Genomic DNA, 60948 nt, shown 5'->3' on the forward strand with positions numbered 1-60948 from the left:
CTAAAACCCACCCTACACAGCTGAATCTGCCTCACCCGTCCCCCTCATCATAATTCAGGCAGATTGTCCTCGACTCCGCCCCTAAAACCCCTGAAATAAACAGCCGCTACCTTAACGATGGAAACTCCAGAGCCGATGTTCACCAGCAGGTACGGAAAGATGTCGGGGTTGGTGGTCTGAAAGCGGAACTCGGAGTCTGCGTGTCTGGCGTACACGAAGGCCTCGTGTGGGATGTTCTTCAGCACAAAGTTGCAGCCCTTGATGAGGCAGGTCATCTCGTCCTCTTTGTCCACCCTGCCACGCAGCGGACAGCAGACGATCAGCTGATTGTGTAAAACTGACGGTCCTGTTAGGCCATACATCATCATGTATGTATCCTGACCTCTGACCTCTCCGTGCAGATTCAGTCCAAATACTCACTTTAGCCCCAGCTTCTTCTCTATGAGCTCTTTGAACTTGTGCGCCCCCCCACCCGTGGCTTTGATGACTTTGGTTTCCGTGTTGACCAGATGGTCTTTGATGAAGTCCAGGCACGTCTCAATGTACGCGTTCTCGAACTTGATGAAGTGGAGGCGCGCCGTGACCTCCTCCTGCATGGAGATCTCGTACAGCTTGTCGCTGGGGGCCTCCTGCAGAAAAGCGAACGGGCGTGAGAGGAGGAGGGGCTCATCGGCGCCGTCCCTCCTTCTCCTCTTTGGGGGAAGAAGCTCTCCGGTCGTCCTACCTTGGCGGTGTGGTCGAAGGAGCGCACCTTCGCCACTTTGTGCTGGACGGTGGAGTAGTAGGCCAGTTTAGTCAGGGAGCCGCCTGAAAAACACCCAGGCTGTTTACAATATCTGACCAACAGGAGTAATCAGATTACAGCAGTAATCAGATCTGGTGATGAGCTTCAGTCAGGTTTCTCCTGAGGAACCCTACATTTCTGCTTCAAACATCTCTGATCGTCAATTTTTAATGTTTTGTTTGATTTTGAAGGACAGAAACAGACAAAATCAGTCATAAGCTGCTGCTGTCCATGCAGGTGAATCCAGGTGTGCCAATCCCAGGTACACTGCTTCATTTCTGAATGAATAATTACAAAACTAGAGGAACTGGTCACTCGGGATGTAATGACGATCCACGACATGAAGGGACACGTAGTCTGGATGATAATCGTCTCCAAATTGTGATGTCTGGTCACGTGATGCTAACAGCTAATCTCCAGACGGACTCGTCCAAACTCCTGCTTTGATCTCCAGTTTGTGACTCGCGACTCGAGTCTGTAAACTTTCGCGAAAGTTTAGCGCTGCACGCGCCGCAGCAGCGAACGCCGCCCCGCGCGCTGAAACACTTTCACTGTATTTAGCGCCTTACCGCTAGCCACGCTATTCCGAAATGACGTCACGAGGCCGGAAGCGCCCTGAGCGAGGACTCACCGATGTCGATGGCGAAGCGTTTTGCGTTTTCCAGGTTCCGGAAGATCTGGTCTGGAGGGAGGGTGATACTTTTGTCCATCGTGTGGCTGCTGCCTCCGACGCATTCCGCCATAGTCGGCTGGGTGATGACGTCACGGGGCACGCTCGTGCCTGCGACTGCCCAGCCAGCGTGCACGTGCGCTTTGAGGCGTCAGCGTAGCGTCTGTTAGTTTGAAAATTGGAAAAGAGGAGAAGTGTTTTTCTCCGCCTTTGGTTTCTCTTTTAATATTAAACACTGGGATATTTATGTATTTTTTTGTTGCGGAAATAAACGTGTGTATTCTTGACACTGTATTTTTTTTAATGTAGTGGGTCTGTGTGTACTCCTTTTTACTGATTGGACCATGAGTCTGGAATAAACTCCATCTAAACCTAATAATTAAAAAGTAAATATTGAAGGTCGATGACGAATCTGTTCCCCTTAAAGTCTTATCTTCACACCATAAATCCAGTCCTCGTGCTCAGTCTATAGATTTAATTTAAACATTGAAAATCTGTCAAATGAAATGTCAACAACACATCTGCTCTACATAAATCTGAACTTCACTTGATTATTTTATAGCATGTAGAACAACATGTGTAGAAATACCTGGAGGACACAGAGCTGAAGATGGTCTGCTGCAGGCAGGAGGACACGAAAGCAAAAAAAAGAATAAAGAACATTTTTGCTTCAATGTTGTGATCTTCCTGTTAGGAGAACCTGCAGGAACAGACTGTTGGGTCCAGATCCTCCAGCGTCTCTTTGGGGATTATCACCCAAACTCTGGATCAATTTGATTCCAATTTAAACGAAGGGGATTCAATTATATTACATCAAAAATCAATTTGGTTTGTTTACAAAACGCTTATTAATTTAAACAGAGCATAGGGGGAACTTTTATTTACAAAAGTGTTAAATTTTATATATTAAAAATTTATTTTTAATCCAAAACATACAATAATTAACTTTATTTAAAAAAATGTATCTTTGGATTCATTGTGTCAAATGTTTTTTTCAAATTGAAGATTTGTTTAATTTGGCAAACTATGACGGTCATAATAATCCCTGAAGAGATTTCAGGATGACTCGGCAGAATTTAAGGATGACTCGGCAGAATTTCAGGATGACTCGGCAGAATTTAAGGATGACTCGGCAGACGTTCCTGTTAGTGAAGCATCAGGAAATCACATTTCAGATCTTCACATCCTCACTGAAGAACTCTACTAAAACAAGTCCATACGATTATTTTTAATCTGATTTTAAATATTTTAAACCAGTTTAATCCACGAATTGTGCCTTTTTTATTTTGAGGGAGTTTTACTTTAACAAGTTTAAGATAAAAGGGAATATTTGTTGATTGTGTTTTAAAAATCTAGTTAGTGAACAATTTTTAATTATTAAATCGAAGCAAATCATAACCAACATTTAGCTTTGAGTTTAACCTAAACATCAATTTAAAAAAAATTCTGTTCAACGTTTGAAAGTTTCTGTGGTTCCGTATTAATTTATTTAAAAAAGTATATCTGTTCATTTCTCTACTTTGGTTAAAATAAGCAAAAACAAATAGTAAAAAACACAATTTGACCTCATTTAAACTAAACTGAAAAATTATAGTAAAATATTTATTTTAACCAGAATTGTCCAGCAGTGGAAAACGTAGCGCTGTGGGGCCCCCAGGACCAGTGTGGGGCCCCCCAGGACCAGTGTGGGGCCCCCCAGGACCAGTGTGGGCCCCCCCAGGACCAGTGTGGGCCCCCCCAGGACCAGTGTGGGCCCCCCAGGACCAGTGTGGGGCCCCCAGGAGCACAGTAACACGGGGCCATCTGCAGCCATTGTATTCATCTTTTTTTTTAACCACCACCTGCCAATCAAATGACTTCTTCACTGGTCCAATTGTAGTTTATGTATATTTTTTTTCTTGGATAAAAACATTGAATTTATTGAATGTGTTGATTTGTTCCTCAAGCACTTTGTGAAAAGAACAAATGAGGATCTTCAGTCTGAAGCTAAAGCTAACGGCTTCGTTAGAAACACTTTCACACTCTGGACTAATATTGTGGGGAAAAAAACTTGAAGCTTCAATAAAGACCAAGAAATGACAAAACACGTCCAGATTCCTCCTCATTTTTATGGCGGATCACAGAGGACGTCCCTGGTGGACTTCAGGTCTTCAAACATCACCAAGTTTTTTCCTCAAAGCTTCTACAAAAATATCAGCGATGGCAGAAACATCACAGATCAACACAAAAATACAATCAGAGGAAGAGTTCGTACATTTTCATAAAAAGATTTGGATCCGTGGCAGGAAAAGAAGAACCGCAGCTGCAGGGGGGCTTCAGGGTCGCAGCCTCTCAAAGTCCAGAGAAGGTTCAGGACCGGACTGAAGGCTCTGCTGTCGCCCGCTGAGCCCGGAGACCTTTGTTCCCTCAGCACTGCATTTCCCAGCATCCAGCTGGACCCTCATCCAGAGGAGACCCTGAACTCGTCTTCATCCAGTCAAAGTCATTATTATGAATCCAGCCGTTGGGACTTTTCCAGCATCAGCAGCTTCTTCTGCTTCAAACAATAAATAATAAAAGCGACAGAAGGTCTTAAATGGAAAACAAATGACTTTTTTTTCTTCCTCGCTGTGGAGAGAAGATCAGCACAGAGCAGCTCCATCCATTCAGGAGGGCAGCAGGGGTGACCTTTGACCCTTTAAGGTCCTCTCCAGTCAAGTCCGGATGATGAAAAAGGCTGACCCAGTCAGTAAAACAAACAGACTTCATGAGGGAATGTTTGAAACTGGATCTAAACATTTCAGCAGCTCAGATCAGGATCTAAACTAGAACCCGCTACTTGACCCGATCCAGTCCACTGAACATGAATCCGGTTCCTCAAAGAGGAAGTCTGACCGTCTGCAGAACGGATGGAGATGAATACGAGAACGGAAAAGGGATCCATTCTTTTAAAACGTGTTGCAAAATGGATCCATATAAACCTTTAACAAATGTTTTTCTGGGCTATAAAGGGGAACTTTCTGTACCGTATAAAAGGAAAATGTTTGAACTCACAGCCCTAAAAACAGAAGCGATGCAGACGGAGCTACTCAGACCGCCAGCTCATTTATTCATCCTAAAACAAAGTTCAAGTTAAAAGCAAACGCAGATATCTCTAAAGTCAACGTGAAATGCTGCCCTCTGGTGGCAGTAAAGGTCGCAGAGGCCAAAAGCAGCGTCAAATCCAGATCCTGTAATTCCAGGACTGACCACAAGAGGCAGATTGAATGAAAACATCTCTGTTGTGAGCGGCTGCTCACGTGGAGCTCTTCTGGTCCACGGAGGTGTCAGAAAAGTGCCGTTCTCCTCATCCTGTGGACAGAGGCTGAACGTGGCTCTAGAAAACTTAAGAACTCTGTTCCTCACAAATGAACAGAAGCAGAATTCAGAGGGCGAAGGAAAGCACTGAACCGCCTTCAGGTCGCACCGCCGGAGGCTGTTCGACAGCGCTGCTCGACATAGCCAGCTATGCTAGCAGTACTGATCACTTAAACGTTGTCCGTAATCCCGTCTATTCACGGAAAACCCGCCACTTATTTACAGGTGTTAAAGAAAACGCAAAGACGCGCCTATGGGCAGCTCAGAAAACGCGCACGTCGAGTCACACGGAGCACAATTCAGAAAAGGCCTCCGCCGCCACGGTTCAACCATGACAGAGGAGATCACTGCAGAGCCCCGCCCTCCTGAGACGCAGGCGGGAAAGCAGAGCAAACACCCCCCAGCCTGAAGCGCGTCTGGGACTCGACAGCTCCCGGTCTTTCAGAGACGCCTCGTCATGAAACGGAGACCCGAGAGCGAAGAGCAGAGCGCCGCCGAGGCCAAGACGGCGTTTTATAAAAGAGTCCGTGGGTGCAAACGTCCATCGTAGGGTTTCTGTGCTGCCGGTCAAAACTCGACCCCCCGCTTCAGTTGTGATTGGCTGGAGCAGGCAGAAGGGGGGCGGAGCGATCGTTGGTGATGGTCCTTCTGAGCGTCACTCTCCGGATCAGCGTGAGCATGTCCCCTCCTCCCCCCGCCTGCTCCGGAATCTGGTCCTGGCCAAGGGGAGGGGGCTGATGGTTGGTGCCGTGGTCCAGGGCGGTGGGGGCCTCTTCCTGGGGGGTGGGGGCCTGGAGCTGCTCCTGAAACAGCTTCCGTTTTTCTAGAGGGTCCAGGCTCTGTTGTTGCAGCTGTGTCTGCATCAACTGTGGTTGCTGCAACTGTGGTTGCTGCTGCTGCAGGTGTGGCTGTTGTGAATACTGCAGCTGCTGCAAGTATTGCTGCTGCTGCAGCTGTTGCTGCAGGTATTGCTGCTGTGGCGGATGTTGCCCCAGATGTTGCTGCTGCTGCAGGTATTGTTGTTGCTCCAGATGTTGCTGCTGCTGCAGGTATTGCTGCTGCTGCAGATGCTGCTGCTGCTGCGATCTCTCCGCCTGAAGTTGACGTTGCTGTTGTTGAAACTGCTGCTGGCTGTGCAGCTCTGCTTGAGCGCGTTGCTGCTGCTGCTGTCGTTGGAAATGTTGCCGCTGCTGCTGCTGCCTGTGGTTGCCGCCCTCTCCAGGCACGGTGGGCACCGGCACCGGGATGGGCATCTGTCCTGGGATGAACTGATAGTAGGGAGAGGAGGAGGGCAGCGCACTGAGACTCTGAGTGGAGGTGCAGAGTTTGCTGTGGCCGAACCCGCCCAGTCCTCCAGGAAGCGGAGCCACAAAGACATTCTCGTCGCTGCCACCGTTGCCCTCCTGGGCTTTCAGGGGGATCTGGGGCGTGCTGATGGGGATGGGAACGCCGCCGCTGATTGTGCCTCTGCGGAATGCCGCTTTGGAGGTGGGCTTGCGCCTGATGGTGGCGGTGTTGGGCTGCAGGTTGCGGGAGACGCCGCCCATGTCGGCCTCGGCCAATAAGCTGACCGTCGAGGCGGGACGTTTGGACTGGACGAAATCCCTGTACTGGACTCTGAGGTCGGAGTTCCGTGGGATGGTGGAGGACTTGTCAAAGTCGGACTGGTTGATGGCGTGAGACAGCTGATGCAAGGAGATGGAGTCGGCGTCGCCATGGAGAGAGATGGACTCGTAGTCAACTGCAGGAAAACAGCAGGAGGTTAGTGTTTCAGCCGTCAGAGGGAAACCATTTCATGGAGAATCGCCGTTTATGTAGAGGGCAGTGAACGCATCACTAGAAACTCCTCTGACCAGATCCAAACTAACCAGAATAAACCATCAGACTCTCATGGCACCCTAGGAATTCTATGACATTTACTTCACAGGTTAATGTCAGATTTGGTTCAATCAAATATTAATTCATTTGTCAAGTTTCTACTTCAAAACATGTTTTTTTTTCTTGCAGCTGCAGCAAGTGGTTTAAACAAAACAATAAAAGTTGATCTTTCTAATAATTTTTTTTACATGTACGTTTTATGTTACTCATTTTAAAAAGAATAAAGAACAATATCTAAATATCCTAACGCATATTTTTAACCATTAGCAAAAGAAAATTAAACCCATGAGTGGTTATGGCAGCCGTTTCACAAGGTCAAAGGTCATCGAAACGTTGTTGTGGTCGTAAACTCAACCATGTGGCGTGTTTGTGAAAGATCGCTTGAACAAAAGTTTTCTTCTCCCATATTGTGGAAAAATGTCCAAAAAAATTGGCCAATTTTACAATAAGTGGCGGGCAAGCCTGTAGGGCCTGTGGCCATCCCATAATAATAGTGATTTCAAAGCTTCTTTCGGACATCCCCGACATTTGTGTTTTGGTTTCATCAGTGACGTTTGACATACTTTACTTATGGCCCCTTTCATCGATTTGATGGTTTTTCCCGCAGTGATGTCACCATTTCTTTTCTTTTTTGTTTTTTTTTTTTTGGAGGGGGGGGGGGGGGGGGGGCTATGTCATTCATTTTTTACAGAGTTCTGAGTGTGAAAAGCAGGAAAGAAGAATTGTGAATATGAATGGAAAAAGCGTGAGACTTTTATTTACTGTTTTTTTTCTCTGTAACACAAAAGTCTCTGAAAATATAAAATAAATAAGAATTTGATCTAAAAATGCATTTTTAAACCTTCATAGTAGCAGGTTTAAAGGTTTTTCCAGATGACGACCTTTAAACCTCTACTATGATGGAATCTACCTGGATGAATGAGTCTTCATTGACATCATCAGACCTTCACTTTTGGGAGAACTACATTTCACTTGCTCTGCAGCAGAGTTCAGACCAGTTTCCAAACTAGAATCTAACTTTGAAAATGGTGTCCGGTCCAGATTGGATGAGATGCAAACGGGACAGGAAGAGACCTACCATAGTGGGGAGGGTCTCTCCTGAGAGCTGGAAGAGAAGGAAGGAAGAAAAACTATTGACAGAGTTTGTGAGACGGAGAAACTGAAGAAACCGACCCATCGTGGACTACCGGTCATTTCTGACCCAGCATGCGTTGTGCAGACGTGTCTGCGCATGCGTGTCTGCAGGTCTGTACCCTCGAGCATCTGCGAGCGGGCGCTCACCGTGAGAGTGGATGGTGTCCTCCGAGCAGGACGGCGTGGTGGTCTGCGTGCTGTAACCGCTGGAGCAGTGCAGCGAGTCCCGGCTGCTCCGAGGGGCGTCGGAGTTCAGCGCTCCCAGCGTCAAGGCCAGCTGATCCCGGGCCGAGCAGGACTGATGGAGACAGCGCCGGTTCAGATCCGGTCCGGTGCGTTCCGAATGACTTTTCAGAATGTGGGTGTGGCGGCGAGTTACCTTCCCAGACGCCGACATGGCGCGGGCTCTTTCTCCAGGCAGCGCGTAGCTGTTGTGTGCGGGGGGCAGCAGTCCGTTCTCGGGCCCCCCCGGTCCCATCTGATTGGTGGACGCCACGGCTTCCTGCCACAGACAAACGGAGTGGATCAAACAACCATGGGTTCTATCAATGTTCACCTGGAACGTCAACCTGGAACGGCGAGAAGGGAACGTTCTGATCCACCATCAAAAACAAACTGACATTGGCGCCAGCTCTCCACGCAAAGGCATGGAAAACACCGGCAAAGGTCGACAGGATGGGAGGTGAATGTCCCACATTTCTTTGTTCGAATGTTGGGATCATGTCCCTAGATGAGAAACCAGCTCAGTGGCCTTGTGGAAGAGTGACCGCCCTGTGACTGGAAGGGCACAAGTTCAAATCCAGGCCAGGTTATACCAAATACAGATACTGGGACTTTAACTTTTTAACTTTAGCGGACCCTCCTGTCATTTGCCTCCTCCTGACGCCATGTTCGTCACCCTTTCATGTTTCAGATCATCCAGGGATCATCTCTGGAAGACAGCTGCCATCCACACGTAGAGAAAACTACCGACGTTCAGATCAGAGAGCTGCGGAGCGCCTCAGTTCAGGTGAGGGTTCAAAACCTCGCCTGCAAACAGAGATGACCTTTCAGGGAGGTGTGCGTCCCGCTGATCTGCTGCATGAGAGAGAGGGCATTTCAGGAAAACAAACAAACATGGTGGGGGTAGTGTGGGGGTACGAGCTGCCTCTGATTTCTGCCCTGCCTGCGTTTAAAAACAGCCCTTTTTGACATCTTGATGACCTGAAACGCGTCCGTGCGAAAAAAAAAAAGGCAGGAAAACACGTCCACAGCGACGTTTTACCGCCCTGAGTGTCATTTCCTCGCGGTTCCGCTCAGGGGGGTATTCCAGGAAGCATGTTTAAACTAGCCTGACTTTGAGCCTGAACTCTGGCTGAAATCCGCCTGAACTTGCTTACTCTGGGTATGTCGGTTCCAAAAGACCGGATATGAGTTGGCGTAATTACGCTCGACTTGGTAACCCTGGGTTAACGCACGGTACATAAAGACATTCTCAATAGATCGCCGATTTCTGGAGTCACCATGGAAACGCGTGGAGAAAAAAAAAAGAAAAAGCTGTACTTAAGTGAGACGGAGTCTGAGATTTTAATGACAGCGGAAAAAAATTACAAGTCCATCAAAAAAGTAACATGGCTGAAAAATAATTTAAATAATTTAGTTAAATTAATTCAAACTCAATAATTGTTTATATAACTCAAATTGACGTATTTATGGCGTATACTTATATGGTAAATGGCGTATACTTATATAGCGCCTTTCTTCCTACAAGGACAAAGCGCTTTACAGTCACAGACCCATTCACCCAGTCACACACACATTCACTCACACATTCATACACTGGTGGCGGCTCCGCTGCCAAACACAGGCGCCCGCCTACCACCAGAGGCAAGGTGGGGTTCAGTGTCTTGCCCAAGGACACTTCGACTCATGGGTGTGCAAGGCGGGAATCGAACCTGCAATCTTACGATCATGGGTCGACCGCCCTACCGCTGCACCACGGCCGCCCCATTTATCTAACTAAATGACACATTACTCCTTTAATCTTTTTTCCATCTTAATTACTTATATTTCTTGAACTTTCATATGTCTAAGTTTGAGCCGGCAGATATGCTCATTTTTATAACAATAAAAAGAACGGAAAAAAATGCACAGAGTGCAAAAATTCATTAAAGAATATTCCGTCACTATCATAACATGTTCTGGTGGTAGGGGTGCTATATAAACTCATCATCCTCTCCCTTACTCTCACTCATGGTGCAGAGACGTAAGCATAGTAGGACAAAATAGCTCGGCTAAACACGGTGAAACACAGTAAAACAGCTATACAACTAAACATATTTTGTAAAAAACCCACACTTAAACCCAAATCCGTCCAGACAGGCAAACGGAATGATATCCCAGAATCCCTTGCGGTGCCGATCTAACGGCAGCACCAAAGTTACACCTACTTAATTGAATTAATTTGAACGAAAGGAAAATAATTGTCTGAAAACTATGTGTTATTTTTAAGGTGACCTAACAAAAAAAATGATTTATCTTAACTGAAGCAAATAATTACCTTAGATCAAAGTAAAAAAGTTTATCTTTCCAACATCCATATGTGGTCCTATCACCCTCTCATGGTGGAAAAAGTATTATCTGAGCTTCTTCATCCACTAAATCATCTTCAAATGGACACGCCATGCTGCTTCACCTCTCTGTAAACAAACTAAGCTTCAACTAAACCTGCTCCAGACCAGGTTATGTTCAGAGCATGAGTTGCCATGGTAACTTGACCTACCCTGAAACATACCTCCATTTCTGGAACCAAATGCTGAGGTTATCAACTTCCTTAGCCTCAAACTTATCGTGGGAGCTAGCATAACCTGCTTTCTGGAATACCCCCCAGGTTTCAGGATGACAAACATAAACTGTCATCATCGGGAGCTCCTCGCTGAAGAAGCACCAGCAGTCAGGGTCTGCGCACAGACACCAGGCTCCTTTCTTTACGGCGAACAGTTTCTTTGTCTCTCCAGGCTACGCAAACATGCACACGGAAACACGCACACACATGCACACAAACACCGCCTTTCTCCTCCTCCTTTTTAGTCTGAAACAAACCATCTGCAGACAAAAACCAAAAGGAATGAGAGAAAAAAGGAAAAGAGGTTACAAGGAATGCAAAGGTCAGAGGTCCACTTCCCAGCTGGCTGCCCTAGCCCCCCTCTTTGTGGCGTTTGGGGCGTCAGACCCCAGGCCTGGGGGGCCGGCATCCTGCTGAAATCCTGCCTCATCTGCTGCTGGTTACCTGGATCAGGTGTGTTCAGGCAGTGAGGAGCTTCATGGCAGGATGGTTGGAAAACATGCGTGTTTTTTGGACACAGACCACCCCGAGGCCTGGAGTTTGATGCCTGAGCTTTATAGAAACGTGTCGTCTGAATGCTAATGTGAGGGAAGAAGAAAAACGACGGTGCATGAAGACAGTCATAGGGATAAAATGTGGGGGGGAAACACGGCGACAATTTACCAAAACTTGAGGATTGGTGTGATTTTGGATTTTTTTATGGGATGAAACAGACAGTCGGTTAGGGAGCCTGAGGAGTCGGATGAGCCACGTTCAGAGTGATGGGACACCAAACACGGACAGGACTCGGGTTGCGACGGCGGAAGGAGTAATAATCGTTTCTCACAGAGGTCACGTCCCTGCGGCTAACGCGGCGGCTCTGAGACGGACGGTGGCCATGGCCAGCTGCAGAGCGACCACGGCTGCCCGGGCGACCCAGGCGAGACGGGGAGTTCCCTTCGCTGAGGGACCGCCCACTTTCATCACAGCCGTACAGCAGATAGGGGGAAGAAGGGCGCTGCACACAGGAGAAGGTCAGAGCGGCGTGGTGGTTACGTGAGGATTAATGGCCGACGGATGCACACTTTGTCTGCCATCTGCCATGAATACTCCAACAGAGTGGCCAACCTGCTGCTGGAACGGGGCTTCAGGGAGGGGGGGTGGTGGCCCTTTTCATGGAGAACAGGGCACAGTATGTGGGTCTGTGGTTGGGCATTGCTTAAACTATGGTCACTTACAAAAGAAATAAATATTCAACCACCTTTTAGTCATTTATTCTAGCTTTTTTTTTGTTTGGATCAAATTTCACAAAAAAGCAGACTATGGTTGCGTCTGAATTCCTTTCCTGCTCACTCCGTAATGCGCTAAATAGTGCGTTTGCCATTTTGTAGTGCTGTCCAAATCTATAATTCCAAAATCCAGTGTGCATCGATGCTCCACAGATCACCGAATATAGACCACAATGCATTGCTTCGGAACAATTTTTACCAAAAACATTTTTTTAAGTGTATTTTTTTAATAAACAATCATCGTTTTTACCTTCAGAAGACGGTAGACTCATTAATAATCGCTGCAAAACGCTCCTATCAATTAAATTCTAACTTCGTCAAATCGATGATGTTATTTCGGCCGATATAACGGCGAAAGGATTTTTCTAACACCCCTTAGTGTTGCGGCTCCCTGTGCTTTCATTTCTGTTGGAAACTGATCCAATTGCCTCTTTGAGTGGTAAAGGTGGCCGAGACTCATAAAAGCTGCAGACAATGGACTGTATAGGAGAACTGGACTGAGTGGCGTTCTAAACAGGAAGTAACCGGTGGCTCCCGTAGACTTCTGTAGAGAAACAGCCATGAGCCAGTCGTTCTGTTGGTCAGATCCAACGTTTCAAACTAGATTAAAAGCCCAGAAAAAAAATAATGAAGGACTCCAGCAAACCCCCTTCCTCAGGCAGGAGACCGAGGAGCGTCTACATGTCATCCCTGAGCCGTCACGGGTCCAACATCCTCACCAGCTCGCCCATATTTTGTCAGCAAACATCCCAAACACAGCTCAGATTTGAATTCATTAGCTCTATTCTCATTTGATTCAGCTTTTTTTGTTAAATAAACCCCAATTCACCTCAAACATGTGAAAATGAGCTGGAAGTCATTGAAAGAAAAAGCCAGTAAACGGAGTTAACCTGCAGCAGAATGATCGTTATGAAGCAGAAGCTTGAACACGTGTTCATGTTACCTGAAGGTGAAGTCCATCCACAGCGCAGCTGATGGAGTCCAGCGAGGGAACGTGTCTCACTGATCCAGACTGATAGCTGCCAGGAAGGAGGTGCAGAAAACATCATCTACCCGTCTTCCCTCTGTTCCCCAAATGTGTTCAAATGACTTTCAATGTTTTGACTGATGAGAATGACAGCTGCATGCAGAACATCTAGCATCCCTCATTCAACATCCATCTGAGCTACATTTAACATTCAGGTTTAGACTCTCCATCTGGAGCTAAAGTCTTCTGAGGTGAAGAGTGTGGCGTGTCCGTGTGCTTTGGTGTCACCTGCTGATGCTGCTCTTCCTGGACAGAGTATTGCTGGGAGAAGCAGGCGGCGTTTGGTACACATAGTTGAAATCAGAGCCTTTGAGGTCCAGAATCACCTGAAAAAACAACAAAGAAATTCTGAATAAGATGTTTTTAACAATGAGAGGAAAGGTGTTTGACGTGTCGACACTCTGCAGCATGTCCAGTTTGTAAATCTACAAAAGGAGCCAAGAACCAAAACAGATAAAAACACCTTCGTTTTCATTTAACAAACATCCCAGAAACGTCTCTTTTTTGAGCAGAACTATAAGATTGTGGTGAAAACACAAGGAAGAGTCTGTTGCCCCAAAGGAGAGAAGCTGTGAGGAGTCGGGATGGGCATCTGCTGCCAAACCGGTACTTTTAAACGGTTCCGGTGCCTAAACGGTGCTTAAACCGTTAGCGTAATGAAGCAGCACGACGTTGCCATTTGTAATTCCACTGGAGCTCCACCCACTCTCACAGCCACGCCCATTTGTGTATGAGCCCGCCCACAGTCAGTGGAAAGGTAAACTGATTGGCTAGAATCGTACAGCAAAACTTAATAGAATAGAAGTGATTGACACATCCCAAATGAAGCACCAAAGCGACATCTGCATTCGTATACGGTTTGGACAGTGCCATATCTGTCGGTACCGGTACCGGCTCGGCACAGAGTTTCCCATCCATCCCTGGTGAGCAGTACCTGCTCGCTGGCCGGTGGGAGCTTGTTGGGCTCAGCAGTCATGATGCTCAGATCCTCCAGAATGGTCTGAAGGTGGGTGACCTCGCCCAGCATGTTGATCTCGTGGTCCTGCAACAAACATCAGGAATCAACGCCGTCTCTAAAAGCCGCACACGCCGTGGTGATGCAGGAGAACCGTCCTTTGATCCACAGCAGGGGTCCCCAAATCCAGGCCTCCAGGGCCGGCTTCCTGCTGGTTTTCCAGAAACCTGCCTTACCTGCTGCTGATTACCTGGATCAGGTGTGTTTCGCCAATAAGCAGCTTCAATGGCAGGTTGGTTGGAAACATGTAGGACACCGGCCCCCCAGGCCTGGATTTGGGGACCCCTGATCCAAAGGCTTCCTTCAGATGAATGTGGCATGGGGGTGTCGTCCACAGACACAATGACGGTTTACCCTGGGGTTTGACCTCCCGACCAATAGCTGCTGAATCCAGTGACTTAGTCTTTGAATTGGACTAAAAATCTGCCAGTGGGGCGAGGAGACGTCTTTCCCCAAGAATTATTGTTTCAAACCAGCATTTCTTGTCACTGAGGGACCATGTTGGTTTGGAAAGCAAACCCCAAATTCCAGCAGGATGTTTGAGGTATTTTGTTAGTTTCCTTCATTTAAATGTTGGATAAATACTTCAGTCTTAAATCCCCATAAAAAGGCCCTTTTTCTTTAGGTGGGACATAAGGTCAAACACAGATTAACACTTTGTTACCAGATAAAACACATCGTCATTAAAAAAGGGATTGACTTTCGATGCAGAGCTGCTGGAGAACCACAGCTTTCTTTACAGAAAAACGTCTTCATGGAACTAATGTCGGAATGTTTTTTAAAAAATGCATCACTTTGGTTTTCCTCTGGAACTAAAGAAGATCGTCTGGTGCTCAGGGGGGTGTTTGGGTTTGAACATTTCTATTTGCATCAGGACATCACACACACACACACACACACACACACACACACACACACACACAGCACTTACCAGCACTGGCTTCAGCATGCTGACAAAAGTGCAGTAACGAGCTCGTTCTTCAATCAGAGCTCTGCTCACGGCTCTCTTCTCCGTCTCCTCCAGAACGGCGTAGCGCACGTTGACGTCCTGCAGCGCGTTGTCCAGCTGACAGCGAGCCTCGTCCTTCCCTTCAGAACACACACGGAGGAAACGTTAGCCAACACAACCGGGACACAACCCACAGAAACGACAACATGAAAAAGTTGGACCTGCCTTTTTTTTGAGACTTCAGACTGCACTACCCTGATGCCTCCAGCAGGGGGCAGAACAACATCACTGTGGGCTTCACACATAGAGGAGCCAACAACAGTTGTGTGTCTGTGCAGTGCCAGTGTGTGAAACATGGACAAACTAAAAATACAAAAGAAGACCTTGACGGATTCCTAACAGAGTTTAGATCAGACACTTCAGCTTTTAAAAATCTCAAACTTTTTGAAGTTTTCCTGGTCTGAAGGGGATTTATTCAGCAGCATGTGGACCTAACCAGCCACATCTCATGAGTCAGCCCTGACAGAACACACCACGAACTCTGAAACCCTAAAACCTGCAGCCCTCAGGCATAAACCGCTTTGAACAGCCGACCGGAACGTTCAAGTCTGACTGCATTTCAAAACCAGGAACAAATATCACATCATTCTGGCATCATTTATAGCATTCAACCAATGACTAAGACATCCCAGGATGATTTACCAGAGAGACAAGTCGAACATGTGATGCAAAGAAACCCTGTCCTGGTGAAACGACGGGAGCATTTTCCATCAGGGTCATTAAGGATTTGCACAGATTTAAGTCCAACTCTCCACAGACAGGAGGAAGTTCTGTTTTTATGCCACAGATCTTTCATTCATCTGTAGATAAATGTGTCTCTAGAACTAAAAATGGAGGTGGTCAAAGGACGCGCCGTTACACAGACTGCAGGTTAGTCTGCCTCTCAGCACAAAAACCCTTTCAAAAACAATAAGAAAACTGTTCAGGATGTTTCAACTAAAACTACAGGTCAGAGCAGAAATGATGCCCCGTCTCCTAATAAACATACGACTATGGTAAATGCAGAACTACCACCAACCACTCTGACACCATGACCATGACAGCTGGTGTGACGCAGCCAAGGATCGCCAAAGGCATCAGGCATGAGAAAAGCAAGGCAGGAGGAAGATTTCACTGCGAGGAGCTCATGGAGAGCCCGGTCACGGCGGGAACTTCAACAGCCGCCGACAGACGCTATGAAAAGCTGAACATGTTTTCAAACGTGTCTTCTGGTCCCAAGAATGGGATCTTTTAACCTTTAGTTTAGTTTAGATAAAACACAAAGTTGATAAAGATTCCCCCTTCAGGACTGAACAAAAACCAGATCAGCTCCAAACAAAACTGAAACGAGCGATCAGCTAAAACAAACAAACTTTGACCGAAAGGATCGTCTTCAGTTCAGCTCAAGTCTTTGAGGAGAATCTGCCGCTGGAACCTGTAGCAAAGGCCGTGTTTTCCTAACTGTAGATGGACCTAAAACATTGAAATCATAACATTTAAAGTTATTTTAATGAAAGAAATCCAAAGTTTGAATTAGGATTTCATTGAACTAGGCAGAACATCAGGAACTGTGATGAATGTTGGTGCTGCAGGTAAACTTCCTGAAGTACGATTTACCTTCATGACGCACAGAGACCGACAGCTGATTTCAACATGGCGATGGCCGAGCATCGACGCTTTTACAAACGCCAACATCAACAAAGACCACTTCAGGATGAAGAGGAAATTAAAAACCATACAGCGTCCTAGGCAACCATCCCATAATACTCTAGCACAAAGAACCTTTTCATGGTTTAGTCTTTGCAGCAAAAGGTTTCTGAATCGTGATTCCTTGAAACCATTCAGCTCGGCGTGAATCAAGGGGACTTAAAGCAAACGGACTGAATGTTGCAGCGGTTTATCAAGGCAGATCCGCAGGGCCCAGGGGCCGCGGGGCCGAAGTGCTGAGGGGCCAAATCAAAGGTACAGACCTCCGTTCTGCCAACAAATCAGATTTCCAGCATCAGGAGACATGCTGCCTCATTATTTGATAGAAAACCCGGTTCTGTGTGACTACCAGGTCATTTTTCACCACGGTTCCCACAGAAGACCCCTCCTCCTTTCCACCAGAGACGTGGAATCCAGAGGAAATGGCGAGAAGCCGCTTGGACAGAGCCAGCTTTGTGCCATACAGGTGGATCTGTGCGGCGCAGACCAACAGAAGCTCAGTGTTGTCGTTGGTCTGATGTGGGACCTGAACGGAAACTTAACGGCTTCTACGATACTCTGGCTCCACCCACAGACAGGGAGGAGCTGAAGTCACCTGGAGGTGAAGTGAACTTCCTGTTCACATAACAGAGAAGTTTAGCTCATCTCAAACTTAGACTGTCTTGATTCTTTCTGTGTGAGAACGTCTCTGGTTTGACTGTAAACAAGCCAAACTGAAGGCCTGAGGTCAGCACGACTAATCCAATCCCCGTCTAACAACGTTAGACTCAAACACATGGAACCAAGCAAGTTATTAGGAGAAGAATTCCCTCCGAGCTGCAGCTCCATGCTGAAGGTGGAAGTCATCTCTGCTTCCACACAAGCCGCCGTGATGTAGGAAGACGTTACTCAGAGCAACACAGGCTTCTATTCTCCTGGTTTGATGGAAAAACATCAAACCAGGACTCTGTGCTGCTTCATCGCTAAACCGCGGAAAACACGTCTTTCATGTCAATGACTGCCACAGAAGTAGAACAAATTCTGTTTTTAGAGTAAACTCTAATGACAGAAATTAAGTTTTTGTTTTCTAAAAACTTGACGAGAATCTTTTATTTGACAGTTTTCCAAAGATGGTGAATCACAGCAAAACCACAAACCTACAGTGAGTTCAGTCATTGTAACCCTTGTGCTATAGATAACCCCCCCCCCTTCCATTGAGGTGTTCTCCCTACCATGACAAAGGTGGATAAAGGTGGAAAGATTTCATGTAATCCATGGACACCAGTGAAGATCACAAATCATTGAAGAACAAAGGTTCAGAGCACTGTCTAGTGGGTCTAGATGACCCACCTCCTAACGTTAAAGTGTCTAGGATAGAACAAGGGTTACAGCGATAAAAACCATGTGTCACATTATAGGAGGGAGCCCCAAAACACAGTTTTTGACGCTTTGAAGTTTTTTGGGACTTTATGAAAATGGTTAATCAGTAGATGTTTGCATTTTGACAAAAACGTAGAAAAACAAAGTCATGCTGTCACTCAAACCAAAATTCAATTCAATTTTATTTGTATAGCCCAAATTCAAAACAACAGTCGTCTCAGTGGGCTTTGTACTGGTTATTGAAAGGTAAACATACAATCAAAAAGGATCATAAATGCATAGATTTCAAGAGGATAATACTAAACTTTAACTAAACAAACTAACATCCCTGCCCTTAGATACCCCCCTTCGCGGTAAGAAAAAACTCCTAAAAAAAACTGAATCCAGAAAAAACGAAGAAACCTCAGGGGGGTCCACATGAAGGAGGGATCCTCCCCCAGGACGGACAGGCGATGGACCAGAACTCATAGAGAAGAATTAACTTATCTAACTCTACAACTACATGTTTAAAGTCCAGCAAATGATCTTCATCCAGATGGAGTCTGGAGGGGGGGGGGGGGGGGGGGGGGGGGACGAGTCTGAGACAGGAACCACAGCCAGGTGTAGAAGCGGGAGCAGAGACGAGGTACACGGTGTTGTGAGCCCCAGATGGACACTCTTATACACCCTAAATTTCCCCTTGTGGGATTAATAAAGTTTAATTGAATTGATATCCATGTAATCCATAGAGTTTATATTGTCTGTATTGTGTTGTATTGATTTTACTGATGATTGTTTGGATGATGATTGAATTTCCAACGGCAAAGGAAGTTCCTACTGGAAAAACGCATTGATTTGATCATCATCATCAGCCTCCTTTGATCGTCATCGTTCCACCTAAAGTAGTTGAAGTGTGTATTTTCAACATCTTTATTCTTGTGGAGCCGGTGTAGGTACCAAAACTGTTCGGCCTGCAATAAGTGTTCAGGGGGGGCCTGACACTAACCACGACGTCACACTACGGTAGCCCCACTTGGACAAACTACGTAGCGTGGAGATCTGCTCTGCATGTTTTCATTTCACGTTTCCTTTTGTGACCTAAAGTTCTTCTGTGTGTCTGACATTATTATTTGTAATGTTTATTGAGAGATTTTGCCACAACCCACTTTGTAAAAAGATCTGTGGCTGTTAGAATGAACGGGCTCGAAGCTTCCCGTTTGCGGGCAGGGGAGGGGGCTTTGTTACAGCGTGCGATCCGAAGGAGGTTCAGACTGCCGTCCATCCGGCGGTTCTGCGTGAGCGAGCTGCCAGACTCAGGAGAACCGGGTCTCCGAGCAGAGGAGCGGCTCTGGGACGGTGTGTGAGCGAACGGAGGCGACTTTTGAATGAACAGTCCTGAGAAACTCAGGTCCAGACAAAATAAAGGGCGATTCTAGGTCATCCATGTCCATCCATGGTCATCCCGGACCGGATTAGAGTGTAAACAATCGTACCGCCATTTTTTTTTTTGTACCAAAATTTGTCCAGACCAATCACTATCCTACACGTCTTCAGACCAACGTACAACCAATCAAATAGTGTGACGCCATCATTAGTCGCACACTTATTGCAGGCCGAACAGTTTTGTACCCAGAACATGAAAAAATTTCAGGGTGGCTGATGACATGTGTTTAATCTCTGTGGTTTTACTGTTCCTTTTTTAGTCTTTTGGTTCTTAACCTCAGTTTTTACAGGAAAAATGAGGGAAGTGTTGCAGAAAAAACCTCCCACAAAACTGACCTTAAACTTTTTCCAAAATCCAACCCTAACATGAATGAGTGTGAACTCGTGTGGGTGAGCCCCCAGCATGCCTGAGCACGAACTGCTCACACACGAGAGATAACCTGCACTTTTCTCTGCCTTTGTTTCCTCCAGCCTCCTCCCATCATCTGCCCACATCTGTCAGCAGCTGCACAGTTCCTCCTCAAGTGGCTTCAAACCACATAATTACAGAGCACAAAATCTCACCAGATAATCTGCCAAGCAACAAAACGAACTGTTAAAGCACACGTGCTTCAATGGAGACATCCCAGAAGACGTTTCAGGAAGGATTCAGCATCAGAACAAACTAAGGGCTGCAGGAAAACTCCCAAAGAGACCTGAACTCCTGAGGCTTAACAGTAATCCATCAGAACGCGGTCCTGCTCAGAGCTTTTGGAGCCTGGAGGAGTTTTTATCCAAACGTTTTGAAATGAAGAAGCTTCATCGAGCAAAATAACCAGATGTTTGTTAGTAGGAGGTTTCTCTGAACAATGATGCACACAAACAGACAAACACACAGTGCTGTGTGTCAAGGATAATTTTAGTGTGAAGCTGTGATTGGCTAGCGACAGTACTGATGCTCTCTTGCGGGTGTGGGGGTGTGGTCGGCGTGCTTTGTTATTACACAGTGACAACATGAGCAGTCCTTTTTGTCTACAGTCAGTTTATAGTTTTAGGACGAACCTTTACGGCCAAAGCGGGAATAATAACAGCACTGAGAGCCAAACCTTCATTTCAAAGAGAACTCAACTAACAAACCAAGTTTCCCTTCAATGCAGACAGACGGATCCAGCTGGACGACAGGCTGCCCCCCCCCCCCAGAAAATAAGTAAAATCTACAATTAGGGTTTATTAGTAACACTGACGTTCACTGAAGTTACAACCATTGATCCTCTTTCCCTTTCGCCATAGCAAAGTCTTCCACATCCTCTGCTTTCAAGCTGTGTTCACACTGAATGTGATTCACGCGACAGCGGCAGAAAGTTTCAATGTCAAGTCAATGGTACAGAGGCGATCTGAGGTCATGCGGCGCGATTTGAGTGGCGGGCGCGGCGCGAAGGTCTGGCAGCGGCATGCTGGTAAAGGCGTTCCGGGGTTTTCACGGATCTGCAGACTTGCGATGCATTTCTGCATCATTTCTGGAGTTCTTTGAAGAAAGACGACAGAAAACGTATTTGTTTACTGAACTGAGTGTTCTGCAGGAACGGTGTGTGTGTTTAACCGCTCCATCGTTTTCCACCTAAGGCCAACAGCATTCCTTCCTTTGATTATGGCATGTAAAAGCTGGGTGATGCCATGGCAACAGCGGGGTGTGTCCCCTCGGCGGTAGGGGAGGGTGTGGGCCAGGTGTGCGTCTACGAGTGTGTCCCGGTTCCTTAGAGGTTACACACGAGTCTAAAAGCATCAGTTCCAACAGCCTCAATAAGAGTTTAAATTAAAAAAAAAAGTGTCTGGAACACATTTGACAAAAAAAAAAAAAAAAAGTAAAGCAGCTAGAGAACCTTTCATGCACAAACGAAATTCAAAAGTTATTAGAGATGCAGAGGCTTATGTGGCAAAACAAATCTCTAAATTACATAAAAACTAAAAAAAAAAGACTGTTGTGCTGTATTCACACCAAACAGGTCAATTCGCATCCGTTACGGTTTTTTTAAGACTCACTCCTCAACATTTGGGATGAGAACAAAAACAGAGTTTTCTGACTTGACTTATGCTGTTCATTCCTCCTAAAATCAGCTCTTTAGTTATCTTCAGTTTCACTCTTGTTTCAACGAACTATGACGTCTGTCTCATCTTTGTTGAACTGAAGAATTTTTGACTGCATGTGAAATATGATAAAGGCAGAAGCCTCCCATTGACGGGGAAAGGGAGGGAAATGTCCTACATATAGCTGAGTGTCATCTGCATAGCTATGATACATTAGTATTCATGATCTGACACACAGGAAGCATCTGCTGAAGAGCAAAGGTCCAAGAGTCAAACCCCGTACCACACTGTGACTCATCTATTTTATAGTCACCATCACAACATAGCTCCTCCCAATTGTGCCTGCTAATCCCTCCCACTTTTCCAGTATCAAAGGGCGCACTCAGAACAAGATCAACAAGAGACACACAGTCGATATATTCAGGCCAGATCAGTACAAACAAGTCTAAAGTCAAGACCAACAAACAGAAGTCACAGCTAACAAATCATTAATGGTCAGTCAGCTGATCTGGAATGATGATAAACAAGCCTTCCTATCTGCTCTGAACAGGAGCGAGTCTGCTGAAGCATCCGAGCACCGTTTCTAACATGGAGAACATTAAAGAACTCGTTATCAACAACGTTAACACAAAAGAAGTCACAATTATTGACAACGCTCCATCACTCAGGAGCGGTCAGCCAGAGGCCTCACTTTGCAGTGAGCTGGGATTCAAAGACACATTTTCCCAGATAGAGACTGTGAGATCAGCAGATCGCTGCGTTTGACTGTGTGGAAGTTAGAGTGAAGTGACTCCGCCTTTATTTTGAAAGGAACAGCATAAATTGTGTTGATGCTGAGCTAAAGTGATGGTCCTTACCTTTCTTCACCTTCTTTTGCAGCTTGATGGTGTCTGAGGACTTCTTCTTGATGTCCGCTTTGGCCTTCTTGTGCTCTAAATGGCCCAAAGTCAAAAATGAGAAAACTGTGCGCTCGCATTTGTGCGCGTGTGCATACGTACCTTTGGCGTGGTCTTTGTCCAGCTGACTGGCCATCTTTTTCCACTCCTCCATTTTCGATTCCAGTGGAATGATGAGACTTTCTGAGAAAGACCTGAAATAAGAGAATGTTAAAAACAGACCAAGTTAAACCTTGAATTTCTGTCTTTGTTTTATTGAAACAGTAAAATAAAAACTATTATTTGCAGACTATTGAATCTATTGTTGGGAAAATAATATAATCTTTTTTCTGGAAACAGACTTTCAGTGTCTTCCTCTGAGTTGGATCTCTGAGGACGTTCCTTCTGAACTACATCTCTGTCTTGACTATCTGACCTACTGACGGCCCCACAAAGACAACGCTCTTCCAAACACATGGGAATCTGTCTTAACATATATTGTATTAGATATCTCCTCAATTAGTAAAACAGCATTTAGAGTGTTTTAGTTTCTAATGTAAGCTTTTTTTTAGGCTGTATAGTTTAAATGGGACTCCTTCCACATGAATGTTTTTTGAATACATTTGCCACACCTGTATTTTATGCCTTTTTTTGTTTATCAATAAATATAGACGAAATAAAAAAACTCTGCATGTATTTAGAGACATTTGCATTTTTCTGAACAGCATTTATTTGTGTTCTGCTGCATGCAGCAAAGCCTGAGTTTTAATTTAATTGTAGTTCATTCTGTGAAATGATAAAATACAAACCTAGAGGTTTTTACAAAATTCTGTGTAAAAGCACAGAAGAAGAAGAAGAAGAATAGCCTTGAAGAGCCTTCAAAGAGATGCTGCAGTGTTTGGTTTGTTGCTCCAAGTCTGAAGTGGCAAAACTGAACCAGTTCAATGTAGAGGAAGAAACTGTTCATTTCGGGGTAACAGGCAGGTTTTTAGGTCTGCTGACCTTTACTTTCAACAACGGAGCTGCTAGAGAGCAGGATGCTGGGGGGAGGAGGGGGGAGAGAACAAGCTTTTCCCAAAAATAAACCTTCTTACTCTGTAAATTTGAGTTCATCGATAAAACTGGTTTGTCCCTCAGCCTTACTGGAAACAGCAAGAAAAATTAAAGATGGATTTATTTTACGTCATTTGCTTTTGAATAGCTTTTGTAAATAAACATGTGAAGCTAATTGATCCTCATGTGGAGGAAATATGGTTGTAGCTTCCTGCATTTTTAGGATGTTTCTGCAATTTTCAACCAAAAACTTAACCACTTAAACCATTAAAACCTATGAAGTATAAACTCACACTGATAACTTTTTTAAAAAACTATAATGACTTTTTTGGGGGCTTTTAGTGAAATATATTCATATTCAAGCGTTCCTGATCCGCCTGCAGCAGAGCCTGACTGGTATGACCCTCCAAAATAAAAGATAAAACCCTTTTGCGTTTTGGCTTCTGTGTGCCACCAGCTGATGACGTTTTGTCGTCTGGTTCCCACACAGAGGAATAACAGAACCGTTCACACGACCACTTGTCTGCTCGTGCGTGTGCGTGTGTGTGTGTGTGCGTGCACATGCATTTAAACCTTACGTGGTGAACAGTTTCAGTTTGGATTCGATGCTGCGGTGTCTCATACACATCCTGGTCAGCGCTGAGCCGATCTCCTTCGTCGCACCTGCAACAGTCAGAGGGAGAACTTTATGTTGAAAGGCTTTACAATTTACATTTCAAAATAAAGTTCCCTTTATAGCAGAAACGGTAACTATGCAAATGACCGAAACAATGCGAGTCACACTAGAAAACAGAACTCGATGTGTCAGCTCGGCGTTTCCGTGTCCGTGCACTTTGCAGTAGCAGAGATAGAATTTTAGGAAGGGCGTATTTTTATCTGCCTCTCCATGTTATCGTTCTTTAGTCTTCTAAAGTGATTACAGAGACGGAATATCCCAAGTGTTTCATGGCCGCTCTGTGTTTTGAGAGTGAAGACACGGCAGATTTTCTAGATTTAGATTTCTTTCTTAGTTTTGTTGGTAATTTCTAAAGGTTTTTTGGCACTGAAGATTTAAATGAGGAACTGGAGGGAGTCTTTGGGAACAAACATCCTGGGAGCCTGGGTTTTATAACAACAGTCTGGGCTCATTTAAAATGAAACAAAGTCACTAAAACATTTTCAATGCTGTAGATCAGCTAAAGAAGAAGTTAGAAAGTGTGATGTTGCCGGTGCCACAGCCCTAAATTGAGTTTTTAGCTAATAAATTAAGTTCATCTTGTCCGCGGTGCGTCCAAAGGAGGACCGCAGAAGGCGGACATGCTGCTACGTAGTCCTGAGAAGCTGTGTAATATCATCAGGAGAGCACAACCATCACAAAGCCGTCTTCTCTGCCGCTAACACAAAGCTACACTGCTGCTAGCATGTCTGTCTGTTAGCAACCGGACACACGGAGAAGCAGTGATGTCATCGCCCCGCCTCCCCTATGGAAATGCTAAGTCAAATTGAATAATGCGACACTATTCGCATTTTCATTTTAATTATGACAGAATAAGCGGTTTTTAAATAGATATGAAAAAGCATTTTGAAGTATTGATTTTTCATTTTAATTTTGAGTCATTTGATGCAGCTTCATTTTGAAAATGAAAAAACATTTCTGTTAATCCATTTTAATTGTCAAATTAGACATTTCTAAATGAATTTTGCTACACATTTACCAGAGAACTTCTTGAAAATGAAATGTCAAATACCATTTTTATTATCATTTTAATTAAGTGACAGAATAAGCTGTGATGAGGAAGAAAATGAAAAAGCGGTTTGGTGGATTGATTTTTCATTTTAATTTAGATTCAAAAATGCAGGTTCATTTAGAAAATGAACAAACATTTCTGGTTTTGACTTTTATTTTTAATTATGCTACAGAATCGCTTCCGTACGTCATCACTACAGCATTGCTTTCTCATTTATCTTGTAGGTATATTATTGCTGACTGCCTATTGTAATTGAATGCTTTTTTTAAAAATGTTCTTAATTTGCCTAATTTTAAACTTTCTTCTGTCTTCCTTTTATTGTGAAGGACTTTGGTTTCCCTAAAAGGAGACAAATAAAATGCTTTTCTCCACCGATGAAGGCCTGTTGCTGAACACTTTCCAGCATTTCAGAATCAGAATTATTGCCAAAGTATGAATGCGCACACAAGGGATTTGACTCCAGGAGCGTTTGCTGTCATGTACAAAGCTGAAAAAATATAGACAACACTTAAAGAGACATTTAAAAAGCAGCATACATGAGAAATGTATGTTCTAATACAGCAGAAAAGGTTTTATACTTCATGCAGACCTGCTGCACCATTTCTGTTCACAGCTGACTTTGAATCTGAATCTGTTCTGATGAGGTTCATTTGATTCGGTCACATTGGAAGTGAATCTATTCCTGTTCATTTGACACAACATTTAAATATTGACTCAGCTGGGGACAAAAGAAGCCAGAACATCTCCCTCCAACTCAGAGCTGGGAGCTTCCTGGTGTTGGCCAGTCTGTGTGGACGCGACGCCTTCTACAAACACACAAACCGACTCACAGGAACAACTCGTGTGGATGAGACCAGCAAGAACAAGTCCTCGTAAGGATGGGGGGGGTGAAGAGGTGGGCGGAGAAATGCGGACTTAAAGCATTTCTTATGCTGACAGATCCAATTCAGATAGACTGTCCACAATCATAGTGACAATATCAACTAAAAAATTAAAAACGTCTCTTGAAAAGGGTGATTTCAGTAACAATGATGAGGTAAAACTACCAGACGTCTCTATAAGACGTCCAGTTAAAGCGTGCGAGTCCACATTTCAGTTCATCTAGATATCAAACTGTAAAAGCTGCACAGCGTGGAGACAGACCAGCTCTAACACCCACACAGTGAAGCTAATGCAGCGACCGGATAGGCCAGCGCTCGCTCACGCATAGCAGGAAGTCAGAGTGAAACCCCGCCCCCTCCTCCCCTCAACACGTTTTATTTTCTTCTTAAAGCATCTGTATATCTTTGCCTTCCGTCTCAGTCTGGCTCATCCACATCTCCGATGATGCATCCGCCTTTATTTGGTATAGCCTGCAGTTCTGCTCCGGTTCCTCAGAAACGGGTAATCCTCAGTTCCTCACAGAGGAACATGCACATGCAGAGAAACGCTCGCAGGTACCAGGTGTGGCTTAATTGTTAAGGTGTGGTGAGCAACTTCATTTGCCTGTCCGCTCAGAGAACACACCTGAACCAACCGAAATAGAATGGGTTTAAAAAAAGATACATTTTTATAAATATAGACGTATACATATATGTATAAGTGTGTGTATATATACATGGCTGAATGTCTGAGGTAGTTTTAAGATGCAGACAGTGGCGTTAGTATTATGGTGTGGGCTGGTCATAGCCCATTTATGGGAGGGTTGCTTTAAAACCAAACGGTTTGCTACACCATTGAACTGAAAGTGAATAGTTGTATCTGTGCTGCACAGCTGTATGTTAACGTTGATGTTAAACTCATGGGTTAAATCTTGTTTTAATACTTTACACCAGGCTTAGTTTAAGCACAATAAAAGTTTTTATTTTTGTCATTGTTGCTAATTTAAAAAAGTATTTTTCTGAACATTTTGTTGTTCTTTAATTCACAAATCATATCACATAACTACTGAAATCTTAATATTTTTTAACAAAACCCTAATCTCATCCAATCAGGTCATATGCATAATAATTTTAATGTTTATTGTTTTATAACATACGGAAAAATCTAATGGTATAGATCACATGCATTAAGAAATGCAGTATTTGCCTTCATAATCTTCAAAATGCTGCTTTGCCGTCATCTGACTTGAGAAAGATTTGTCCAAAACCGTGTCAACATGAACCCAGACTCCACGTGGTACCGCACCATTTCAGCTGCAGGGGGGTCCAACAGTAGCGTGCCATAAGTCTGTAAATCAATATGTTTTTTACTGAATGTCTCACAATAAACAGGTTCTGCTGAAACGAGAAGCCTGTCCGTCTGGAGCGCAAAAGCAGCATCAACAACCCTTAAACACTCCCCAGCTGTAAAAAAACAAAAAATCCAGAATCGTCCTCAACTTTTAAAAGACGCAGCTCCAGACAGAAACCAGAGAACTGTTCAACGTTCATCTAAACCCAAGATTTTCCTGCTCCGCTCGCCTCTCCCTGCCCATAATGCCGTTCTTTCAGAAAGCCCAGGACGTGTGGATGTGAGGACTCGTTTGTGTGTTTTTCTGCCTGTAGGTTGTTGGCAGTGATTTTCTCTGCTCTCTAACCTGGAGCATCAATCTGAACAGAAATGTCTGAGGACAAACGGCTTTAAAATCGCTGATTTCAACCTTCCGGTAAAACCCAACTCGAGTTTAAGGAAACTGCAGCAGAACCGACAGTCTAAATCATTACCTGCTAACCTTTCCTCGGCTTATATTGACCACGTTATTGATTAACCGACAGTAAAGATGAGGAAATAATCAATTTTTCAATGACAGACTTTAAAAACATCGCCACAGCTAAACTCAGGAAGCCTCTGAAAGGCTGAGTCAGGACGTCTTGTGATGTGTGCACATGTGTGCGCGCTCTTCGAAGGCCTCATGATACCAAAGACGTCAACACTTCTCGGTTTCCAGAGAAACCAGTCATGTGGAATCACCAGAAGAAAAGAAGGGATCTGGCTTTGAGAGTCAGCTGATCGAGATGAGACCACCATTTTTATCGGCGTGTTTTACGACGGCGCTCATAGCAGAGGCTTGTACAGGGAACTGCTGTAGAAGTGAATGCAATCGGACTTTAACGTTTATTTCTGAACATTTTATTCAAACGCAAATATGAAACCAAAACAGTTGTAAGGAATATAACAAATAGAAGCAGTCAAAGCCTTGGAAAAAATCATAAGTTAAGAGTTCTGCTGCAGTCCAACGGTGAAGCATCCGCCGAGGAAAACTCTGATCATGAAACCGTTCCCAGTCGTCTTTTCCTTGTGATTATGACATTTTTAGCCAAAATTTAAAAAACGGTGTCGTTTTCTAGGACAGCGTTTCTGCAAAGTGGCAGGAGCTCATTAGAAATTCACCTCCGAGTTGTGGGCGGGACTGCTGGCGTGGAGCAACCCCGCCCATCCTTCCCGTCACCCGTAACTGAGGGAGCCTTTTTCTTAAACATCATTTTTTCTTCTGCTCCTGATTCACAACTATTTGAATGAAGAAATGAGCAGAAATGCAATTTTGACCTTAAATTTCTCCGTCCCTGTCCTCCATCATTAGAAAAACACCCGAAACACCTTTTTCCATTGAAGTGGGTCTTTAGTATGAATCTAATGAATCAGTTCAAGTCTTTAAAGCCACAAACATGGTCTAAGAATCACTAGTTGCTGTTTTTTACATCCTGTCTTCTAATTGTTTTACTGTGATGTACTATGGCAAAAGAAAGGGCTCAAAAAGGAGCAACTAATATTTTATGTAGTGAGTTTGTCAAAACTCCTTATTCCCCCCCCCCCCCCCCCCCCCCAACTGTTTATTCTGAAGGAATTTATTGATTTTTAAACATGATTTTCCAAAACTGTTCTCCGCTCCTTCTGCTCCAGGTTCAAACTTCAGAATCTAAATTTTAAATGGATTGTATTTTTTTTTTTTAGAAGCAGTGATGAACATCAGGAAATGTCTTACATGCATGGACACTTCAGCTGCTCCTCTAATTTTAACAACCGGTTCAGCGATAACTTAAACATGAGGAAAAATGCAAGGATTACGTTTTGAAAGTAGAACATGATGTAAAAGGATGTTCTACTAATCAGTTTAGGAAGTCGGTTCCTCAGAGCTGTGGAACACCGTCGAGCTTTTGTCATTTTTCAGAGCAGAAGACGAACATTACCGTGGGACACGGAACAGCGACCCACCAGACCGGTTCTGACACAAACACAGATCCCTGCAGGCGCAGGAATGCAAACACGGAGAGAAGCAGCATTCGCTATTTTCATCAGCTCAGAACTGCAACTGTATCAAGACAAAAACGCGTGTCTACAGGCTTCCTTAGAGACGAACAGCTGCTCCGCTTTTCTTTAGGCTTCGTGGCTCACATTCAGCAGCTGACAGGCTGAAGACGCCGACACTCAGAGTGAAGGAGGAGGAGACAACTGACACAACACACCACAAAGGTGACACGCACACACTCACAGGGATAACAGTGGAATGTGCTTGGTCAACATGCTGCGTGTTGAGCCGCATTGGATTTACAAGAAGCTAAATGCTAACAGATGGCAGCTGCGCTGCGTTCGGGTCAGACGGGTTACACCGATATCGGCCGAGCACATTTTAAGCTCACAACTAGTATTGCTGAAGATAAAATAGAGGGACACAACAGGCTTTTAAAACGTGTGAAGTACAGACGAGTTAATGGGAAAGTTGACTGGTTCTCAGCCACATCGTTCTGCCTGAGCTGCTGACATGGAGCATGTTTGGACAAGTAGCACGGAAAAAACATCACAATTGTTCAGCCAGAGGCTGTGTGGAAAACACGCTGAATCAATAAAAAGAGTCACAATGCCACTGAACACACATGAAAGCCACTTTGAATCTCCTTGTTTCTTTAAGATTTGACAAATTTCTGTCAACTTCTTTTCCTGGGATTCAATTCGATTCAATTCAGTTTTATATCTACAGCCCAATTTCACAACACTAGTCGTCTCAAAGGCTTTATATCAGTCATTGTAAAATATACATGAAGTCACAGAATTCAATAGCTAATGGCTAAACTAAACAGACTAGCCTAAACTGGGCATCCCTGCCCTTAGAATAGGCCGGCACAATGAATCACAAATTTATCATTATCACGATATCAAGCTGTGCAATATGCATATCGCAAAAGACGGCGAAAATTGCAATAAATAGTAACCTTAAATGTGCTAAAACAATCTTATAGCAGCTTGAAGTGTTTAACAAATCAAATAAATCTGTTTATGCGTTTGACCAATGGGATGGAGCCCTTTCATGTCACATGTTCACCTCCTGTGTAGACAAGGATCAGTTGGAGTTTAATTCAAGTTGTGTCTCTGGTTTCAATTTGATGTCAAATCTTAACTGTTAAAAACATTAAAGCCAATGTGAATCTATTCTTATAAAAATAAACTGGTTCTAAGGTTGGTTTGTTACATTTTTATTTCATCTAAGCAGTTTAGACAAAAATTAAGAGAAGCGTAAAACTCACATTACATAATGTCTAATAAAACAACCAGAACAAAGGACTCGTTTGTGACAATACTACCGATTAATTGACTTAATTGATGGATCAATTTATATTAACCAGATCGATCTGTCGGACAAGTTGCTAATCAAATCAATCGTTATAAAATCGCTTCCAAATCAAATATATCGATTATCATCTCTAGTGGAAAATACCATCTGGAGTGAGGTACGGCAGGCTTATTTTATCTTAACGTAAAAAACAACCAATCACAGCGGAGAACACACATGTGACGCAGCACAAACGGATCATTCCAGTCCAATGTGTGGACAGACTGTGAATAAAGTCATGTGACCATCCAGTGTCTAGAATGTTCTAAGAATGTTCCCTTTGGATTCTCTGGATGTGGAAAAACAACAGTGGTGAACTTTAGGAAACTAACATGTGAATGGATTTGACATTCATTCTAGTTTACTTGTTGGTCTGGACACAGATTTCATTTAACTTGATGATCTGGAAGAAAATCCAAGAATCTGGAAAACTGTTCAGTAGCAGGAATTTCTGTCTGAATCTCACAGCTGGAAGTTTGGATGAAAATGATCTAGATTCACTTTAGGTAAATGAATCAGAATGAACCAATCCCGACTATGAATCGGATCATCAACCACTAATTCGGATATGAATCAAATCGTTGTTTTAGGAGCTGTTACACCCCTAAATAATACGCATTATTAATCCCCAGTAAAAAACCTAAACCATCCATTCCCTGTTAAAACAATTCAATGTTGATATATTGGGTTATTTATTGCTTCATTTTTCATAAAAATGATTCTTTAAGATGCCCATCTCTATATTATTTCAGGTTTGGGCAAATTAGGTTTAAATACCTAAACTATCGGCCATCAAAACATGCCCCCCCTTCTCCCCTTTGGATTGCTGAACGTTTGTTTTTGTCTTGTATTTTCGCAGAGGGCAGATGAACAGTGACCTTTGCTGGGGAACCTTTCAGCCCGATGTCTACAACGCCATGGCGTGCCGCTGACTGTGACCTGCCTGAGGATGCTCATTTCATGTCAATAATTCTGAGGAAATGTTTTCTTTCTAGATTTCAAAATCCTGGTTCAATCTTAGTAACTTAAATCCTTCTGATGAAACTACGATGATGACATTCCTGCACAAGTTTCCTCGTGATGTTACACTCACTAAAGGGTGACGGGACAGATCTACCAATACCTCCATGGAGGGGAGTGCCAGTGATTCACCAACCCCGCATTTATTGGATTTCCTTTAGATACCATCTGATTTATGTGTTGCGTAATCAGAGCCGGCTCAGCACTGACAGCCCTGTCCCTCTACATCTGCACAGTCTGAATCAGACGGTCAAAGTAACAAAGCTTTAGATGCAGGATGAGACCAAAGTGGGTCAACAATAACATACTTTTACATTTTCAACAGTATTGCTCCACAAGTCTTAGAACTAGTTCAATGGCAGATAACAAGCTGACCAACCTCCACGTTAACCTTAAGAAGTAGCAGCAGATCAGAAAGGCTCCAACATCTGAAGCTAAACATGAAAAAAACAATAGAACTGTTCAAAGAGAAGAAACCCAAGAAGATCCCAGTATAGAGGAAAGACGGAACACAGAAAACAATTCCATGTCTGATGGAACACACCATCTATGATGGTAATTCATGACTATTTGTTAGGCTTGTGACCACCTAGAATCATCCTTTTGGACTTCACTCTTCATTTACAAACTAACATGCCGTGGCGGCTCGTTTGGAGCTTCTCTCACTGCATTTACAGCCCCCTCCTGCACAGGAACACCATGGATGTGCTACTTCTGAATAGTCACTGAGTAAGCAAAAGTGGAAGCACAGATTGAGAAACGCTGGGAACGATCCTCTTCACGAAATTTGTTACAACACTGCTGGAAAGTATTGCTAAAGCTCCAGAAAATGGAAGTTCTGTTGTTTTTCTGAGTTTCTGTGCTCACCTCTGGTCCCCGTCGCCATGTCTGCAACCTTTTGAAAAGCATCTAAGAAGGACCCAACAGCCAGAATAGTCGTCCTGAAAAACAAACACACATAAGGGAAATGAATAAATCCACCATAATAGACCTGATCGGTCGTCAACTGAAAACCTGAAGCTTTTTACTTTTTATTTGACCAAATTCGTTAGCTTTACCTTAAGAGTTTTTCTTTGTGTATAAATATGTGAAGAACTTCTGTTTTTATACAACTGAGACAATGATCTGAACTGATTATAATAATTACAGGGAAGAAAACTATTTCTGCTTTAAGTTAGTTGTGAACCGGTGCCTTACACGTGAACTGAAGTAATTGGATGTTTTTATAACCACATTTTGGAATAGTTGTTAAAATTAATTCCCATCAGCATTTCCTTAAAACCTTACAACCACGAAAATATTTTAAAAAAAACACCAATAAACACATTTTCTCAACATATTCAATACATCCTTTTTAGAATTAAATTTGTTTTACATTCTCAGTGTTTTAATCTGAACTGATATAGGCGTTTAATTGATAGAATTATCCATGTTTACATGGAAAACTGATCAAAAAATCATTTTTCATAAAACCATGAGATTACAATACAGGAAAATGTATTTCTGAATTTTATGATGTGTTCTCATTTTAAATTATATGAGTAAAGATCAAAGACCAAAACCATAACATCTATGTTTTAAACTCAGTCCACTATTTACATAATATTAACCGCTGTAACACCAAAGAATCCCAACAAGCTGATGATGCATGTTATGAAACTGATCTGATACTAAAGTTTTTCAAACTGATCCTTCCATGATCAAAGATGGCTTCCTGAGTTTTTTTTAACCATGTTTGATGCTTAATTTCAACTAAACTAGACATCAACAGCATGAAGCAGCAAACTAACCCAACAGAATCTAAACAATCCAACTAAAAGGCTTTTATTTTGGAAGCTGGGCTACCACATGAGGTTCTCTGCCTTTAAAGCCTTGTGGTTCAAGTGCAACAAGAGACGTTTGAGACACACATTGTCATCAATGGAGCTTTTGTCTGCATGTCCTCCACCACTGAAGTGTATGCGTCTATAGCTGAGCACCAACACACACAAACGCACACTGTTACCTGATCTTCTCGTGTTTTAGGGGTAATGACTGTGGGCCCGTCTGACCTCAGTGGAAATTCGTCACAATGCAAGTTTGCTCTTTGTGTGATGAAACGGCCAGAAGCGCTTCTATCACGTTTTTAATGAATTATTAAAACCCTTTAAGACTAATTTCACGACAGGAATGAGGTCAGGGGTGCCGCCCAGCCCAGTACTAAAATATTAAAACACACTTCATAGAGCCCGAAAACCTCAAAAGTCTTCACCGAGCCACTGTCCGAGCACCGGGCACTAAGGAAAAACCTCACAGCGAGGAAAGTGAAGACTCAGCCATCCAGCTCATCCCCCCACAGAGTTCTGTTCTTCAGGCGCCTTGTGGTCGTCTACAAGTGGAGCAACAGAATGGAGCATGTGACCCGCCGATTGTAGCACCTGCATGATAGCTGTAAGCTTTTTCCTATGGCATTTTTCAGTCTGCTCCTGATTCCCAATGATCTGAATCACGATATATTGGAGACATGCAGGTTTAAGCTTATCTTTAGATATGTCCTCCATCATGAGAAACATGCTACAAGGACATGATAAACACATCACTTTCCTCTGAACGAGTCTTTAAACGGTTGACGTGCACTTTGGTGCCATTTTTCAGAACTTAGACCAAAAGTAGATCCGAGTTATAAATACTGTAGATATTGTGTGTGTTTGTATGCTTGTGTCTGCATGTTCGTGTGTGTGACTGGCAGGGTTAATAGACCCTAACTGTCTGCAGCAGGCAGAGCGATGATTATCAGGTAAACTGGCCCTCTGGGAAGAGCAGCTTGTGTTCTTGTGTTTTATTCTATTACAGTTGTGTCTGACTCAAAACGCACAAAACTCACATAAACACCAACGTAAAACAAAAACAGTTTACTCCAGTCTTTATGCCTTTATGGTTAGGACTGTGCTCCTTACCTGAGTTGTGACTGGAGTTTGGCTCCTTTTGTTAAAAAGTCCTCCCAGGTCGGATAACTAGCCTAGAAGCAAACAAAGGGAACACAATAATTACATTTGATTATTTTTCCTCCAAATAAAATCAAATCACAGCTAAAGTCGATCGTTAGAACGTCCCACAATATGTGAAGTTATGTGTGCTGCTTTTAAACAAAGGTGGGGTGAAAACAAAGAGACCATTTTTCATTGAACATCAAAGAAGTCAAAAGTATTAAAGGGTTATTGGAGACTGAATTTGTCTTCAGGGGACTGACAGACTCAATAGGTAACCGTAAATAGATGCTTTTATTCTAAAGATATTCAAAATAATCTTTTATGAAATTACAGATTCTTTTGCTGTGAAGAAAAAGTGACCCTGAAATCTGCTGGAAGCAGCTAATCCTTCAATCATTCGCACCACACCTACTCATCTTTAGTGCTCTTTACTCAGTGACACAGAGCACCAGAATTATGGTTCCACTTCCTAAAATCTTTCTGAATTAAATTGCTAAACTGCACGGAAACAAGGACAAGCTGTATTTTTTAACTTAATGTGAGAACAGAGGCCTGAAGCTTTGGGACGACCAAAAACAGGCTGGAACAGAGGAGGCCTACACTTCACTCTGCTAAAGTTATGAAGCTGTGATTTTATTTTTACTGAGGCAGTTTATCTGAAGCCTGCTGTGGGACCATCAAGTGAAGCCAAAACAGATCTCCAACGATCTTCTGAGCATCTAAGACCAGCCTTATAGAAGGTCCTTTACAATACGAGCCTAGAATTCAGATTCTTGAATATTCTCTGGTATTGGTTTCTAAGGGGGGGAAGCTTCTCTTTCACCAGGATTTTGTAACAATAGCTGATTGATTATGTAATCTGAAGCTGGTTTGGGCTTCAGACTTTGACCTTGAGTTGCATGAGTACACAGCAGCAGCCCCAAGTGTGATGTTTAGATTAATTAATCTACCAAAGAAAACTGTTGGGTAATATTGGAAGTTAGGCCATAATTCCACTTTCTCTCATTATTTCCTCAAATCCAGTCACCCTGTCTGCCCTCAGTCTTTGCCACTTCACCAAACAGAGGATAATACCGATTTAACCCCTAACACAACACCATTAGCCTCTTAGTCACACACCGCTAAAGCTGTTAACCAGCCCTCAGTTTAAGGATAGCAGACAGACGCGCAGCATGGGACTGACTGGGTTACTCCAGCAGGGATTTAACACTCTGTGGTGAAATACTGCAGGTGACCAAATGAATGCAGCTTCCAGTAAATGACTAACAGTGAACCTGTTGTTTTTTTTAAAAAAAAGGTGGTGGAGCAATAGAATTTAAGCAACTATGAATGTAGCACAAGTTGACCTTGCAGGAGTATTGAAACGACGCCGTGGCACATGTGGTGTAATCAAAACTAAAGGTCATCAAAAATATTTCTTTTTGAGTTTTAAAAAAAAAGGCAATGAAACCATCAAAAAAGTAAATATAATGATTATCTGATGCCGTTTGCCTAATAGCATAGTTCCACCCATGACCCCCCCCCCCCTTGAAACATTTATTTATACAATATTTCATCTTCCAATATTACATGAAGGTAGAACACTATGATAAAAACAGAGATTATTTTCTGTAGAATATTTTATTCACATTAAGGTGAAATTCAAAGTAGTCCTTCAGTAGTCTGAATATTGGCTCGATCCACTCAGTTTGGACCAATAAAATGTGACTTGAACTCTCTTTCTGTTTGTTCCTGCCAGGAATGTCATGGAAAGTTGCTGTAAAAAAATTCCGGCACTCATTTCGCAGCAGACACAGGCAGCTCTAAAGACACAGGCAGGCGGAGCGTGCATCGGCGCTTCACGCTGTGGGCTTTGGAAGAGGGCTGGCTAAATTTGGGTGGCCCACAGGGGTTAGCGGCGGTTTCAGGGGGTTCCCTCGACAGCTGCCAACAAAACGGTCCTCTGCTTCTGTCTGGATGGACCTGGCCTTTTACATTTCAGCTGTTACAGGGGGACAATCTACTAGAAGTTTCTTTAAACGCTGATCTAAGCAACAAAAATAATTCTTTTTTTATTTTCACACCACTATTTAAAAGTGTAACTGCTTCAACCACCATGAAGGGGTTTGACAATCTTAGGTAAGCCTTTGTTTATGAACTTGGACCCCAGAGAAACATGAATTCTAAGCCTGCTGCCCTCAGTCACTTAGGACTGAAAGCTAAGTGAAGCTGAAATGAAGCTCAAAGTCATCTATTCATCCAGACAGAGCAGGATACACACTAAGCTGCTATCTTATCTGCTCCGTTCACCAGACAAAGCTACAGGTGTGTGGTTACTCTAGCCAGTGTGAGTAGACATCTGCTTTCAGCATCTAATCTCACTATGATAATCCTGATTTGTTCTACTCACCGGAAGAATGAAAGGGGCCAAAATAAGATTTGATGAGAGTGAGGGGAATGCCATGTTAACCAAACCAGAGTTTAAACCAACTTTATTAAGTTCTCCAATCAAGCAATTAACTGGTAATTCAATCATTTATCCACAAAAGGTTTAAACCCACAAACAAACACTAAATGTAGAAAGTATTAAACACTTCAGGAAATCAAGTGAACGTGTCACCTTTGAGTCCCAACAGGTAGCTTTGATTAATATTTAATGATATAAATCTTTGTAGTTATGTTCCAAAGGTAGATCTAGTTAAAAATGTATGCATCATCAACCTTTTAGCAAATGTTTTCTGGACTGGGGCAGACCCAACACAAGTCATTAACAGATCCAGTATGACACGCTCACTCTATAGATATTATTCTGCATTAGAACACCAAAGTATTTAAAAAGGAAAGCTGACCTTCAACAAGTGTAACAGACAACTTTCCACAAGAGGTAGAAGTGTATAGAATGACAAATAGTCCATTGTTTTTCGCCTTTTGGCATAATCAATCAGAGGTCACAGCAAATCAGCTTCCACTGAGTCGCACATGTGGTTTGGGAGAGAGTTTTACACCGGATGCCCTTCCTGATACAACCCTGTATTTTACCCGGGCTGGGGACCGGCACAGGGATACCCAGACTTGGGCCCCTTTGTGGCTACATAGTTAGGCAGTAGCGTGAACGCTCTTGCCCAATGACCCACACTGAATGAAGCTCATCGCCGCCTGGGAAACGAACCCTATATTTCCTGTGCACCAGTCCTACACGCAGCCAAATGAGCCATCCAACCGCCTATGAAGAAAAACCTCATGATGTTTGTTATTAGAAGCCCTTCCACATTACAGTAAAGCTTTACATGCACTGCCATGGTTGACCGTCAGGCATACAGACCATCAGCAGAAATGATTGCCCTTTGTGTCTGAGACACAGAACACATACATATGTACAGCAGAGAAGGAAAGCTAGTCTAGCAACATTGACCACATCCTTTCATGAATGTAAGCATGTGTCTCTAACAACCAGCTAACTCAAACCCCAGTAAAAATGAATGGACCTGCCTCACAGTTTGAGAGATAATTGCAGTATTTAGAACAATGATGGTTTCAGCAATCTGTGTGAACATGCACGCCAAAACAGCTGTTTTAGGTAACTCTTTACAAAGTACATCCGTGCATGCGGCGTTCACTAGCACAGAAACGCTGCGTGTGCATATCTCCCAGATAATCCAGGAACCATTTAAGGAGGAAGAAGTTTGGCAAAGAAGACTTCAAAGTAAATTGCACTGCTCTGGTTTATAGGTTTCTGTTGTGGTTAGCACAGTTGCCTCATGTGGAGAGGGTTCCTGGTGTGAATCCCAGATGGTCGCTGACTGTTAGGAGTTTACATGTTTCCTTCCTGTGTCTCCGTTCAGGTACCTTGGCTTCCTGATCCAGCTCAGAAATGTCCAGGTTACGTTGTCTGAGTAGAAGATACAGACAGAGGGTTCGTTTTAGAGGGATTTTCCAATTAATGTAAAGAAAAAAGATGTTCATTGGTTTCATGTCAACTAAGTTTTGATAAGGGCCTCAAGTCTTACTATGTTAATTAGTATTATGTTAATGTCATGTGTGCCATCTGGTACCAGATCTTTAGTACTACACAAACTTTTATGAAAAGTTAAACCAAACAATCCTATATTTAAACCTGTCTCCAAAAAGTAATGTTGTAATCTGTGTGTTAATCCAACATATGGCAACCTCTGGCAATTAGATACCCTATGTTGTGGCAAAAGATGCTCACAGTGCTTCATTCACACCAGGCAAGTAACGCATGTTCTTGAATACAAGATTAGCCCACAGTGTTCACACTGGAGGAGCAGGGAGGGGATTCTTCTTTTGCTACTGTTTACTTGCGCATGTCTGCCACCTACAGCTGGAAGAGGTTTAGAGTAAATGTCAAAGCAGTGCAAATCTGGTGACTGTCGCTCTAGGGTTTTTCCTTCAGAGCTCTATTCCGATATATGAAAGATTTGGTGTCCTAACTACGGTTGGGCACAACTCTCAATTATTAATTTCTCCTGCATGTTCAATCTTTAAACAGGTGGCACTTCCAAGAATGAAAGGGACGCCATTCAATTGTCGCTACCAAATTCGAGTCTCTGATTGGCCAAAGTTTGACCTAGTTGAACTTTCAATGTCCATTCAATTGGCGCACGTTTTGTACGTAGAGCCTAAAAACAGTCAAAAAGTTCTGTAACTGCACATGTACATAAGTGTTTTAAACGAAGAAGCTCAAAATACGTGTATAAGCACGTTTACATAGACTCTTCATTGAAAGTAGTTGCTTAAATATACTTTGCCGAGGGCCGTGTGAACTTAGTATAAGACAAAAATGAACATCTTAGTTTTTTCTATGCCTAAATATGATAACCCAATGGGGTGGGAGAGACAAAACCATGCACCACATTGTGGCTACGTTCACACTGCAGGCTGAAACGACCCAATTCTGATTTTTTTGCCCCTATGCGACCTGTATCTGATCTTTTCATGACAGTCTGAATGACACAGATCTGATCTTTTCAAAAGCGACCCAGGCCACTTGGGTATGTGGTCCTGAATCCGACACGTATCCGATCTTTTGAAATGCGACCTCCGTCTGAACGGTCAGGCCACATGAATCCGACCCATCGATATGCTACAAAAGTCATCATTCTGCGTTGAAGTAGGCGGGAACGAGAACACAAACATCATCCATGGCAGACGATGCTGCTGAGACCAGTCAGTGAAGGAGAAGCGAGGTCACCGATTGGTTTCATTTTTGGGGTGACAGCTCTATTCAGGCCAAACTCCAGTGCTCTTATTGCAACCGGGCGGTTTTTGAAAACATTTCCAGCGAAATGGCCAAGCGTGGGGTTGAACCTTTCCAGGGATTACTTTTTTCCCCCCTGTCCAACCGTGGTCAGAAGCGCAGGGGACCGAAGCGCGGGGGTCACTTCCCCGTTCGGACCCTCAGATTCTCCAGAGCAGGTTTATAAAGACTCAATAGCATTTGTTTTGGGGGAAACCTTCTTTCATTTTCGTTCTCCTTCCTCCGTAACACACAAAATGAATGCGCACCCCCCAACACACCTCAGCTGCCCCCTCTCACTCCCTCCTGGGCTGCACAGTGCTCTCTCTTACACACGGGCGCGCGCGGCCCCAGCACATACACATCCCCATTTCACAACATTGCCTTCTTAAAATGAAAATATTGTAATTGTACTGGCTCCTTTGTGAAAATAAGTTTAATACTGAAAAAAGACCTCCGCTGTTGACAGCACTGTTGTTGACATCCATTGTTAACGTTAGCTACTTCAACAAACAACAGTGACATCGTTCACCGTTGAGGACTCTTCTGAACATGCGGGTCACTTCTGGGTCATTTCACGGTCACACAGGAGATCACAAAAGTTCGCAATTAATTGGAAATGTGAACGGCCTTGCAAAAAAAGAAGAAAAAAAATCTGATTTTTAAAAAAAAAATCGGAATAGAAAATAAAGCCCTGCAGTGTGATCGTAGCCTATGTCGCCCAGTCTTTGGGCTGTTTTTGTGAAAAAGTGACAAAAAGGCAGGATTGAAGAACTTCAAAGCTGCTATTGAATTAAAATAAAGAATTTCGTTTAGATGTTTAAAATATTTATTTAGTTTTTAGATATACTGGTACTGAAAACTTGTAATCCATAATCTGATATCTAACTGTTGGAGCAAGTATTTTTTTAAACAATTCTATACTCCTGATGTAAAACTTATGGACCTATAAAAATATTCCACTAACATCGTTCAATTTGTCTTTTAATCAAGCAGCAAACATAAGGCTGAAACTGCAATCTGATAAAATTCTTCACAGTCACTAAATCTGGTGTATAATCTAAATCATAGTAACCTTCACTAGATGTTTTTCACGATATTGTGATAACTATGCACTGAGCTGCTCAGCGTAACACACTTGGCATCATCGTCAGTTTGTGTCTGAATTGAAGGTAAGCCACTTCCCTGAAGATATGATCATGGAAAATTCCTTCAAGACCAGTTTGAAAGAGAAACCAGATATTTCTGCCTTTACCCCAGAGTGTCCTTGTCACTATAAGATTTATCCTTACGTTCTTATTTGCACTTTACATAGGAATACATTATTCTGTTTTTTTTATTTTTATAAAAAGGTACAAAACCAGCAAAAGCAAAGCAAGAAGTTCACTGGTTCACTGTAGCTTTAGGTAGGACTGGGCAATATAGAATTTCTTACATTACGATATAGTCTTTTTCATATCAGGCGTTGAAGATATTTATCATGATACAATCCAAATACCTATATTTGTCAAATTTGAACACTCTGCTCAAGAGACAAATTAGATTTTAAAAAAATCAGCGGGTTGTTTAGATTCAAAATTGCATTTCCTGTTCACCCTTTAAGCATAACGAAAAACTTGAGGACGAGAGAAAAAAAAAGAGTTTCATGCAAGTTTACGCAAACGTTCGCTCGCCACATGGCGACCAACCCTCTAATCTTTACTCGCTAAAGAGGAAAAAATGCTCGCAACTGGTGAGTGTTAATTTCAGACCTGTCAAAATAAAATTATTTTGCGATTGACTCATTCTTTCGAGAAAAAAAATGAGAAAATGGGAAAAAATTATATTGCGATATATTTATTGATCATTAACCTATAAGCCAGCAGTATTTATAAAAAGATGAAGAATGAGAATTGTACATGGCATCGATATCTAACTAGGAAGTATTTACACCTTACAAATATTGAAGTTACTGAATTGTGTACACATAGACACCTACAGAAAAGTAACAGTCGTTTTTTATTATACTCAAGAGGTGGATTTTTCCCCCATGAAATCTTTCCTGCAAAGTTGTTGTTTTTTTTCTCGTTTCACTTTAATTAGTTTGGTTTCTGACAAAAAGATAATCTAAAATTGTTCTGGATTAGAATCACAATCCCTAATCTTAAGTATACTTTTCTTAAATTATAGTCACTTTATTTTTATATATAAAGTGTTCAGTTGATGTTAGAACACTAGCGTCACTTAAGTTTTTGGCAAACAGACATGATACAAAACTAAAATTAAATACAAAATGCATATATTCTATAATTAGAACGAATTGGAGACATTAAGGAGGTTAACTGTTTTAATCATTTTAAAGTTTAATTGCAGTAAATTGGTACACATGTACAACCTTAAACAATCTATAACCCTAAAAACTACATGAGCAAAAACTGAATATTAAATAACAGGAACCCACCCAAAAACCTTAGATGGAAAAAAATTAGATTCAAAATTAGCTCAACAGAAACTAATTAATTGAATATAGTGTTCAGTTATTTTGTTCCACACAGAGCACAAACGCACACTAAATAAATCCTCTGACACTGCCCAGAGCATTAGGAGTCAATCAACACAATGAAGCCGCAGTGATGAAGCAACAGAAAGCAGTGGAGCTAAAGAGGCCGTGACTGTTCAAACAGCAGCGCTGGAGTTAGCTTGGTAGCCATTATAGACAGACCGGTACAGGAGACGAAAAGGGCAGATTTAGTATGGATCGCATGGTTAACATTTTGCATACCAAATTTTACACTGTATGGTTCCTTATCTACTGCATTTTGTTAAGCCTTACCACACACACAAAGGAGGATTTATCACCTCAACACCTAGTCTTTAAAAGAGACGATACAAGGTGAGTTTAGTTACCTTTTAGCTCAGAAATAAACAAGAAAACAAACTGAGAAATAGGCCTGAACAATAAATCGCAAATTTATCGTTATCGCGTAAAAGATGGCGAAAATTGCAATAAATGGTTACCTTATGTCTGCTAAAACAATCTTATGGCAACTTGAAGTATATTGGTAATCAAAGTTATATAGTCATCGCAATACTGATCACTAAAATCGCAAGTTTTCCTCATAATGTGTGGCCCTACTGTGAAATAATAATTTAAAAAAACATCCAGAGGCTGGTGATGCCTTTTTTGATCCCTGTAATTTCTCTTACATCGCTAACATAACAAAAACATCAAGCTTCCCCTCTGCCTGCAGATCGGTCCAGGATGAAGGCGCATTAAACCAAAGGTCTGACGTCTGAGATGGAAACCTTCAGATTATGAGCCGCTCAGCTAAAACTAAAGGCGTAAACCCTAAAGGGGTTGTTAAGTAAAAACATGGTGTGCTGAGACCACCTGACTAGTGTTTAGAGCAGATATGAAAAAGCTTTTGGGTTTTTTTAAGAGGTCAATCATTTCCATGGCCCAGTCAAGTGTATGTCAATTCCTACATCCACTGCAGACAGTTTATCCTGAAAGGCTTTGCTTTTGTTCACAGACACACAAGTATTGCTAGCAAGATGCTCACATGCACTGCTACTGGTAAAAAACAATAATAATGAGTTTGTGCTTCAAATCAACTCATCAGTGTGCTGAGATCAGGTGGATAAACCTGCAACCATAAGTGAGAACAGAAATTCATTTGTCCTTTTCCCTTCACAGGAGTCTCTGCAGTTTGTCCTGCAGGGGTCAGACAGGATGGATGGAACAAGTGTCTTTGTTCTCCAGCAGCTTAGCAGGTAACAGAGAGAAACTTTTCCTAACAAATTCTTTCATTAGACTGACAAATGCCTTTTCAGAAATGCAAACAATGAAGACAAGCAAAGACGCAAAAGAACGCCAACATCTGAGCAGAGCGCCGCGAACACTGAAGGAACAACAATTGCTTTATTTGCTACACGGTGTTTGCATGCAGGTAAAAGGCCTGATAGTTGGGGTTGAGTGCACTGATTAGTGATATCTGTATATTCTTTATAGGTGGAAGACTGAAAGAAGACTTCACAAAGAGCAGGTTTCTTTAAGGAACAAGAAACAAACTTTCTTAAGAAAACACATGGCTGACTGTACTAACAAGAGCAAATAAAGGTTCACCTGTTCACTGAATTGAGTCAAGGTGTGGCACCATCACACACATTGCTAACACTAATAACAAAAGTGAAAACTCTTAGTGTCAGCATGCCATTGCTGACCACAAAGCTACTACGTTCCATTAATTTTACATTTTAGATAGAATATTTACATATAATGGATGGAGTAAATGCTGCTTCTTTGACTTGTCTGTTTGTGGATTCATTTGCATTATAGTTTGACTGAAACACATTCCTAGGAACTAGGGGTCGACTGATGAGCTTTTTTTTTCTGTGCCAATACTGATTAATACAGGTCATGGTGGTTGGTAACCGATTTGTGGCTCATTTGCACTTAAAGTAAAAAGTTTAGCATCAAAACTTTGACTAACACAAACTCCAGCACATGGCTTTGTTTAAATGCCGTAAACATATTTTATTTAAGAGAAAAACAACTTGTGAAGTATTTTTGAATAATCTAACAAGAAAAATGTTGTATTCAAAAGAGACGTGTTAAACGCACAACCAACTTTCTCATAGTTTCTTTTTGCAAAGTTTGTGCACTACATTGTCTTTAAGCATATGTTTCTTTATGGCAGTAGCCATAGATCCATCCATCAACCTTCTGTGTGTCTCTGACCGGAATATTTGCCCTTCAGAATCCTGTGGGTGATGTCAGTTTCAGAACCACCACTGTGTCGTTAGGTGACCAACATCTATGAATGCCTTGAAGGTCCTGACACTGGCAGCCTTTGTTCAGCTATTTGGGGTAACTACCTTTATAAATGAATGGGGGGGGGGGGGGGGGGGGGTAACTGAATGACAAAAATAATAAAACAAAGGCAGGAGTACAGTCCAAACCCTTTAACCTCAAAGACGCTCTTTGCCATATGCTAACTCTTTAGCCGTTTACGGGATCAGCATGAATCAGCTGATTCTGACACTGAGAAAAGCGGCTTTCCATTTAGGCTTTGCGCCGTCACCGGTATGCAACTTTAGTAAAGTTCAGAGCGGGCGACATGGTCAAAAAAATTAAATCTACGATTTTTTTCATCCCAAATTTGATTGTAATCGTTTTTTTCTCCCTGTTTTTGCTTTCTTTAACAAAAATTACATGATGGAATAATATATTTTACCATATCCTTTGGAAACTGACCCTAACACAAAGTTCAACAACATGCAAGCTGAAAAAATGATGCAGAACTAAGCAGCAGATGTTTTGGGAGCTACCGCTAGCCTGAGCATCTCATAAAGAGAAATACTAGAATGACTCGGCAGATCATTTCTGGGACCAACAGCCTTGAAACCGATTGGTTTGATGCTCCGAGTTTGAAGGTCCAACCAGGGACCAATATATCATTTCTGACTCACCAGACAAGTTGGCTGATAGATTAAAAAAACATCTACCAACCAAATGATTCCATTATTTTACAAGGGAAAACTATAGCTGTGATTTTATAAATTATTGTTACAATAATGCAAACAGAGAGGAAGTCACAACATAATGAAGACATCCGATAAAAACACCTGACTTTCTTAAGGAACTCCTGTTTTGATTTCTACTCAATCTTTGCTCTCTGCTTTTGCCGTTTTCTCGCAGTCTATGAAATGTTTGATTTTCCGTCACAAATGAGTCGTTTGTACTGAGAAGACGGGTTTCAGTCAGTCACCTGTCGTCTGAACCAACTGTAAAGATTCAAACCTGCTGAGAAAACAAGGACAGATTTACTGAAGGGGAGCAGATTGACAGAAAAAGCTATTTTTTTCAGCCTCGCAGAAGTAGGTCCTCTTTGTTTGCTGCCGTTTTCACATCTTTCACGTCTTTCAATCGCCCTGCCCGAGTAAAGTTAGAAAAGTTAAAAAAGCAAAGCTGCTTCTCTCTGTGAGAGAACCAGCTGATTTACACCGTGTTAGCACTTCAGTACTTTACAGTGTCACTTTTCTCAATGTCAAAATCCACTGGAATTCCGTTAATCATAAAAACGGTTCAAAAGTTGGGGTAGGTGGTGCAATTAATGAACATTTCTTGTGTAAGTTGACAGAGCATCTGGACCTACATGCTTGAGTTTCCTTTTTCCTTTGCGTGACGGCTTAATTTAGGAAGAAGCATCAAGACGTTTCTACGTTTTTTAACTTTTTAGCATTTCCTGAGGAGATCTCCAACCTCATATCTTCTTGCATTAAACATTCACCCCCCCTCCTCTTCCTGTCACCAGTCTTTCCCGTTCCCATCACCCACTTCCCTCTTTCTTTAGGTCTTCTTCCTAACACGTCTCATGTGACCGTCCTGCATTTCCTCAAACGCCTTCCTTCATTAACAACAAACAAAAACTACAAGGAGCTGCATTTCCAGAAGAAAATGCAGGCTTGATGCTATATTGCTGAATAAAAATGAAACTTAAAAGGAAATAATTGGCAAAAAAGAAAGAAAGAAAGAATCAAAGTTGACCAAAAGTAAAGTGAAAACAGTAAAATAACAAAAAAGATCTTTTGGGAATAATGCAGGCGACTGGTATCGAACTAGAAAAGTTGTGCACCACAGCTCATATTAAATGCCATTACGCCACCAAGCAGGTACTGTGGACAGGACATCTAACCGGTAATCCTGGAATATCTGGAAAAGTTCAAGGATTTGAAGGACCAAAAAGTCAGAGCTGGAAAAAGCTGAAAGAGCTGAACATTTGAATAGTTGAAGAGTTAAAATAGCAGAAACATTGTAGGAGGAGTTAAGTGGCAAAAAAATGGTGGAAGACACTGTAATAAAGAAAGAGAAACAGAAAAACAATGATTACTTTATGGCATCCAACCAATGACAAAACTACACACCGATTGTAATGTGGAAATATCCACTGTGTGTGTGGCACTGTGTTTTTTTGTCAAATTAACACTTCATCAGTACACTTTGCTGATTCAGTGTGTGTCCACACCCACATTCACCTGAGGTCGCCTATTTACCTGCAGGAGTAATGCTCTTTGAAGTCACCCCACCCCAAACACACACAGCTTTCATTTCAGGAAGTATAAAGTATATCACCAACGTGAGTTTGCATGATGATAACTGTCGTACTGACAGACTGTGCTTAGGTCACACGCCTCGTGAAAACTGCCAAGATTTTACAAATACAGATGATTTTACACATAAATGAATACAATCCATGTAGAAATGGCATGTTTCTCTGTGGAAACCTAATTACTATTCCACACACAGCCTCTGCTTCATTTACGTTCACCTTGAGTATGGAGCTCAGGACAGAGAACACAAACCAACACACATGCAACACTGAAGTGCAAACCCATGACCCCACATGCATGATGCGCGCGCACACACACACACACACACACACACACGCACACACCAGCTGGTTCTTAGAAACACAAAGGATTAGAGAAAGGATTGTCTATTTAGTGTCATTTTCTCAGATTTTGCAGAAACTCTTTCAGTAACAGCAGAAACGTGAGACCGTTTGTTTTTTCATCCACACAACAACTCTAACTTTAAGCGGCTCTCCATGTGCTCGGCACATATACTTTCATTCTTCTGGCCAGGTAAGCCACATTTGCTGTTAACTAGGGTGTCCAATTCCCGGTCCTGGAGGGTCACACTGCTGGATCTAAAGAAAACAGGACACTGGCTCCCGAGGAATGGGATCTGACACCTCCGGTCTAAACTTTATTCCAATAGAGAAGATGACAACATCACTGCATGAGGCTGTGGATGTGAGGAGCAAAGCAGGAAGATAAAAAACAAGAAGGACGAGAGATTGTGAGAAAAAGGGAGACATGCAGGAAAGTGCCTAAGCCAGCATGTCAGGCAGGACTTAGTGACAGCAGAGATGGAGAAGGTCGATGCCTCATCATGTGGCTCCTGAAGCTGAGACGGGAATCATTGAGCTGACGGCGTCTCCCAGAAAACTCACATGTCCAACAAACCAACTCCAGATACATTTTCCTCCCAACTGGGATGTATTTTAGTATAACTAATAACTGTAATAACTGAGTTCACTGAATGCTCAAAACTGCACAGATTTGTCTCTTTGGGGTTATAGATGCTGCTGTGTCTCGACCAAAGTCTATTGAACAATGCTGGCCTCAAAGCATCCAAAGAAGCTCTTGACAGACATTTATTTGAATGAAAAGATGAAATCCAAGAAAACTGGAAAAAACATCAAACTATGTGAAGATAAATACAGCATTCATGTTACAGCTGACAGCTCATTTAACTAGAATACTATAAAACTTCTACCTTTTTTATTGGACTAATGAAGTATTGTTTGCACCGCTGCTTTCTCCTGGTGTTTGCAAAAGATTGAAATGTTGATGGACTTCTGGTATCTCCATGCTTTTGACAGCCAAGTATCTTTCATGGTGGATCTTAAATCATTTTCAGATCTCCGGATGACCTGCAGAGCAGTTACAGCCCGGCTCTGCCAAACTCCCCACGCACACACGCGTTGGGGGCTCAAACACAACCAGGAGGTCATCACGGCTGTGGAGCCAAACCATGACGGCGAGGCTTTCCAGCAGAAACGTACACACACCAACCGCGACTCTCTGCTTAGTTACAGATGACTTCCGTGGGTGAGAAGCGTGCAACCTTCTCAGAACAAGAAGCGTTCCCGTTGATTCTGTGCCACATTGATAAAATGTGAGGAAATGATGCCACAAGCTCTGGATCCACCAGATCCATCCCACTTCTTTGTTATCTGATGTGAGCCGTGAGTCACGCGTGCTACTCTGTGTTCTTGTCAGTGGATGTCAGCATGTTCCATCATGTTGCATGCAAATAACGTCTGACTTGTGAGAATGCCCCCCTTTCCCCTGATCCTGAAGTGTCTGACTTTACAACAACATGACTTAGAAAATGGTTTGTTCCCTGTTGGGGAGGCACATCAGTTTGAATAACTCCTAACGAAACAAAAACGCTTTCAAAGGTGCTAAAAAAACTATTTTAAAAGAAACACGCAGAGCAAAGCTAATGCGACTCCCGTGAGTCATCTGACAATCTGCTCTTACACAATATTTAAGAATTTAGACTGAAGCGTCACCTGTGGTTTATTCAGTTCTCAACAACATGAAAACGGATGACGCACAGCTTTGCTATAACTAAGACTTACCAGTTTAATCCTGTCAAACAATCACCCACGCTAATCAGGCTCTACAATGAACCAAAAAACACTTCTTTATGAGGCCCTTATGAGGCGTCTGAAGGCAGCGCCGAGGCAAGGGCCCGAAAGAAAAAAAGACTCTCACAAAGATGTGAAAAATGCCAAAACCATGGAGGCTGAAACAGAACAATCCTTGAGGTTCATGTTCATCCCGCTGCATATGAAAGCTGTGGCTAAAGGAGGACCAACAGTCATATGAAGGAGATCTGTGGTTGAGCTGGTCTGCCTCACATAAATGAACAAACAAAAAGGAGTCAAGCTGTGTAACGGTCAACAGCTACCTTTATTAAACCATTTTTCAGCCGTCAGTGCTCATTGCTTTCATGTAAAAGGTTTATTTATCTTTTGTTTGCATCCAAATTGTTTTTATTTGAATTCCTACTCCAACTATATTTTTATCTATTGTAAGATCCTTCCCAGTGGTCTTATGATTATGCAGTTTCAAGCAAAATCGGATATCCTGTGGAATTTTTTAAAGGCACATCAGCAGTAGCTCATTAGAAATTTGCCTCTGGGTTGTGGGCAGGACTGTTGGTGCGGAAGTTGGCCTACTTTAAAATCCCAGCATTCCTTTGTTTACCCGGTCTCCCATTAGCTTACAGCTCCTTGCAAGACCAAGCTAACATTGGTGTAGCGTTATCGGAGCTATCCGGCTGTACAGTTTTGATCCAGATTCCAGCTCAGACAAAGAAAGCGAGGACTTGCGTGGATCCATTTGTCTGCAAGTGGTTGATCTGGAATAGTGGTGGAGAAGGGAGACTTTGGCCCCACCCATGACAGTTGCTGCGGGTTTTCATCCGCTCTTGATCCTTCACAATTTCAATAAAACCCCATTTTAATCCTAAATTCTTTCAAATATGTCCTCCATCCCGAGCAAAATGCTACAAGTGCTACAAGTGGAAAGAGTGTTTTTGGGTCTTTCGTCACAGCTAACATCCCACCCTTAATGACAAAGGTCTTTGAATCCAAATATTCCTATGATTTCAAACATCTAATTTATTCCCAGAAATATAAAAGTAATCAAGCAATACCTGATCTATCATCAGTTTCTATCATGAAGAATGACATCAGGTAGCACATGGTATAACATGAAAACCCCACAAAGGGGAAGTTTTGTCAACGGAATAAGATGAATGTTGGTGTAGTGAAGCATCACTGGGTCCCTTTCATAAACCGCCGCCGTCTGTTTATGTGGGGGAACAGGAACATGTGAGCAGAAAAATCCGTCTGCCACGGAGAGGCTTCATGTGTCAGGCAGCGCCATGGCCTCTGTCTTATGGTCAAAAAGGGGGGGTGACTTTAAAGAGGCGCCGCTGAGGACCGAACACGGAGAAACACTGACAGACAGACAGCAAAGGGCAAACGCTTGCCAAACATCAAAGAGAACACAGCTGGTAGTACCACCCCCATCCGGCCCTTTAGCCCCTCGGATGGCCCACTTCCACATTCAGCTCAGTTTTTACCCAATCCCCGGCACCAGCGTTCACGTCCACATATGCGAGCCATTCTTAATAAATGTTCCCGTCTTTGTTTACATTTCATGAAACTGTTTTCTCAAATATTTATCAGACTCCTATGAGTCAAAGTGACAAATAGGAGATTAAGATTAGGATTAAATCGCCACCAAATTACTTTAGTGGTTTATTTTAGGATCAAAATGATTGGATTTGGTTGAAGATAATCAGATCCTATTTGGATTGATTTTTTTTTTACCAATTATGTTGGGATACAAAAAACTCATAGCAAAACTTTTAATCCAATACAAACAAAAGGTAGAATTAAAATGACTGAAATATTACATTTATAAGAAAATTATTATTCGAACTTGATAATAATAAGAAGAATTGCCCCTCGGGGTCAATGAAGTTGAACGGAAATTGAATTTCTTGCATTTTAGAACAGCCATGATGATGAACATGACATCAGCTTTGATTCAAGTGAATTTCCTGAAGATAATCAGAAGAACTGAAGGATTGTGAGTAAAAGTGAGAAGCAGGGTTTCCGAGCAGACGTGAAATGATTTTACCTTCATGTCGTTCATGATGAGCTGGAAGAGCCCTCCCAGGGCGCTGCATTCCTTCTCTATGCCCGCATCCATTTTTCCACAGGCTCGGAAAAATCCTCAACCTCCCAACACGAAAACTTTTGAACCTCCCCCCAAAAAGGAAGGGAAAAAACAACTTCCAGGCGGGTTTTCTGTTATAGAATATGGCCCTCCTGTGTTTGGTAGACTAAAGGAGGGCTTCGACGGCTCGAGGGCAGAGTCCGCTTCTTTAGCCGAAAAGAAAACAAACACCGGAGAGTCGATGATCCGTCCGACGAGCGTCCGGCTGCAGTCAGCCGATGCTTCCAGCCGGCCAGCTCGATAAACGTCCCGAAAAACACCACATTGTGACCGGAGCAGCTGCTCCTGTCTGGAAACCGCCTGGCAGATTTTTTTCAAACCTACTTCTGAAGCCAATGAAGACAGAAATGGTTTTCGCTGCTTGCTAACTCCGCTAGCTAGGTCAACTTCGCTAACAACCTGTAACTGTGCGTGCGTCCAAACGGGGACACGCACGCGCGCTCCGTGATCGATACAATCCCACACGAACGGATGAAGGTCGTATCTGGAGCCCGGCTCCGGCGGCAGACCCCCGGTGGGTCAGCAGAGGGGTATCCGACAGTTTTGACTCCGTTTCTCGCAGAGTTTGGACGACAAACGCCGCCGATTTCCAGCGGTTACTCCAGAAGGACTGTCCCGTGAGGTCCCGAGCCGCGCGACAAGACCGCCAAAGTGGTGACGCAAAGAACTTCCGGCTGTAGCCTTCAAAATAAAACTTCCAATCCGGAAATGGATGGATGGATGGATGGATGGATGGATGGATGGATGGATGGATGGATAGATAGATAGATAGATAGATAGATAGATAGATAGATAGATAGATAGATAGATAGATAGATAGATAGATAGATAGATAGATAGATAGATAGATAGATAGATAGATAGATAGATAGATAGATAGATAGATAGATAAAACGTATGAAATGGTTTAAGTTGGATTCATAGATCATCAAACTACAGAGGAATGAACGTTGGCGGGAATTTGGTCAAATTTCTTGTGGGACAAGCGTTTTTTAAAAAGTCAATAATTAAGCCTGTTAGGGCAAAGAGCCTTAATGTTTTCCCTTTTTAGTCCAAATTCTTTTGCACATGTGTAGAAAAAACTGCAACTTTTGCAGGTGAAATGTGAAGATGTTATTCTCAAATAAAATTTTATCTTGCACATGCTTGTAAAGACGTTTATTTGCCAACTCTGTCGTAATTCTTTTAGTGTCAGAACTGACGCTGGGGCAGAACTTTATTAAATTGTTGGTTGGAATCTACAGACTTTGTGGTTTAAGCCTGTTCTTATCCTGTAAATGAATGTATTAAATCACAACTTCAGAGGAAGTTAGAAGCGCTGCTCTGTAAAAGATCAGTCTTTCTTCTAACAGCATTTCAAAGACACATTTTCTGTATCCTTTCATTCTTCAGAGTGGTGATGAAAGCAGCAGGAAGACTCGAGTGTCTGACCCATCAATGGGACATTTTTCTGAATCGTCTCATCAAAAACCGTGACAGCCTCATGGAGGAGTTCTTTCTCCAGACTATTTTGCTGATTTACCCAGCAACAAGCTGAGTCACAGCCACAGCAGCCTTGCCCTCAGGTGGTTACCATGGCAACCCATACTGTGGCACATGCTCTTGTTTGGTATGTTTTGCTGAATCACATGCCACATCCAACCACAGCAGTGTGGATTCCATGGAGACCGTGATTTATAAAACAGTCATTTGGTGACAATTCAGCTTAAGTTTGTGGTTAAACTTTTTATTTGGAGGGAAGGACTTGGTCAGTGTCACAGAAAAAAATTAGACATTTAGGAGCTTAGAGTACTGGAAAACGTGGATGAATGTTTCAAAAATAGAGCAGAAATTAAACAAAAAGGCAGAAAGACTGTAAATGTTTTCAATTTTCTTATTTCAATAAATATGACACACAGTCTGGACTATTTAAAATTCTCCTTCAAATTTCTAATTTTAAAGTATAACTATTTTTCTAACGTTGACGTTATGATTATGGATATTTTCTATATAGATATCCTGTCCTTTTTAAAATAAATACACATTTAGCCTTTTTTTATATATTGATGACGAAGTACTTTGTGAAAAAGACCAAATTATTCAAATTCCCTCCAGATCTCATGACGTTTTCACTTTTAAACAAAACAGACACAAAACTTCAAACCTAAAAAGATTTCTGAAGTAAAACTGTAAAGTTTTCAAGAAGCACATGACAGTGTTTGGCTATAAAAGCAGTTTTATTCTTTGCAGATTCCATCGTTTGAGGCAATTGTGAATTAAACTCATACAGACTTTATTTATCCATTCATTTATTCTCATAGGTTCCTCTGATTTATTTTGTTTTTAAACCCCTTCTGTAGTTTCTTTTGGTTATTTCCTTCAAATAAAATGGAAAATTGTGCAGTTAATGGTTTCTGTGCTGCTGAGACGTCAGATGACATTTATTGAAATGTTCTGTCACCAAAACAAGCTGCCAGATATTTGCTATTTGGAAAAAAGTTTGTATTATTATTTTGTATGAACGTTCATTGTGTTTTCCCTTTGGCTTACATAATTTAGCTTTAATGATCACTTTTTAATGAATGTAACAACAGCGCCATCTACCGGCCATGTGGGAGGAGGAAGTCATGGCGGCAAGCATCACATGGGCTTCCATCGCTGCCATGCAAAGCCACAGGCTGATTGCAGGTATTACGGCAAAGGGGTTTCACTCCAACCACTGAAGATGGACATGTCGTTTTGAAAATACTTTATTTTGATGGATTTGCTGTGATCAGAATCTCTGTCTGCAAAAACTGAGAAGTAAATAATGATTTCTAATTTTCTGAAATCCTGTTTTTGTGGTTCGTATGAGCCCCAATGTAGGAGAAATGAATAAATAAATACTTGAAATCAAATAAACAGAGGCGCCTGAAACTATGAAAGTTGACATTTTTGAATGGAACAATGGAAATGATTGGCTTTGCAGTCACAGTCCCACTCCCCCACAGACACTAGCGCCAACCTACGGCCGCCAGGGGCAGGGTGGGGTTCTTGCCCAAGGACACTTTGATAAAAGGTTGGAATCATACCTGCAGATTTCCGATCAGAGGTCGACCACTGTTCCACTGCACCACAGCCGCCCCCACATTATATCACTATATTACCTAAAGTATTGTCTCTCCTGCCGTGACTCACATCTGAACTGAAGGACCGTCCCATTCCTAACCCATAGAGTTCAATCCTGCCGTCCACCTTCTGCAGCTTTTCCAGCTTCAACTCTTCTGGAAGGCTGTCCACCAGGTTGAGGAGTGTTTCTAGGAGTTGTGGACCGTTCTTCCAGAAGGTCATTGGTGAGGTCACACTCTGATGTTGGTGGAGAAGGCCTGGATCTCAGTCTCCACTCTAATTCATCCCAAAGGGGTTCCATGGGGTTCAGGTCAGGACTCTGAGCCGGTCAGGTCCAGTTTATCCACACCAGACTCTGTCCTCCAGGTCTTTATGCACCGCTGCATCAGCGCTTTGCGTTCACTTGGTGATGTGTGGATGGATGCAGCTGCTCAGCCGTGGAAACCCGTTCCATGAAGCTCTCTGCGTGCTGGACTTGTAATCTGAAGGTCACATGACCTGTGGAGCTCTGCAGCAAATGACTGCAGAAAGTCGTTGACCTCTTTGACCTTCAGCATCCTCTGACCCCTCTCCATCAGTTTACGTGGTCTACGTGGTGATGAGGACACCTGATTCTGATCATTTAGATACGTTTGTTAATAATGTTAATGTATTTTTCTTTTTTGCTTATTTGTCTTTTTTGTTTTCATTGCCTGAAATAAAGCATTTGAATCTGTGGAACCTTTCCCTTTCTCAGAGCAAAACAGTCCGTCTAACAGTTTACAGCTGAAATGTTTTGAACGTTGACGAGAGCAGAAGAAGAAAGTCAGAACGGATCCTTGGGAGGAGGTGTTGCATTTTCTCTCATCTGAGGCCCCAGAACTTCATGAAAGACAGGAACCATCTCTGCTAAAACCTTTACTAAAATACTGACATGTCCATTTTGGGTTTCAAAGGATGAAGGAAAACTTGAAATTCCTTTTTTTGGTTTTCTTGGCAACAAGCTTTAAAAATCTGAAAACACGATTTGATCAACAGTTTTAACAAGTTTCATCCAGATCAGAGAACACGAAGCACTAAACGTCTGGATGGATGAGGTTTTTTACATGCATGGTGGCTCAAAAAGGGAAAAAAGAAGAAAAAACAAGTTTGGACGTCTGTTTCCTTTGTAAAAGATTTCAGATTTCATCATCAAGACGAACAACACAGTCCTCGTCCTCGTCCTCCCCTGAAGGAGCCTGGGAAATCCTGAGCGGCAGGTCACTGCTGGTGTGGAAGAGCGGAAACAGCGCCTCAGTGTGGCCGGGTGTGAACTCCTGAATGTGGGCTTGAGTCTCTGCATCAGTGAAGGTCAGTCTTCCTCTCCCCCAGTCCAGATGAACGCTGACGCTCTTCAGCTTCCTCTCAGGATGAAGAGGAGACGGACCCGTAGGGGAGATGGAGACGTACTCGCCGTTGGAGAAGGCCACGGCCCACAGCCCACTCGACGGGTCAGGGGCTCCTTTCCTCCTGAAGCCCTCTGCGGCCACGCCCACTAACCAGGCTCTGCTATCGCCCACTTCCACGCTCCAGCTGTGGGCCCCCGAGCAGAAGCCCTGCGAGCCCAGAACCATGCCGTGGCATTCAAAGCGCTCTGGGTTTTCGGGGAGCTCCTGCCTCGGTCCGTGTCTCACAGAGGTCAGGTCTTCAGACAGGAGGAGTCCCGCTTCGGCTGTGTTGGGATCCAGAATCACCGGTCTGTAGGACACCACCTCCTTCATCTTGGTCCAGACTCTGAAGCTCAGGTTGCCCACATGTTTGGCCACATCCATCAGAGCTCCTGACAGCAGCCGCGGGACGTCCTGCAGGCGGCAGCGCTGCACTCTTTCCACTGCAGCCTTGTGGTTCCGGATGAATGAGGCGTCTGCAGCTCTCAGCTGCTCCTCTGCAGCTTGGATCACGTCTGAAAGAGCTGCCATCTCCCTCCTCAGAGCCTCCGTCTCGTGACTCAACACCCAAACCTTCTGCCTCTCTTCCTCCCTCAGAGCATCAATCCTGGCATCCTCTTCTTCCTGCAGAAACCGGTGAAGCTCCTGGAACTGCTTCTTCATCTGCGTCTCAGCTTGTCGGGTCTGGAGCAGAACATGTTCTGTTGTGTGGCCGAAGTGACCTTTGACCTGCTGGAGGAGCTTCAGGCGGTCCTGTAAGGGTTCCAGAGACCTCCGCAGCTCCTCTCTGAGATCCAGAGCGGCCTCGCTGACGGGTCGGAAGCTGTGGTTCCTGTGAGCGTCCGAGTCTCTGCAGATGAGGCAGACGGGCTCCTGGTGGTCCAGGCAGAAGAGCTTGAGGCTCTCGGCGTGAAGCCTACAGAGGGGCTCTGGCTCCGCCCTCTCCAGCAAGAAGGCCTCACATGCGTTCTTCAGAGCCAGGTTGCAGGGCGGACGCTTACTTCCACAGGCGTTGTTGCAGACGGGACACTTCAGGACCTGCTTCTTCTTCCACCATCTCTTCAGGCAGGCTCTGCAGAAGCTGTGGCTGCACGGCAGAAACACCGGCTCCTCAAAGATGTCCCGGCACACGGGGCAGGTTAGTTCCTCCTCCAACCCCGGGGCCATTTTGCCTCAGTCTGAAAGTTCAAACAGGAAGTCAGACTCTTCTCTAATTCTTCTTTGCTCTTCTTGAATTCTGATCGGTTTAATTGGTGAGGAGAACTCACGTCTGCAGGCAGGAGGAGGCTGTCCCACCGACCAGGAGTTTGGGGGAATCTGAAGGCGAAGGTTTCAATGTTTCCTCTCTGCAGAAAAGTCACTTCTGCTTTTCTCGCCAGGGTCACGTGACTCCAACGTAGAGCTGCGTCACACGGCGGAAGTGCTTCATTGACTATGCAAACTTGACTTTCGTCAGATTCAAACATGAACACAGTTTTAATCTCTGAAAAAGCTTTAGCTATGGCTCATGAATGTAACCAAACGAACTGGCACAGGGAGACTCGGACTATTTAAGACATGAGGAAGGGAAACACAGGTGGAAACAATCAGGTAGGATTACACAGTCCCACCTGTAGGGGAACAGACAAGGGGAGGAAGAAACAAGGCCTGAAACGAGAGGAGAGTTAGTGTTTCAAAATAAAACAGGAAGTGCAACACGAGACAACACAAGTGACAGACATGGACCAAAAGTGAACAATTCATGACAAAAGATAAAATTGACAAGACATGGCAGCCTGCACGTTAATGTGGCGCTTTCTGCACGTTAATGTGGCGCTTTCTGCACGTTAATGTGACGCTTTCTGCACGTTAATGTGACGCTTTCTGCACGTTAATGTGGCGCTTTCTGCACGTTAATGTGGCGCTTTCTGCACGTTAATGTGGCGCTTTCTGCTTTGATTACTGCTTTGCAGACTTTTGGAATTCTCTCGATGAGCTGGAAACTGGCTAGGAGGAGCGGGGATCGAACTGCTGACCCTTCGACCTGCTCAACCGCCTGAGCCACTGCCACCCTATGTTATGTGGCAGTTATGACTGTCATGAATTGGGCTTGGGTTAAGAAAGTACTAAATGTATCATATAGTTTGCTTAATGCTCAAAATTGTTATTTGGCCCATGATTTGCTTGTGATTTGTGTTTCACAATGTAAAATATTAAAAAATAATTGTTTCGCCTCCTGTTTATTTATATGAACACATTCCCTGAAATACGTTATTTTAGCTAGTGCACATGTATAAAAAAATACTAATATGTATCATAGATTACATATTGTGGACAGAGTATTCAGGCCATTATCAAATGCAGCAGAATTTTCAAGCTACCAGTAGCTTGAAAAAGCTTTAAAATGTGTTTAACTTTTTGTAGATGTGTGCTGAGTTTCTTCTCTATTCTTTTTTCTTACTGCCTTTTACGCCTTGAGACGCTTAGGGCAGCAACAAAATCTTTCCACTTCTGACGGTCGCGGGCCAGGGTGATGATGGTTCCCCAGGTGTGTCCAAATTCTTTCAGCTCAGCTTCTACTGTTCGGCGCCAGGTGATCTTCGGCCGTCCTCTTGTTCTTTTTCCATCTGGTGTCCAATGTAGCGCTGTCTTTGTTATTGTGTTGTCTTCACTCCCGAGTACATGTCCAATCCATGTCCAGCGTCTTTTGAGGATAATTGATGACATGTCTTCTCGATTGCTGCGGAAGAATAGATCTTCATTGGAGATCTTTCGGGGGCAGAAAATTCTTAATATTCTCCTTAAATTTTTGGTGTGGAAGGTTGAAAGTTTTTTCAAGTCCTGTGTCATTCTCCAGCACTCTGCTCCATACAGTTATACTGACAGAACACAGCTGCTGTTCCTTCGGGAATATCTGCTCCTTCTGGTGGTGGATCTCTGTTCAAAACTTCCCGAAAATGTTCAGCCCAGCGGGTATCTTGTTGTTCTGCTTCTGTTGTGAGAAGCTTGCCAGCAGAGTGATGTTTTCCACAAACTTGTCGACAAATCCTGCATAGCTGGCCTTGTTCTCATCGGGTTGTAACTCTTTCTGCCTCCTCAGCAAGCTCCTCAACATATGCACCATCCTCTTTACTGTCTCGCTGGCTTCTCTGTACTGCTGCTTGTGTTTTGTTTGGAGTCTCTCTGAACGGGTGTTCAGAAGCTGATCACTGAGATTCCGTCTATCTTCAATGGCCTTCCATGTTTTCTGCTTATTCCATTCCTTGGACCCTTTCTTGGTTCTAAATCCAAGACATTCTTTTGCGCTCTGCTGGTAAGCAGAGCGCAAAAGAAGAAGCAACAAGATGAAAACCACTCTAACGTGCCGAGTTTCATCATGGCATCACAAATGTCAACCTGCAAACACGGTTTTATTCTGAACTGGACAGACGGACGCCACGGATGCTGATGAGAAGGCAGCACGAACCGGAAGGTTCCATGTGACATTCTGCACCTCTATGATAAACAGGTGAGGTGTAACTGCATGGAATAATCAACATATGCATTAATATAGCTAAAAGAAGGGACTGACTGGGGTCGGTTCATATTAATCACTGAGCATTTCTAATTCAGTGAATGTCTGTAAATCTGTGAGTGTGGTGAGGTTGATGGCTGGTGAGGCACTGACTTCTCTGGAGTCAGATTTACAATAAAAGAACTGAATATTTCAGCATTCATCCAACAGCAGCTGACAGTGTATAAAATACACACAAGAACATATTTGTCCTACAGTAAATATTTCTTTTATAGACACGGATAGCACACTCCTATTGTGTATAAATTATTCTTTTGTACTGTAAACAGATTGAAGTATACAGATGTGTTCAGCACACATTTCATTTTGACCCTCAGTAACTATATGCTTACACTATTTTTTACACAAAACGTTTGACCTTACCTTTACTTGTAGATGAAGTCCATGCGCAGATCTTTCCATGACCCTGTTAAAGAAGTCTTCCTTATTTTGCTGTAGCTTCTTGAGTCTCTCCCTCTCAATGGAGATGATGGCCGGTGAAGAAAGACTTGGTCCTTGGTCCGTTCTGTTTCTGCTGCATGTTTTCAGTCTTTTTAATGCAGAGAATGACGTCTCCACTCATGCTGTTGTAGCTGGTAGAGTGAGAGCAGCTGGAGTAACTTTGTTGCTTCTGGAACCGTCTAGATCAGGTCATTCTTGGCCAAAAAGCCGCGGAGCTGAGCGGGTGATTGGCATGCATTCCTTACTGCTTGTGAGCCGTAAAGTCCCAGAGGATCAGCCTTCAGTTGGACAAAGTCAAAGGATCTTGCATATGTTGACAGACTCTGCAGTTTGGTGTCATCAAAATGTTGTTACGTTTCATGGAATTTGGTGCGGTCAACAAGCCAAGGAAAGCCAGTTCATCAAAGTGGTCAAACCGAGCTTTCATTTGAACATGACACTGTCCACGATGCTATAATACATTCTTCTCTTCTCATCCATTTCACACTGGCTGTTTGTTGCCACCATCTGACAGACCAAGAGCGGTGCATTTCTGCTCATACTTCTCATGAAAAATGTCTCGTGTTCAATAGCTGAAACTGTGTCACGGATCCGTGCACAACAGCATCCGATGTCTCTGTTTTGCAGCATCTGTTTCCACAAAAACAGTCTCACATGCCACAAGGAGGAAGCATGTGGATGTTTCTATATCCTGCAGCCATCATCAGCGTGTCATTGTCCCAGTTGTCAGGATTTTCTTTCATACCGCGGAATACTGCACGAAAATCGGAAAGAAACATTCTGTCATGACTATAGAACGACTGAGACCCAGATGCTGAAACCCGGAATGAGACACAGGACAGAGATGTCTTGGCGAGAAGGTAGATTTAATATGAGGGCCAGACAGGTAGGTATCTGTTACTGGAGGTCCGAGAATGTAACTGCGGCTCGTGGCGTCACTGGTGGAACTGCTCGTTCGGGTCTGGAGTCGGCAGCGGGAGTCCGTCTCGTGAGGCAGCTGGTTCGGCAGAGGCTCGTGGTGAGGATGAAGGGAACAGACCAGTAGAGGAGTCCGGATTACGGCTGCTGTGGGTGACCACTCGTGGCTGAGGTTTCCTGGAGACAGGTAAGACAGCATATGTTAACTACTTGGCTTAAGGCAAGGCAACAAAGCATGAACTTGACGTGAG

At 43.2% G+C, this 60948-nt stretch overlaps 3 protein-coding genes and 1 long non-coding RNA gene across 8 annotated transcripts in view; 1 reads left to right on the forward strand and 3 right to left on the reverse strand.

The window, feature by feature from the left end:
- pank4 (pantothenate kinase 4 (inactive)) overlaps positions 1-1614 on the reverse strand; it is a 16691-nt gene extending 15077 nt beyond the window's left edge. Inside the window, exons 1-4 of the mRNA XM_023955322.2 lie at positions 1416-1614; positions 725-807; positions 421-629; positions 111-294 (exon numbers count right to left, since the gene is read on the reverse strand). Of these exons, the coding sequence (XP_023811090.1) occupies positions 111-294; positions 421-629; positions 725-807; positions 1416-1527 (588 nt within the window). The 5' untranslated portion in view covers positions 1528-1614. The remainder of the gene's footprint in view (positions 1-110; positions 295-420; positions 630-724; positions 808-1415) is intronic.
- A 1928-nt stretch (positions 1615-3542) lies between these two features.
- mtss1 (MTSS I-BAR domain containing 1) lies at positions 3543-51959 on the reverse strand. Of its 5 annotated transcripts, XM_078947801.1 has the most exons (16): positions 51194-51909; positions 38512-38554; positions 34654-34715; positions 32585-32658; positions 23983-24067; positions 22475-22566; positions 22334-22408; positions 14868-15025; positions 13856-13963; positions 13150-13247; positions 12838-12913; positions 11453-11623; positions 8182-8304; positions 7950-8100; positions 7747-7773; positions 3543-6531 (listed from the first exon to the last, which is right to left on the reverse strand). In XM_078947801.1, exons 4-16 carry the CDS (start codon positions 32601-32603, stop codon positions 5378-5380), a joined length of 2337 nt encoding a protein of 778 aa, XP_078803927.1. In that variant the 5' UTR covers positions 32604-32658; positions 34654-34715; positions 38512-38554; positions 51194-51909; the 3' UTR covers positions 3543-5377. The 5 variants fall into 5 exon arrangements, with proteins under 5 accessions (XP_078803927.1, XP_078803924.1, XP_078803926.1 ...); XM_078947798.1 differs by lacking the exon at positions 38512-38554 and having other exon boundaries at positions 51194-51953; XM_078947800.1 differs by lacking the exons at positions 11453-11623; positions 38512-38554 and having other exon boundaries at positions 51194-51959.
- On the forward strand, positions 29426-31745 carry LOC144992234 (uncharacterized). The gene is made up of 2 exons (XR_013656130.1): positions 29426-29562; positions 31557-31745. It is a non-coding gene; the product is annotated as an uncharacterized LOC144992234 (long non-coding RNA).
- Positions 51960-55384: 3425 nt separating the features above from the next.
- On the reverse strand, positions 55385-57312 carry LOC101168454 (nuclear factor 7, ovary-like). Its single transcript, XM_004069344.5, has 2 exons — positions 57054-57312; positions 55385-56963 (listed from the first exon to the last, which is right to left on the reverse strand). The coding sequence occupies exon 2, from the start codon at positions 56950-56952 to the stop codon at positions 55537-55539; it is 1416 nt and encodes a 471-aa protein (XP_004069392.1). The 5' UTR covers positions 56953-56963; positions 57054-57312; the 3' UTR covers positions 55385-55536.
- Positions 57313-60948: the final 3636 nt, after the last annotated feature.

This window comes from Oryzias latipes, chromosome 5 (assembly GCF_053564925.1).
Source record: "Oryzias latipes strain Hd-rR chromosome 5, Olatipes_Hd-rR_3.1".
Taxonomy (NCBI): domain Eukaryota; kingdom Metazoa; phylum Chordata; class Actinopteri; order Beloniformes; family Adrianichthyidae; genus Oryzias; species Oryzias latipes.

Coding starts and splice junctions, on each gene's coding strand:
- mtss1 (XM_078947798.1), bottom strand. CDS start 51,265: ATGGATGCGGGCATAGAGAAGGAATGCAGCGCCCTGGGAGGGCTCTTC. Junction 22,409..22,474: donor GGACAAAGACCACGCCAAAG/GTACGTATGCAC, acceptor TGGGCCATTTAG/AGCACAAGAAGGCCAAAGCG. Junction 13,248..13,855: donor TCCCACCGGCCAGCGAGCAG/GTACTGCTCACC, acceptor TTGTTTTTTCAG/GTGATTCTGGACCTCAAAGG.
- LOC101168454 (XM_004069344.5), bottom strand. CDS start 56,952: ATGGCCCCGGGGTTGGAGGAGGAACTAACCTGCCCCGTGTGCCGGGAC.